Below are 60,948 nucleotides of genomic sequence, written 5' to 3' on the forward strand. Positions count from 1 at the left end.
TGGACAGCCAAGGCCTATAGATGTGCACTAAGGATCAAGTCTGCATTCATGGAAACAGAAACTAGAACAAATTACTTTGTAAAACCACAATAAAATAAGCTTCCTTCCAATTAGTATGTGAGTACAATTCTGTATACCAAGAACTGACACTCACTGTGAGACCACAGTCTTTCAGGACACTGTCTTTATTTGAAACATGAAAAGAAGGAGTAAAAATTTCAAACATTACTGATTGCACAATACCAACCTACAGAGGATCATGACTTCTGAGGTACTCATCTTGTCAGAGCATCCACCAAAAATACAAAACTTGTCCTCCAGCACTCTTTGTGTAATGGAGTCTGTCCCATCACTAAACAAAAGCCTGGAGTGAGATGACAGGGCTGGGAACATCAATGCACCCAGAGCCTGTGCAGCAGACACTGAAAAGCTGAAATACTTCAGTAATGGAGGGGCATTCTGGAACCGCTGCATAATGAGTCTGACGGAACAAAAGAAATCTCTCTGTTTCCATACAATTAGGTTGCTGCAGACCTGATCAGCAATGTTACTCAGCCTGGAAACTGTGCAGTCCACAGAATAACACGTTATGAATACAGTCTTGTGTCAAGGCTTGTGATTAATATTCTGTTTGGGACTGACTTGATTATTCCAATTATAAGAATTAACTAACATTGGACTTTAAAAAAATGTAACTGTGTGGGAAATCCCTTGCAGTGCCACAGTAACTCTCATTCTCAATACATTCAATATATGACACTAGTGCATTTAAAACTGGATTATTTATGCTTGTGTACATTAGAAGAGAAGAGGCATTCTACAAAAGCAGAGATGATAGACTATGAAAAGCCTTTCTATGATGCACAAAGTTTAAAAGCATTTGTCTTTGAATGCAACAGGGGATGGTGATGCTGTAAGTTGAATGGATATGTGTGCGAATGCCCACATCAATAAAAAAGGTTTGTACACTGTTAAATACAGTCCTTGGAGATAAGCTAATTAGCAAACTAGAGAGTTTTAAAACTCTCAAGTGAAATCTTTGAACTGTAAAAAAAAGTTATCTACTAATGAAGTCCCCTGTGGGTTACAGTCTGGATTTGGCAGCATACGAACTCCTATAGCTGAATTTCAACTAGGTTGATACACAGAATTTCGGAACAGAAGTTGCATTTAAAGACAGAAAAGGTTGTAAGTACATATATAAAATACCCAGTTACCAATATCTCTTCACAATTATTAGTGTTTAGGCTGTAAGATGAAGAAGAGTAATATAAATATCTTCTCTCTGAAAGGGAAGTGGCAAGTGAGATACACATCTATGGATGATTGGTTTCAAGCAATATCTGAGAAGTCTCTCACCCATACAAAATGTAACAGAATTAATTATTATGAAAGTCATATAAGTATATATTTTAGGTATATTGCACAGAAACAGATGTGACCTCTCCTTTTTGAGCTTAATGATTTCTGTAAAAAGGCTTTTTTTTTTCTGTGTTTGTTTAGCATAAAGTATTCAGTTTTACAACTATGCTTGAATTACCATTATGCTTAAATCTTGAATCAAATAAAAAAATGCAAGCAGACTATCCAGTGTGGAGCTCCATATAGATTTAATAATGGCACTAATCTTGACAATATGAGAAGAATTGTACCTGAATCAGTGTTACTTATTCCTTATTAAGAACACATGATTTATCACACTGCAACCAAGAAGCTGGCCAGATGAGCCTCATTATTTAATAAACATGATATTTTCATATGTTTTATGATTCTTTCTCTCTCTTTGATTACAAATTCCGGGAATTACGCAAAAGTGGTTTTGTGAAACAATTAAAACAGATCAAGCTCTGAAGTTATCAGTTTCCTAAAACTGTCACAAGTTAGAAACACAGAGACACAGAAAACAGAGATCTGCATTAAAAACAGGAGAAGTTGTTTCTTATTCTCCAGGAATAGCATTGGGACTTTAAAAACTGCCATCAAAAAGACCAGGGCAGTCAGGGGAAAGGGAAAAGGTATGAAGAAACCAACCTCCAAAAAAGTGGCTCTGATAAACAGCAGGATTAGTACATCCAGACATACATATGAGGTGAGAATTATGTTTCTCTTTTCTTACCTACAGAGTTTTCCAAGCACACATACTTTTCTCTTCCAGGTTGAAGACTGACACCTCTTTGACCTGTGGCTTTGTAGTAGAAGAGGGAAGAAAGCACTCCCAGGCTACCTTGGCGAGAGCACTGCAGAGCTGTAACAGAAAAGTTAACAGAGCAAGGAAAACCTGGCTTTCACATTCTGTAATTATATTAATTTCATTATATTTCATAATTTGTATGGGATCTGCTGCTCCAGCTGGATCCCTGTAAGTCTATGGAATCTGATGGGTTTCATCTGAGAATACTCAAAAAGCTGGCTAATGCCAGTTTGAGGCCTCCCTCAGTGACCTTGGAATGGCCTTGGGACCCTGGAGATGCCCCAGTTGACTGGAATCTGGCAAATGTCCTGATTGCCCCAGTTGACTGGAATCTGGCAAATGTCCTGATTTTAAAGGATGAAAACTACAGGTCCAAGAATTTTATTTCAGTGCATGGTAAAATTATGGAGATTATTCTGGGAGTTATTGAAAAACACCTGAAGGACAACATAGTCATCAGTCACAACCAGTTGGCATCATGAGCCAAAAATTCTCCTTGTCAAACTTAATTTCCTTAATTTCACCATTTGTCCTCTCAGAAACTTGCTTGGGAAGTCAGGGCAAAAGATTTTGATTCTGTCTCTTCTGGACAAAATGTCCACCATTCCGCTGGATAAACACATCATGTGATGGGTGAGCATCATTCCTGTCTCAAGGGTCAGATACAAAGGGTTATAGGGAATGGGGTGACATCAGACTGCTGAATGGCCACTAATAGGGTTCCACAGGGCTCCATCATAGAGCAAATGCCTTTCAATGTCTTCATAAATGACTTGGACACAGGACTCAAAGGAACACTAAGTTTTCCCACAACACTAAATTGGGAGGACCTATTAACTCCCTCAAAGACAGAGAGGCCCTGCGGAGAGTCCTTGACAAATCAGGGACATGAACAATCACAAACTGTGAAATTCAACAAGGGAAAGTTGAAACCACATTCTGCACCTGGGATGGGGCAACTCTGGATGCATGGACAGACTTGGGAACAAGAGGCTGGAGATCAGCCATGTGGAAGAGGACCTGGGGGTCCTGATCAGTGACAAGTGGATCATGAGTCAGGATCGTCCTGGCAGCCAGGAAGGCCAACCATGTCCTGGGGTACATCAGGCACAGCATCACCAGCCAAGCAAGGGAGGGCATTGTCCCACTCTGCTCTGCACTGCAAGTGAGAACCCTTTCAACTCAGTGTATTCTGTGATTCTATTCCTCATTTAAATCAAGCTTGAAGTTTCTGGCTTAGCATTATTTCTGGTAGCAAAATACCTTTTTTCTTTTTGAAGTTAGCTAAACTTGCCTTGCTGACATGTCTATTCTTTTATTTTCCAGATGGAACTAGATTCAAAGGTACACTTCTGTTTATTCAATACACATCTTTCAGCAGTTTTACTGCTGTGTGACTACAAGAGATGCAAAAAGCACATTTTCACTTGTGTTAAAGTTATCTGGGAAGAGAGGACAGTGGCTGACATTAACATTCCCACAAAACATAAGTAATATAAAATTTGGGATGTCACAGGGACACTATACATGTCCTCATCCATGGAGAAAAGTGCAAGTTAAAGGCGAACACTTTGAACCTCCTGTTGCTTGATTACTTGTTCTTGTGATGTCTTTGGAGACCATAAAGTTCATTCTTATCCATATTTTCTGTGAACCAATCATGCTTAATACTTCCTAGAAAGCTCTAGATTATTGATTTATTGATATTCACTAGACTCTTGCTTAGAAAAGACACTTTTTCTGAAGTTGTTTCTGAATTATTTGCTGCTTATAGTTGTAACTGGTGTTTCCTTCCAGGACATTTGAAAAAAAACCCACCGTTTCGAAGCTGCAAAAATGTTAACCTGTATTCAGCAAATGCATTGTGGCATTGGAGAACTACCTATGGATCACTTGTTTGTGTTAATGCAATCAAGAAAAAAAATGGGGAAACTGAGTTTTGTGTATGCAAAAAAAGACTGCAAAACTTATCTGCTGTGTTGTGCTAGAGAGAAAAACTTGGCCCCAAAGTAGATAAACAGAAAGGATCTCTTTATTCCTTATGGATTTCTTTTAAATTATTTCAGCACTGTTACTTCCAGTATAAAGCAGTGTAAAGAAACAACTGTCAGGTTGCAAATGCCTGAAGGCAGGGAAAGAAGAGGTCAGGCAGTCAAACATTTCATGTTCCTTCTCTGCATTAAAAAAAAAAAAAAAAAAGTAAGAGCATATTTCTCAGAACAAAGTCAACTTCATGCAGCATCCTGTCTGCTGGTAGACAGTAACAGATGTGTCAGAAACAAGAGGGCAATAAACATGGTACTTGCAGCTTCCAGAAATCTATGGCTTAAGGTCTCACTAAAACAGTGTTTACATCTTTGAGTTTAATAACTTGTGATGGGTTTTTTATTATTATACCATGAATTTATTAATGAATTTTAACTTGTTTTAGTAAGGGTTTTCTTTGGTTCTTGTAAAGCTGCTGCCATTTGTTTCTTTTACAGGCAAAAAGAAGAGTAAATACAAATTCTCAAGAGCCATAAGTGCATCCTGGATCCATTCAGCTCCATGTTGATGACTTTTATACAATCTCCATTCCTTTTCCATGGGTTGCCTGCCATTCCACAACTGGGCACCAAGATGACAGTCAATACCCATGGTGATATCAGGATTGATTTTCTGATGAGTAAGAGCTATTTTTGAAACAATACTAATTCTTCTAAGTAGGGTTATTTCTCTCTCAAGCTTACTAATAGTGATATGTCGTGGCCTATGAACAGTACCATGAGCAAAGAAATATTAAAAAGTAAATTATCATTGCAAGTCTAATTTTTTAGGATAGGCCATAAAACATATTAATGGGTGGCTGGAAATATACACCTATTGTATTTTCATTCATTTCAACTGTATTTTGGATAACTTACACTCCTGAAAAAACACCAGGTGTATGAAAAGCAATAATGTGTTAACAAAGCTGCTCATATAGCCTGCTGAAAACCCTAGGAGCAGGGTGCAGGAATCTGACATGCAAGAGTTCCTGAACTAGAAAGGCAGTGAAGTGAGACAGCGAAGGGGACACAAAAGCCTTTCTAGATCACTTATGTGCTCAAGATTTGAGGGCCAGATAAACTGATTAATTAATGTAGAGAGCTCAGGCACAATGTCTCCAGTGATTAGCAAGCAAGCAACACATTTGTTCCTGCCTGGTCTCTGGCACCTTATACCCATCCCCAACTGGATGTTTTTATGAAGTTCAATGTCTGTTTTAAAAAACAGTGCTTATTTTTTTAAATGTTCCCAGATTAAGAATGTCAAAAGCAAACATCTACAGAATGTCCAAGCCTCATTTTATTTTGAACTTTTGCACAGCATCAATGAGATTACATCTAGACTAAAGGGAACTCTGAACTTTGCTGTTATGTTTTTCATCTCCTGCCAAAGTCTTCTTCAGAATTCACAGCTCACTTGAACCTTTTGACTACTTAATAAACAAAGCTATTATCTCCTAATTAAAATATATCTCATTTCAGAGTTTATTGCATAACATAAGGTTTCAGCTGCAAGTGTCTACAGGAGTTATTGTGCAGACTTCAGCTAATTGCACCTCTGAAACCATAGTTCTGCTATAAACTGACAAAAGACAAGCTGCATATAAGAGATATCAATTACTCCCCTTTAAAAAAATTCTAGAGAAAGATCTTGTAAGTTTTAAGCTCAGTTTTACAGAAAACATACTTCAGCCTACAACTTTACATCTATAAAAAAGTGTTATTTTTACTTTTAATGCCTCACAATACCGGAAATGTTTTCTTGTGCAATTGGAGCTAGTTTTTCTTCATTTGATACTGCTTTATTATTATTTGTGTCAGAGGAATTTGACATCTGTCACAATTTAAAACCAACCCCAACGAAAACTATTCTAAATTGCATTGCAACAAAATCTACTGGCACAACGCAAACTTTGTTTTCTGCAGGCATATCTACCCACAATCTGCTTATGCTGGGAGGGCAGAAGAATAAATTTTTGTGGTATGTTGAACATGCTTATAAATTGCAGTGGGTGTGTTACAAGAGACAGCGTAACAAAGACAAATTATACCCACCAATACTCCTCACAAATAATATATATGCCTCCCTTTCTGTTGGGGAAAGAGGTAAGGGAGCCACCAACTAAAGAGTGAGGTGGAAGTGTTAATTGTGTGGGAAGATACAAAGAGGGTGGTGAAAGCAGCAAGCTCTTCCTTATCATCAGTGAAGCACAAACTACCTTGGGAGGAGGGAACCTGGAGAAAGATAGGAACACAACCTATGCTTCATCTAAGCACTGCTGATTTTCACTTTTGTGTAGCTCACTAAGACTTGGACTGCTCCCATCAATGTCACAAGGATAAATTCACAGCTATGAAATGTTGCAGCATAAGTGTCTCTTTAAAAAAGCAGAGTTGGGTGCCACAGCACAATGTCAACGCAGCGTTCATAGTCACACACTGGAATGACAGGACAGCCCTATGCTGAACCAAAACCACTGTAACTGAGATGGATCTTCACCACAAAGGATGCAGATCATGGCAGCTACATGTCAGAGAGGAGCAGGGAACAGATCTACAAATTTAGTCACATCAATTCTCAGTAGTAAATGTTTACAATTCCGGGTAGTCCTGCTGCCACTGGTACCTCCTCCCATTGCAACTGAGGTGTCCATGTGCCTTCAGGAGGGAACCAATCTTTTGATAATGGGATAGGATCCTATAGTTTTTAAAAGAATGACAGGATCCCAACACAGTCACAGTTTAGAGAGAGACACCTTCCTCTGTGTCAGCCAAGATCACTAAAATGACATACTTCATATGAATGCAAATTAACGTCATAAAGGAAAAAATGAAAAAGCAGCATGGGGAGACAGACGTATGAGCAGTTTATATGCAATGCTCTCCCTACCCACTATTCCCCTGTGGGCAAGTCCTTCTTTTCATACAATTTTAGGATTTTCTGAGTTGCAGGCAGCTCTGTCCACTCCACCTGCTCCCCTTTCTGCCCTCTCTAGAAGATCTGTGCATCTCCTCTGGCCCTCACTCTCCTCATAGAAGACTCCAGACCCACCTACAGCTGCTTCCAAAGTCCCTGCAGTGCTCCCCCATGTGAGGTGCTTAGGCAAGGGCAGCCACCCTCCAACTCCAGACTCTCTTCCAAAATAGCCCCCTCAAACGGTCAGATGTGCACAGCAGCAAAACCCCAACACTGCCCATCATAAAAAGTGACAGAAGAATGTAACAGAATCAGGAGAGGAATAACCAGGAGAGAAGCAACCAGGATAATCTAAGAGGTGCCATGAGTCAGGAGAAATGTGATGGATGTGTTTAAATAATGAGTGCAATAGAGAAAGGTTGTCCATCTACTTTGCTAAGAATTAAAGGACAGTGAAAGGCAATACTAAATGATGGATTCACAACAGACAGAGATGGTTCTTCAGCTGTGTAGTTCAGCTGTGTTGTGGATACAATATAGATTACTTGGTTCAAAGAGGCACAGAAAAAAATTCTTGGCTAAAAAAAATTATTTAGCAGCACTGAATATAAGGCAGTACATCTGACTCAGGAGCTTCAAAAATCACTGATCAGTGGTTGCTTGGAGAATATTTGGATAAAATATCATGCTTTAGTGTGTCTTGTGCTTTTCCTTACATTTCACTAGCAGGATAATTGGTGACCATCAAGGACAGGAAAATAAAGTAGATTGAGTAAAGCCTCAATTTTTTTAATTCATTAAAAATGAATTTCTGTTTATCTAACATAAATTACATTTTAAATTGTTATATAAGAAACCCTAGACCCACTGGGCAACTGCAAATAGGAGGGTGTTATGTATCCTTGTTCAGAGAGCAGCAGCATTGTTCTCACTTAAAATTAAGAATTGACACTAAGTAAGTATCTTCTTATTAAAAAAACTGAGATCTATTCTTTTCCATCACAAGCAATCATGGTGGTTCAGAATGAGCCTTCTTGGAGTTTTGTTAAATAACCATAGAGAAATATGGAGGGAATAAAAAAACTGACTCTAAGGTGTCTGTCAGAGTGGAAAAAGAGGGAAGCATCATATGACTATTTAACTAATAATATATATTGAATAATATATAATAAATTAATAATATGAAAAGGCAAGGAAGGAAGCAGGACAATATAACACTTTGATGGTGTTTGGAAACTTAAACTGAAGACCCTGTACCATGACATTCAGCAAAGAGACAACTTAAGAGACCAAGACTAGAAAAATAGAAGAAATAAAAAAATATTGGTCTTGAAAATGTCTTAGTCTTTCTGTTAGGAGATTACAACTGATTGCATCACAAACCTTTATTTCTTTATGAGTTTAATTTTCTTTGTAATAAAATGTACAGAGATGCAGAAATCTTTACATCAAAGAAGAAAGGACAACAATATCTCCACACAACAGTATCAACAGTGCCAGCAGAACAGCTCTCGTCATGCACAGGGGGACTTTTGATCTCAAGAGTCATCTCCATTTTGACAGTATCTAAGGGTTTTTCTGTTGTATTTACATCTATATTTGTTAAAATATAATCCTTATTGGGCTATTCCCTTCCTCTTTTCTTATTGGACTAAAACTATTGCCTTCCTCTTTTTACCTTAGACTTTCTATTGTCTACACCTCTTTCTACACCTCTTTCAGATTATTTCTTGATCAGTAAGGAATGTCTCGACAAACAGGTTCAAGTTGTTAAATTCCTCTTTCCAATCACTTCAGGAATTTCATTCCTAGATTATAATCTGGTCTATTTGTAAATCCTATACAGACCAAAAAAAGGCCATAATTATTTCTCAGAGGAAGATATATAGCAGCTGGTCCCACTGTTTTCTAAGTGAGGGATTTGAAGATAAAGATGTAGCACCTGAAATACTGAAGTACTTGAACAAATTCTTCTGGAATTTCACAACCACAATTCATTTTGTTCCAAATTCACCTATGTCAATTCACAAGAGGGAGTTTGTTGGGGGTGGGGTTTTTTTGTTTGTTGTTGTGGTTTTTTTTCTATTATTATTTAATGATTTAGCATTATAGGGGTTCCAAAATTTTTTATATTTAGCTAGGAAACACATTCTTATGATGTTTCTATGAAGGCCACCTATTTTTTTTTTTTTTCCAGTGGGGAAGTATTTTTATTTCCTCATGTATACACTTTGAGTCTTTATGATTTCAGATACTGTACTGCCTCTGAAAGTTTTGTTCTTTAAACATGTTCCTGCTGATGATTTGTATATTTATTTTCCTATTTCTCCTTTTTATTCATTTTGTTTTACTTTGGTTTCACTTCTGGAGTTTTCTGCAACTTATTCTTAGTATTTATAAAGGCTTAACTCTGGAAAATATGCATGACTACTGGATTTTGCAAACAGAAAAACAAGCAATGCACTCAAATTCCTTGCCTAATTGCTATTAGGAAGGAACCAGACAAAGTTTTCAAGTGCTGTTCACCACTTCATCACCTTGACAATTGTTGTGCTAGCTTCAGTAAAGACTGGAAAAATCAAAAATATTAAAAGTTATGGCAGCACTTTGAAAAAAATGGGCAGGTGTAGCTGCTGTTGCAGGTGTCAGGGATGCCACTGATGTAATACTCCAGCATCCTGCGATACCAGCACTATCTCAGAAGCAACAGCCTGTAGCCCCTTCCCTCAACCAATATAAACTTGCAGACAAAAAGCCCTTTAGATGCTTCATTATAGGGAACAGTAAATAAAGCTAATTAAAGGAAATGTCTTGTTCACATTACCCAGTCTTTTAGGAACAAAAAGGCCTAAAACTGTCATAATATATAAGTCATGAATTTTGCAGCTCTTAATTTTAAAATTACATGTGGTGTTCCTGTCAAAACATGTCCCTCTACAACCTAAATTATTGTTGTGAGCAGAAAAACATGAAGTTTAACTCATAGAAAGAAACCAAATGGAAAATTTAGAATTCCTTTTAGCAGTAAATAACATTAAAAGAAGTGTCAGAGGGTGCATTTCAACAATCAGCCACAGGCTAATAAGCAAGAAGCAAAGTGCAATGAAGCAATCCAGTGGATTGATTCATGAGGTTTGCAAACCAGCCAAGCTTGGTCTGAACCCTGTCTGGAGTTAGAAGTAAAAACAAAAGTAACCACCTCATCTTTAGCCTTCCTACAATACCAAAAAGCATCAGTTATGTTCCCATACGGGAAAAGCAGCAAAGATTATGGGCAGCTATATTAAGATGACAGCAGGAAACTGAGGTGACAAGATTTCTCTGTGCAAGAGTAACAACTGGAGTTTAAAGCAGCAATTTTCATGGAAACAGAGATGCACACAGCTGGTAACAACAGGAAAAGGCAATCCCTCTCTCTGTGGCATTGAGACAATGCTTCCACCATTTTCTAACACCTCCAAGAACAAGAGGTACCTTCTGGAGAAGATTGCTGTACCCAGTAGAGCCAAACTGGGCACAGTCATAAATTTTTTTTTCTAACCACCTGCCTGGAGGCAGCAGTTTATTTAATCAAATATACACTTTAAAAAATACAGTATTTGTAATAAAAGCATTTTTAAATCTGCTGAATCACAGTTTTGCTAAGTCTGGCTGAAGATGAAAATCCATCTCATACACAAAAACAGAGGTTTTAGTTGTGTAGAACAGGAGAGAGTTGTCTCTCCCCAATTTTTCTTGAGTGTTCTGGAGTCCATCCTTCCTTTTCCTAATACAGCATCAGAGGACAGGAAATACAACCAGTCTATCTATGATTTTATTATGTAACTACATTTAGCGACATATTTTTCATTACTTCTCTGCTTCAATCAAGTATTTTTGTTCTTGTGGTACTCAGAGAAATCTCTGTTAAAAGCAGTACATAATTAAAGATTCTTGTCTCAGCTATCTTCACAGTCTTCTGATCATTTCACAAGTTCCATTGACTTTTAATTAATAATTTGATAGGAATTGATAATCATTTGCTTAAATTATAAGCAAACACCATTCATATGCTAAATTCACTGAACAGCATGAAGCAAAGCAGTTACCACCAACACACTGAACACTCAGAAAGCTGTAGCTTCTGTTCAGTACCTGCTGTTCAGCAATTTCCCAATGTTTCCAAAGTTTTCTCACAGTGAATTCAGCAGAAGTTTCAACTGACACAAATCATAGAATTATTTATGTTCAAAGAAGAACTTCTAAGTTCAAGTACAGCTATTAACACTGTTACCATCAAACCATGTTCCTAAGTGCCACATCTACATCCAACTGTACTGCAAAAAATAAGCAGTCTTGTCCTCTCAAGTTGTTGTTTTTCTTTCTCCCCCAGATCAGGCATCAACTCAATCGCTCAAATAGTCAAATTTAACCAATTTGGGTAAGTTAAAACCAGAATATTCTGGCTTAAATTGCTTGAGAAGCAATGTAATAATCCATAATCTAGGCATGAAAGAAAGTTTATGTCTCTTCTGACGCTTCCAGTGAACAGCAAGAATCCAAAACTCTGGGAGAAGCAGAGAATTATTTGAAGAAAACATCTAGGACAGTGGCCAGCGACAGTCACTTTTGAGGGCACTGATCATTTCCAGAGCCTACTTTGGCTGTACAAGTTTTTTTTTTTTTTTCTAATTTGTTAAAGCCCTAGAAATAGTGAAACCTAAGACTGCTGTGCACAAAGGTCAATATGTAGTGGTTTTCAATATTGTTGTGTTTGGTTGCTAGAGCTTCTCATGCAAATCAGTTACCTCTGAAAAGTGATGTTTTCCTGCACGAGTGCCTGAAAATTGCCCAATCTATAGATAAAAATAGAGACAATTTCAGAATTCAGTAGAGGAATAACTGTGCGTGTCCACTTCCAGCAATCAGCATTGTTGCATCAATAATTGGTTTCTGCCTAGCCAAGGATTTCCTTTGCATTTTCTGCTTTATTTCTTAAAGCTCTAACAGCAAAACGCCCGTTTCCTCTGCATTACTTCTCTAATTTTGGTTCTTATGTGTAACAGGAGTTGCAAAAATTTATGGGAGAAGTAGTAATAGCAGAGCCTGATTATAGTTAAGAAATAATTGACAACATTTCAGAAAGTTTGACTCTGTGGTTCTACTTCGATGGACAAATTAGGCATGATGATCCAATCATATGCCATTGGAGTCTAAGTGGCAGTTCAGATCTTTTTTTTAGCAGGAAGCTTTTTTGCCCTAATAAGGGCAGCAATGAATGCTTCTTTATATTACTACAGTTAAACATTTTCACTTCAAGCCAATAAAAAGATAAGATGCATTTGAGAACTCTAGGCCTCCTGAAGCAGCACATGTCATAGCCATTTCAGCTACTGGACTTCAATGGGGAGCACTTATCATCTCACAGAAACTGAAAACATCCAGGATGTAAGCAATATTGGTTTGGACTGAAAGAGTTAAATAAGAAATCCATTTCCCAAAGAGACGGAGAAACATACCTTCATTGTACAGTTTTTTTCACTCTAGGAAAAAAATGTTTGAATGAGACAGAGCTGGAAATAGAAACAAACATTTTTATTTTAAAATGCTTGCAGCACTGGAAAAGAATACCACATCTAAATCCCTGCTGCCTGCAGCAAGAATCAAGTGAAAAGCCTGCTTGTTCCTGCCAATTAAGATTTGTGGTTTTCTTCTGTAGCCCTAACAAAGTAACTCCCACAGATGTTTTATGGTGTTTTGCTGTCTCTGGGTCTCAAAGGAAAAGGAAGCTAAACACCTCTCATTCACTCGGTACAACATTTGTTACAACTATTCTGCGTGTATAAAATTTGTCTGAGTTCCTTAAGAGCAATTTAAAAGGGGAGAGACAAAATTATGAGACAGGACAAAATCCCAAGAAAACAATTTTAAAAGGTGCATTAAATGCACCTGAAATACTTTCGCAGACACATTGCCTAAAAAGGATGCATTAATTCCTGACCATTCCTCCAGGAGGTTCCCGAGACCTTGTTTGAGAAGGAACACGTGCTCCTTTGGTGTCTTTTTATGCAATGTCAGTAATATTGCATGAACATCAGTATCCTAGGGTTTTTCTACATATGGAGGTAATGAGAATACCAGGAATCTTCCTTATTTTGCTTCTGAGATTCCTCTGCTATTGTGTTTGTATAAACACTCTCCCCAAATTAAAACAAAAAGAAAACTGAAAAGGAGTACAGCACCACTGAAAAACCCAAGTTGTAAGACTCATACTTCTGCAATGCTTTTTAAATATGTTGAGGCATCTGGAAAATGCATAACTCAATAAAAAGTCAGTTAGAAGAAAAGCAGCATCCAGGTAAACCAGACAGCCAAGAATAGTCAGTTGAACCACTATGTCAAGGCATTTTCTGCAAAGAGAAGTAGGGAGAAGTAATATGGTTTTTACAACTGTTGGTAATGTATTCAATAATTTGAGTTAGAGCTGTAAAAGACACAAGTATCAACCTTGTATGTATTAAGAAAAATATTCAGAACAGAACTTCACCTCCATCTAGCTCTAAATGATTAAAAGTAGGACCCTAGTATATGCATAAGAATCAATGCATTATTTAAATAGATTTTTTTTTCTATAAAGGTTTTGAAAGAATGCTCAAACTACATCACCAGCATAAATTTCACTTTCATTACATCTATCTTAAAATGTGACAAAACACTTCCTGTGGGCAAATTAATAATGTATATTCCCAGACCAACAATATTTATTCATGTATAGCACAAATTACAATCTGTGCAGGTCTCCTCCATATTGGCTGAGTTCTGTAGATAGCCTTGCAGCATGGTAAAGAAACATGCTCAATTTTTCACTTATGGATAACTAAACAAATTTGTTAATGGATAAAATGAAGTATAACCATTAAAGGAAACACTGAGGAAATTCAACATTTTCATTGATACTAAACTCAATTCACAAATTTTTCCACCCACAGAATTCCTGCAAAAGAGTCTATCTCTGTGAGATCAGTGGCCTCTGGGTTTGTGCCAGCATGCAATCAAAATTCTCATTTACTTCCAGCAATTAATTTAAAAATAAAGGTATGAATTCTAGCATTTAATAATTTTCTTCTGATTACTCATAAGTCTTTATATTATTTATTCTTAATCAGCTTCAGGAGTTGCAACATTTTCTGCACAATTGTCTCTTACTTCAATAAAAAAAAATCAATACACATTTCCATTCTCTTTCTCCTGTTTGCTGCTCCAATTAGTCTGCCTCATCATCTGTTTTTATTAAGCTTTGCTTCTGAGACTGAATTCACAAGCTTAGCAAATGATGAGGCTGCCTCTTGTTTCAGTTCCTTAATTTCCCTTCTAAATTATCTGGCAGACTGCTGGAGTGGTCCACTGTCTCTTTCTCCTGGCTAATCTTTTGTTGTCCATTCTTCCATTTCTTCGAGTTAAAAAGTTTTCTCACTAATCATCTCGGTTTATTATTTCTATTGATGCCTCAGCTTTTCTCCAATGATTGCCACCTTTCAATAAAAAGCAGGGCCTGATTTTAAAGGCTTCTACACAGGTCAGGCACTTACATGCGTTTGGTCCTTGAAGTTTTACTGGATACATTCAGTGCTGCATCAAGCCACTGGTCTGTCTGCAGAAATGAAAACAATTCCCCCTCCTCCTGATCCCTGTTTATACCTCAACAATTGGAGGTCACAATTTTTCAATGTGCAACCATGTTACCCCAAAGGTGTATTTGAATTCCAATATCTGAAACAGACTTTATTCAGATCCCACTGTGCCACAGCTGTGCTATTCTTTAGTGTAACATCATAACTGCACGGTCCCTGTGTGTGGAGAACATGTAGGAAATATTACAAGTTCAAACACAAAGCTCAGTCATGGATCTCCTACCCAGTCCCTCAGACATCAGCAGGGAAACATTTTCAAGGCAACTGGAGAGTTTGCATGTTCCTCCCATACAGAGCTTCTCAGATATGCTGATGTCTAAGCAATATTTGTCCTCTTCTGGGGGAGGAAAGTAAGAAATCACAAAAAACATTACCTGCAGGCTCAAAATCATTACCTGTTCAAGCAAAAAAATCTGCCTGAAATGCTGAATTTGCAGCCATCTGTGCCTATCATCTGCTCCAGTTACAAACAAATAGAAGGAAGAATCCTTAGAATTTCCTAAACGTTAACATGTAGACTAGAAGCCAGTGTAAAGAGTGAATAACAAAATCCACAAGTTTTCTTAGCTAAGCTTCTCAACAAGGGAGAAAGAGAAGTAATCAGCTCTTACTTTAAAAAGTCGCAGAATAATTTACCAGATTTATATTTCTTTTATTATAATGGTTGCCTTGTTTGCTCTTTCTCTTGCTATGCTTTTTCAGAGCTAAGAAATTATTGGGCCAAATTGCTTTACTCAGAAATGTGTTATGGTGCCTTTATCAATCTGCCCTTTCTTTCCTTCCTTCTTCTGTTTACTCTTTCAACTTTTCTCCCTGAAATCAAGTCAAGAAATCTTGCCTCAAATAGCAAGCCATACTGTGTGTGGTTGTAATCACCTCTTTTAGAGATGCTTCCTACTCTGTTGTCCATTTTCTGTGTAATGGGATTTTCCTGATCCACGCTCATTTTGCATGCAGAGGTTTTTCAAGACATGACTTTAAAAAATGGTTACTTGGATCATTGTTTCAGAGGTGGCTGAATGGCTGCGGGGCCTAGATTTCCCAACCTAAAGGGTAACCAGTTGCTACATCCAAAATGTTTTGGGGCTACTTATTTTCAAGAGCAGTGCATGAAAGTACAGCTAACTTGCCTTTTTTTGTTGCTTTTTTTAATGTGGTGCATGAATAAAAATCCCCATAAAAGAAAGGTAGGAAGAGGAGAGGAGTTTCCTGATACTGTAGTTCACATCTGTTCCAACCTACAGAAGAGGCAGACAGACCCACATGTCTGGACACAAACAAGGTCTCCCCATACACTGTTCATTACAGCACCAAGAGATTTAACCTATAACTTCAGTAAAACATTTGTAACACAGAGATATCATTTTCCATCCAAGCTTGCTTATTTTACTCGCTCCAACTTCAAATCTGACTGCATATATTCTGCTTTTATATTTTATAAAATATAAAATAATATTCTGCTCTTAAATTAATACAAAAAGGCTTTTGGGGTGCCATCATTTTTTCTTGCCCACAGTGGGGTACCTGCTATTCTTCCATCATATCAGAGCAGAGGCTTTTTCTTTTTTGCAGCTCTTCTCATCATGCTATGCTCTGACTCCTGCCTGCCTCTTCAAATGCTCAGACAATTGCCACATCAGGGAATGAAAACTAAATTTCTGACTAATAGGTACTGTAATTTCTGCTAATGTGTAATTATCTCATGGCAGGAAGCCTTATTTACTTATTATAATAACAGGTACAAACCCTACAGGAAAGCAAAACCCTGACAAGAGGAAGAGCTGAAATGCTGTCTTCTACAAAAAAAGGATTTCGGGGCAGAAGAAGAAGCTATTTAGCCTCAGAGTTATTTAGCCTCTGGAGTTATTTTGCTTCGGCGATCTCAAGAGACTAGGAGAATATTATTGTTCTTTGATCATGGGCCTATATAGTCATCCAGGATAAATTTCTGATTTTCCTTATAGTCCTTAATTTCTGATCGTCTGATGTTCCTGTTTCCTTGAAGTCAGTCCAGATACTGCCCTCTTGTAGCTCCCACCATGAGAACCCTCTCTGGTAAACCTGAAACCCTCATATTACCTAAAAGTAGACCCCAACCTATGATAGATTTATGACTTAGAACAGATCTATAATTTAGAACAGATGTCTAAATACAGCAAGTGTATTCAGAGCATCCCTAAGGCAAACTACTTGGCGTTCACACAGACATTCTGCCCAAAGAAGAGGAGGTTTATGTTATCTTTTTAACATTAGTTTAATGCTTAAAACACCTACCAAGCAAATGGGAGATATAATCCCACAGCAACACTTCCCAGATGAAAAGGATACTGAAGAGAGAGGATTTGAAACAACCATTGAGGGTCCAGGAATACAAGATTCACAGGACCAGACAGTGAACAATTTCAATTGAGTGTAAATCTGCCCTAAGATTTTCAAGTTGAAGAGTAGCGCCCAGGTGTCATGGCTCTCGTTCAGAATGCTTCTTGATTTTAACCAGCACATAAGCAATTTAAATGCATAAACTTTCCTAAGAAAGCAGATGAATAGGTGCTAAACATAGAATTACCCTCATAACTTCTACAGCATTACATAATGAAAGAAGTAGTAAAATTAACAGTTCTATATGTGCATCCATTCTTAATTCAGCAGACTTTCTCCTTCTAAGAAGGGCAAACAGTATATTTATTCCACTGAGAAAAATTCCTTAATAAAGTAAACCCAGTGCTGAAGATAAAAGGTGGATACTCCTGAGCTAAAAATTATTTTTCAGAAACTTTCTATAACCATATTTAAGAAAAGTCTTCTAAAATATGATAGTAAGTAAACATGAAAACTAAAAATGTTTTATAAATTCTTAGGCAGGCAGTTCAGCTACTACAAATTCTCACTAGAATTATTAATTTTCTAATATTTCAAGTGGAATGAAAGAATAAAGGAATGCAAATGTCTTTTTTGTTCCCTGGTTTTATTTGTGTATCTTCAATTTGAGAAATAAATTAATAGACATTTGGTGCATAAGTTATTCTTTACTGGGTCAACAAAGAAAATATAAATGTCTGCAAAGAGCAATGCAAACTGTTCCTACAACAGTGACAGAAAACATAACATTAAAGGAACTCAATGTGATCAACCTGAGACAGCCCTCTGGGGAACAGAATTAGGCTCATGCACATTCATAGCTGAAACATTAGGAAAGCATCTGAGACTGCTCGACATGAGCAGCAGCAGCAGCAAACTGTGCCCCTCCGAGGTATGCTGGACCTCTCACACCATGTACTCTTTTCTATGAACCTAAATTCTACTCACAGCACTGAAACTTCTCACAAAAAAAACAAAAACAAAACAAAAAAAAAAAAAAAAAAAAAAAACAAAAAAAAAACAAAAAAAAAAAAAAAAAAAACACCACACCAAAACAAATACATGTGGCACACAGATCTCATTAAAGAAAAGAGTTTTGCCTCACACTTGGAAAAACAAAAAAAACATTTACCTATTACGTACAAGATAGAAAGCATCTTTGTTGTTTCTGCCAGTTGAGTTCTAAAAATGCAACTTCTAAATTGCTAGGGAATGCACACTTTGAATTGCTAAGGACGTAATTTTTAGACACTAGCGATAGTAAACTCCTAGTTAGAAGCCAGGATAACTAATTTAGAAGGTAAAGAAATATATCACTAACAGAAAAAATAAACAACAGGCCACAAGGCCTGTAAGAAAAATACATGCAAATTTTCAAATCTAAGAAGTGTGCTAGAAAGACATGCAATCCTCACATTTCGTAACACCCAGGTCATACTGAAGATAAATAATCAAATATAAAACAGGACATTTTTGAAATAATTTACACAGTACTCCCATGATAAGTGAAGATCAAGTAGAATAATTAATCATCCTTTCTGAGCCAAAAAAGATAGGACCAGCCACAAAGACATGCAGGATAATGAAGAACTAAGCCTAGCTGGTTTTACTGGGAAATTACTTGGAGAAAATGTTGCCTTTAGTCACAGAAACACATGAATAATAATGAGAACTAAACCACAATAAATAATCGCTAGCACTAGCATGAAGGAAGACCTAGATATTGCTAAATATAAGAGGGGGATTCACTTAGTGTAGGTTTGTTTAGACAGCCTCACCTCCTCTTTATGGCAGCTGATAAGCCCAAAGAGCAGTAGAATGACAGTGGCTAAGGGAGACCTAGGGGCAGAGGGACAGAGGGAGGGACAGAGCTCATCAGCCCCTGGACCTGATCAGCCCCTCATCCCATTTCAATTACAAGCAAGGTTTTCAAGGCACTGGGAAAGGAAGTTGTCCGCGTTTTCTTATTGTGAACGGGTGAGGGTATTTTGGAGGACCTGGGGATGGCTAGGAGTCACAAGCCAAGAGGGATTGAGCACTGGGGTCTCCACCTCTGCTGGTAACTTGCTATGGTAGATCATTTCAGCCAAGATCTGAGAGCAACCGATTAACTGATTTTTTCATGCCAAATTCCAGTAGAAAACAATAAAATTTCTCAACCATCCAGAGTGTGTATGTGGAAATGAAAACCCTGAGATGAGATAAGAATGTCTCAAGAAACAGGCTAAGGCACATCCCTTGTGTGCTAAAATGATCCTAAGGCCTACTACTTGTATAACATTGGGTTCCTCAGAGGAAGAGGTGCTAAGTAAACATAAGATATATTCACACAGACAAGAAGTTCACTGCCAATGCACACTGAAGGAAATGAGGTATGACAACGTTGTACCCATGGAATGCCATAAAGCAAATTATTGGAAAAGCAAAAGACTAACCACACATACAGGAGACGCAAGACATTTTTTCAGAAAAATGCAATGCAATGCATAACAAAAATGGAAACAGGGAAGGTAATTATCTTTAAGAACTTAGATGTTATATTAGGCCTTCAATGGACCGCACATCCCCAGGAATAGCTAGAAAGCCCAAATTTTGTGAGCCAATAAAATTTTTAAAAAGAAATTAATTAATACCCCTACAGTAGAAGTCAAAATTACTTCAAAAGTGTATGCAAAAAATTGTTTCCCATGATGTTCTGTATTGTTAGGCTTCTAATCTGCCCAACATTCTGGCACCACAATTATTTACTTAAAACTCTTCCTTTTTTCTAAGATTGCTCTCACACATCCATCCATTAAAGAAGTTTATTCTCATCATCAAATACTGGTGCTTACCTGTCCTAGGACTGATATATTTTGTTGTTCAGACTCATAAGGCAAGACCTCATTAATGAAAATAAGGAAGCAGTAGCTAAGGGCACTACAAATCCCTCCAAAGTAATTCTGGTACATCTTTCCCTTGTAGGCACAACAATCCATAATTCATCCTAGTGATTCACAATTTTCTGGGTACAAAATGCTGGACACTAACTTACTTTCCTTTTCCAAAGGTGGATCACAAGTTAGGTAGGCCTAACTTTGGGAATCTGTGCTTAAGAAATCAAGGTTTGGTCAGCACCTTGGCCACAGGTCTGAATGTTGCCCTCTTAGACAATGCTCCAGATCAATAAATGTGATCTCCTGCCTTAACAGGCTGCCATGAAAATCCAAGAGGCAAGTTTCTTGTGCCTGACAAAATTGTGCCTGGCAAATCTGGTGTTCTTCCTTTGCCTACAGGATGTCTCACAGAAGATGAAGCCAGATTCAGAATCAAGTATTCTGATTAACCCACAAAGCCCTTCACAAAGTCCTGTACACTATGTCTTCTTACACATTCTTTGTAATTCTTTTGGATTGCTTCTGTGTAAATTTATTAAAGTCCAGTCTTTCCTGATATCCTCTAAAGCAAAAGATATACAAAAAAAGAGGGAAAAAATCTCATGAAAGCCATCTGTCCACTAAAAAATAAAAAAAAAAAAACTCAATAGGTAATATCTGAATAAGAGTAACAGAATTAAATGCTTCTCTTCTGTTCCAGCTTTAACTAAAGAACTACATCTTCAAGTAATGGCTCTTGTCCATACTACAAATGCCATTACCCCATCTTCCTGTGACATAAAATGTCCTGTTCGTGTCCTCTAGAGTCCGCAAGTTATTTTGCAGAATTGGCTGGTGTTCTTAGACAGTTTCAGAACACCTTCATCCATTATCTTGGAAGTTTTCTCATAGCCTAGAGTGCCCCTGGATTCTGATATTTTCTGGTTTTTAGTTTTGATCACAGACACAGAAAGTGTTCATCTGCAAGACTAAGTTAAAAGATCTCAGGTTGACCCTTTAAAAGAAACTTTAGCTGAAAATCTGAAATTAATTGTGTTGGTCTACAGAAAGACGGAGAGGTGGAGGGGCAGGGGAGTGAGCAGGTGCCTAGCCATGGTTTTCTACTACTATTTTTCTTAAATAATTTATTCCTACCCCTTGACACTGGTAGAAATACTATCTTCTATGCTTGTTTTCAGATGAAATTTGAAAGATAAAAAAACACATTTCAAACTATTTGCTGTAGTGAGTTCTCACCAACATAAATAGCAGAGGTTTTTGAACCTGTACAGCCCTTGAAACAGCACATGTTCTCTATTCCTAACCACAGATAATTCTGACATGGAAAACAGAAAAAGCACAAAGGATTCCTGTATCCAGGATACATTCATTTGTCAGAGAACCATTATAATAGATAAATGAAGCTTTGGCTCTTTTTCTGGCAAATATATCTGTATAGCAGCATAGATATCAATAGACAAAAAGTGTGTTAAATTGTAAAATAATCCAGAAAGAGGAGACCATTAACAACTTTCTATTTGTGGTGCTTTAATTGCTCCATCATTTAGTTTATTGAACCATCAAATTAATTTAATTGAAGGTAACAAATATAATATAGTCTTCCAAGAATCAATTTGAACTGCCAAATATATCTAAAATTAACCTCCCCCAGTTCTATTTCACCTAATTTTTCAGTAATTATTTAGAATAACAATATATTTTATACTAGATAATGCTTATTAATAGCTTTTGTGTTTATTTTAAAACTACTACAAGAACAGAACTGTTCCTCTAACTGTCAAATTTTGATCATATCTGGATACTAATTCCTGTCAACAGGAGATGCATTTGCAAAAAACCGAAGCTAGTATTTTTCCACCAATTATTATAAAGCTGATTATGCCAGTCCTCAATCAACAAAAGTGAAGACAGAGGTGACATTAAACGAAATTTGGATTTATGGATAGCCCCATATAAAACTATTATGGATCTTGAAATTTTTCTATAAGAATAGTCCTTAATTCCATATTTTCATCAGCATATATAATGTGATCATGCCTCAGTAAGTCAAGAGCTTTGGCCAGGCATCTAGCTATTACAGCAAATTTATCATTAGTAATTTATTATCTGTAATGGAAAGATATTACCTCTCTTGCAACCTGGAACTGCTGTGTAATGTTTTGATCACCACTTGCAAGCAGGCTAGCCAAAATCTTCATGTACAACCCTCTCCTAATAGAAGAGGTAGGAACAGGTTTGCAAATGGAAGCCTTCAGTCTTAGGGATAAGAACAGCTCTGTTTTCTTAAAGATACTCAAGAGATTGTTAAATATTTAAATCATAAATTAATGTTTCTTAGCATTTTCTGTGGGTACCATTTAAAAGTGACCCAGGAATCTTTGGCTTTGAATGCTTCATATATATATATTTATATATATATTTGAATGTTTCATATATATATATATATGCTTGTTTTGTTGTGGTTTTTTTTTTTTTTTTAACAAAATTAGAGTACTCTCATTACTAAGCGGTTATCTATGAAGGAAATACAATTTCCTAAATGACTGCTAAGGGGCCGAGGTCCTTCACAGGTACAGGACATGCATAAAGATTATAAAGGACAAAGTGGATAGAAGTTTTTCTATACCTTTTTAATGATATCTCACATCTTGCCAATGGACCTTCTTTAGTGTGATGAATGTTATTGAAATTGCTATTTCAAACAGAAACAGCACAAGCTAAAGACAAAACCACTAATGCCTCTTATGTTTCTAGCACCCTTAGGTGCTCAAATAGTCACCTGTCATTCATCTTTATTTTGGTGAATTTAGAATGTACAGGAGAAATTTCTTCTCAAAGCTGACTGTGGAAAAATACTTCTAAAGAAGTTGTGAGAACTGCAAGTTCTGTAATGACAACCCTGCTCAAATTTTTCCATCTAGTGTGGCTTATCAGAAGTTTGTTCATTAGAATTGTGTATTTAATTCCAGCTCCATATGGATACTGGTATGTTTTTTTCCTATGTTTCTTCTGTTCTAACTGGGTGAATAGATGGCATATCTACAGGATGAATATTTGCCAGTTAAATACATCAGCAGAGTACCCTTGCAGCAAAAGTTGGCTGCATAGCAATTTGCAATAACCAGCAGGTCCAGGCAAAAGATTCTTCCCTTTTACTCAGGACATGTGAGACCACTTTCTGGACTGTTGTGTTCTCTTTGGAGCTCACCAATATAAGACAGACATCAGTACACTGGAACAAGTCCAAGAGCCACCAAAGTGATCAGGGAGCTGGAACACAAGAGGGCCAAGGAGAGGGTGAAAAAGATGGGCTTGTTCAGCATTGAGGGGAGAAGGCTTCATGGGGGGATCTTACTGCTGTCTACAGTTACCTAATGGGAAAATGTAGACCAAATAAACTCAGGCTCTTCTGAAAGGTACACAACAACAGAATGAGAGGCAACAGAGAAGCTGAAACAAGGAAATTCCCACTAGATAGCAGAATATTTCTATTCTTTACCACTAACAAGGGTGTTTAAACACCAGAATGTGCTACTTAGAGAAATTAAGGAATCTCCATCCCTGGAAATATTCAGAACTTGTCTGGACACAATCTTGAGCAACCTGATTTGGCTGGCCCTGTTTTCCACAGTGATTTGACAAGACAGTCCACAGAGTTCCCTTCCAACCTAGAGTATAAATCTGTTGATCTATAAAGTGAAGACAGCTGCATTATGTATGTGTACACCAAAGAGTTGATCACATTGCCACAGCTGTGTAAAGGTGTTTAAATTCCTTCTGAACTGGACCTGGCACACATCTTGTCATTTAGATCGAGAATAATGGGCACACAGTATATGGGCAGATTTCCCAATATATGGCACTACCTGTCTGTACATACATATCTCTACGTTCTTTATTAAGAGATAAAAATCATCACTTCTGCTTTCAAACATTACATGTTTTTAAATAGACATCATCCTTTTTCCAGTTGACTGGATTTGTACTCCTAAGAAGTGCCTTCATAACTCCCCTTAACTCCCCTTTACTGCAGGGTAGGGTAGGCTCTTAGTGCACACCTCTGCCCTTCACGTGGTATCTGCACATGCTTCACCCATCACTCTGTGTTTTAGAACCAGCACGAGCTCTCCTTCAGAAGAGGAATAGTCTTTCTTAGCTCAGATGAATGTTACCTATAACTTCAGCTGCCTGACACCAAGCTAAAGTTCCTCTACAGTCAGCAAAGAGAAAACAGCCCCTCTGGAGGGCGATTCATCCTTGCTTTCCTTGGAAACAAGGCTGGTAAATTTCTGAACATATGCAAATCTCAGATATGTACCATTAAGACACTATTCATGCCTTTAGTTGTCTTCATTTGTGAAGCTTTGAGTGAGGCACAGAGCAGAAAAACCCAGAGACTTCTGAAAAAATTTACAGTTTTTTAGTTAGTGTGACCTACAGAAGAAGGCACTAAGGGCAAGGAAAAAAGGGATCTTTACACACCCGATTTCCTGTATAAAAGGTGGAGTGAAAAAAAAAAATATAAATTAATTTTATCTCTGAAACAAGTTACAACTTCTATAGATGAGAGCACCTTACTCAAGTAAGCCCTTACAAAAGGTACAGTATTTATGTAATACTCCAATTACAAACTCTCTTTCATTATTCCCAGGAATTTAATTCAGAAATTAACTCATTCTCTTTTCTTCTTTTCCAAAACCTACACCAGCAACAGTAGTTTTTACAAATGTGATTGTAAAAAGATTTCCCATCTTACACATGGGTCTGCACAGCAGCATGAAGAACCTGCTATCTTTTCATACAGTAGTGAACCTCTCCTGGCTAAAGAAACCCACAGAGACAACTGTGAGTCAACCACGAGTTGAGACAACCACGAGTCCCAAAAGCTGTAAATGGAGGCTTGTATGGCTTCAAGGCACAGCAACCAAGCTGCAAAAGAAAAGTCAAATCTCTCCAATTGAAGAATGCCAACAGAAAATTTCACATCCTATTTGTTCTTTGCTATCTCACAGGTCTTCTGTTCTTCCTTCTGGCATCATCTCCAAAGATTCAAGTTCTGTCAATTAATTTCACATCCATACTAGAAGTGTGCCAGCAGCCTGCAGCTCCTGCTGAGCCCTCGCTGCACAACGAGGAGCCCACAGACGCAGGAGGTGCTCCAGCAGCAGCGCTCCGGGCAGCTGACAGGTGTCAGAGCATACGGCAGGCATGCAGGGGCGGGCTGGGCGGAGGAACACTCCTATCAATGTCAGCCGAGTCTCCAGGGTGCCTGGGCATAACAAAAGAGATGTGGTAGAAACTCTCCTGGCTAGACAACTGTAAAGCAGTTTCTTCACAGGATGACAGGAACCCAGCCTCCTTTAGAGATAGAGGATGAAAGGACAATACATTTTTCATCTAATTCTCCTCCTGTGAGAAGGAAAGAAGGAGGAAACTTGTTTCCTTGCGTACTTCTCAACATATCTGTAAATAAAAGCACCTTTAGCACTTTTCATCAGACATCATTTGTGTGTCAAAACTGTTCAGGGTATGACTTGAAATCCTCTCCTTCAGAGAGCAAACAAGCAAGAAATAGCTGCCTTTGATTTATTAAAGATGAACTACCAGTACTGTAAAAGGCAGAATGGCAATGCACACACACATCCTAAGAGCAGGGAGGGATGGATACTGCCCTCACATTTATATACAAAGTTCAGTCCACAGCTTTTCTTGTTTATTAGCCTGTCAACATTCATACAGTCACAGTACATCTACACTGATATTTTTTGAGAAGTTTACCTCTGTGTTATTTGCTCAGGATTGCACCAATTTAGACACAGAATGCTTCCCTGTCCAGACAAAGCATTATGAGTTGGGAATAAAATTTTGGGGATAAATAACATAGGAAAAGGAACACATGGAAAAAAAAATGGGTTTTAGTTAAATGAAAGACAGGGTGAGATTAACTAGAATTCAATAACAGAAAGCAAGGGAAGAGTAAATTAGTGAGGATAAAAACCCCAATGTCTGATACTGCATTATTTCCATATTACAACCAGCTCATAATTCAACTCTGGATCTCTGGAAGTGCCAGAGCTGTGCCATGTCTGCACAGGAATTATGGAGGTATTGCCTTCAAATTACTGAATGTAGTTGTCAGCTGGCAGCAAAAACAACCACCACATATCCCAATCATTCCTCTACAGAAGCCACTAGCAGGTATGACACCAGTGTCAGGGAGACATGGCACACTGCAGCTGTTGAGCAGGAAATGCCTACAAGCATGCCCCTGCTTCCCTTTTTAATTGTTATATGTCGATGTCTTAACCCCTGAGAGCTGATGCTGGGCTGCTGCTGCAAGGCAAGGCTGTGCTAAAGATGCTGTCGCTGTCTCAGATACAGAAATTCTGTCCATGGCAAGAGGTGTTGGAATCCCATTGCACTCCACCAGCTCCTACTTCCCATCATTATCTAACATCCAGAATTATCCTACTGGGCAAAGCAGTTTACTTCAAAAGAAGAGGAGATAACTGTGGATGGTGACATGTAAACAACACAGGCAACAGAAACAGTCAGACCTAACTCTTGGCATAAAGAGATGCTTAAAACACTATTGTTTCAAATTTCTTGAAAACTAACAGAAGAAGAGAAAGAGAAGAACTTGGGGCAAAATTGTTTTTTATGCAAAACAAAGCTATTCTTTCCTTTCACACAGCTCTCAAAGGCTCTCAGTTATTAACTCAACCAAAATAAAATAATCTTCAGAAGCCAAGTGCAAAGCAGCTCACTGTGGAAGACAGTTGGAGAGCTTTGTTGTCACTGCTGGTTTATTCCTGTTTTCCATGTGGCACATTATGAAATGCATATTATTAGTGCCTGGGGTCCCCTGTGTCCTATTCTGCCCTGCTGCCTGAAAGAGCCATGTGCTCTCACTATCTGAGGCTGTGCAGAAGCAAGGCTTTGCTCATTTGGTGACTGCCAGCCTCATGCACTTCCCCATGGAACAGGGGGTGGGGGGGGACATGTCAGTGATAGCAGCACCTGCCAGGCTAAAAAGCCTTTCAAAGCAAGAGTTTGAGGGGAAACAATCGAGTGTGAGGAAGACAGTCTGACTCTGTGGAACACGTGCCTCAGCAGATCTCTCCAGCCGCCCATGCTTGCCGTAGGCAGGGTGACTGGCAGACACAGTGACAACCTGCCCTTCTGCATCAACATTTCATGCAGTTCAAGCTTCAGCCTAACCCTCACAGAGCTTAGGGACAATTCTGGCAGAGCCAGACTCTGACACAGCTCTGAGTAGTTTTCCCTTTCAAAAAAGCACCACCATCAGGCTGCCCCTGTGTTTCGTGCCAAATGGCACCATGCTGCAAAAACACAGACTGCAACCTTTCCAAAAGTACAGCAGTCCCCAGAACCCTGAGACTTCTATTACAGTGGTTTATGTCTGCTCTTCCCTCAAGTAGGCAAAAGGACCAATGTCCTTTGAAATCTGACAACCATCTGTATGGCTCAGTACATTTCTTGTCTTAATAGAGTTTTTGAGGTGGCTGGCAGTGTTTGCCGCAGTTTCTGGGCCAGCCAGACCTTCCTCCCATGTTACTGCTCACAATCCAGCACTCAGATTTACACCTCATCCAGTTGTTCAGCAGGCAGGAAAATGAGCTACCATGGCACACAGCACAGCAGAGCACCAAAGGGCAACAGGAAAAAATCACACACATGTCTCCCCTGTGGGCAGTCTGAGCCCACTGATGTGAACTCTGGTGACAGGGAGTGTTCTCCCCTCAAGGCTAGTAAAGGAGTAATCCTTGGCTCGAACCATATGACTAGCTGTAGCAGTAGAAAGTGTGCTGGAACAAGGCAATACATTTCTCTCATGGAAGTGTCAGATTGGTAAAGCAAAAGCCTTAGAAACAAGGGAAACAGAGCCATTTCTGTCTCTCCTAGATGGTCTTCTGTGAAACTCTATGGAAATGTGAAAACTGCTACCTGTCAGTAGCAAATTGGCTCTTCTTGCAGGCACTAAATGTGTCATAAGGTGGCTTCAGCCCAAACCATGGAAACTTGCTCTGTCAGCACATCTGCATTTGTGTTTTGGCAGGAAAATGCAGGTTCTGGGGGTGATTAGCAATAATGGTGCTCAGCTTTCGACCATTTGAACTGAACACAGACATTCAGCCTATATTAACAGCATAACTCAAGCTCAATATGAACAAAATAATATTTGCCAAAGCTACCCCCTACTATCTCCTTTTTCTGCAGCAGAGTATAATGCATCCTGCCTGTCGTAAAAGCAGGCAAGACCACTACCTATCCAGGTATCCTACTAGGTCATCGCCTCTAATGTTTGAATGTGACTCTCCAATGCTCACCTATATGTCAATATCAAAGTTTTCTGCATGACATACCAAACTTCTCATTTTACACAGCCGAAAATAGAACTTCTTCTGCCTCAAATGCTGCTTCTTTTGTCAAAATCTTACAATATTGAAAGGAGATGGGCCAGCCCCAGCTGACATCCTAGGGAAAAAAGCTGAATTAACAGAATGAGAGAGCACAGGGGTCACCCAGCCCTTTGCCTCCACCAGGGCTTCCTGCAGTGCAGTGTCAGCTCTGCTGCCTAGCTTGGAGCCCTCTGAGTTCACAGCACAAAACTCACCCAACACAGTGAGGAGGTCACTGCTCTGTGTGTTCCAACAGGCAGCTTTCAGGCTGGTCTCTGTCTCATATTTTACTCAGGTAGGCTCTCTGCTATCAATTGTATTGAACACCTTGAATGCATGAAAGACAGTGAGACTGGAAATGTAGGGGGAGCAAAAGTTGTGCAACTATTAGAGAAAAAAGTTTTCTAAAATGACAAAAGGAGAATATAGACAAAAAAAGTTTCACTACTGAATATTTAAATCAACACTAAACAGTGATACAATTGCACAGATACTGTTCAAGGAAGGTCCAGAAAAAGACTGAAGTCAGAGCTATGATCAAAATCTCCCTATTAAAAGGCCATGTGGAGTTGCTAAATAGATTAGAGAGTACCTGGTAATTCCCAGGGACATCTCTATTCAATGCAAAAGCAAATATCCCACATTGAGCTGTGAAAGAGTCGGATAAATAAGGCTGCTTACAAAAATAGGGGAAAATTTAGAAAAAGAAATAAAAGAATGTCATGGTAAATTTCTTTACATAAGTTCCAATGACTTTTCTTTCACACCCTCTTTAAAGCCTTCACTATTTTAGATCTCTGAGTTTCTCTCTAACTCATCCAATACTCTCAAGGGGAATTTGGGCAGAACTTGAAGACTCTACACTTTCTAGGAAAAAAGCTTAATTCAAAATTTTGCCATACCTTGTATCAACAATGCAGATAATACCAAGGATGCAACTTGTGCTGAAATTATAGGTTTCTAATGTTTGACACTTTTCCCTCCTGTTGATCTTCCAAATTGTCTTTTTTTGAAATATTTATCTCAATACTTTTAAGCTTTCCTGATGAGTATTTAACTTCTATTTGAGATAGATAAAGCTGAGCATTTTCTATGCAGTTGCTCTTTGCAATCTGCCGTGTCTCAGTTCTTCTATTCAAGTCACTCCATCACCACAGAAGGTAGCTAATGAGTGGCATTACAGTTTATTGCTCAGGGACACAACTGAGAGCCATTCCTACATTTTTGCTACTTGAGTTAAATAACTCAAATAGCTCTCCAACAATCATCATTCCAGCAAAGCTTTTTCTAGGCAGGAAAAAAATGACCTGTCTGTGCCAGCTCCTTGGGTTTGTTTTCATCTTCTCAGGAACCCTCCCCAGCTTTTTGTTTGCATTTCCCCACTTGTGAACAGCATGTACCTTGTACAGCACTGAGGACCTTGTATGACATTCTCAGAAAGTGGATTATGAGAGATGACAACAGGTAGACCATGAATATTTACTGAGAAAATAGTAGACTGCATTTTAGAAATGTTTTGTTCCTCTATTGGTCTGCAGACAGAATTTCAGCATCCTTACCTTCAACACTGATGTGTGCTAACCTAAGGGGGAATATTTTTAGTATTTCAGTGTAATATACAAATGGGGTCCACAAACCTAAAGGTATCCATAAAACTCCTCCTCCCTGTCCAAGGGCAACTATCAGCAGTCACGCAACTCACCCTGTGCAAGGTGATGATCACTAAAGAAGAGCAGTCACAATAAATGCAATCTTGTGATGGAACAGGGCTCTGAGAAGGAAACAAAAACTTGATGCTCCAGAAATACAGCTTTTATAGTATTGAGTACAGGCCATAGGGTTACACAGAGTTTCACAGAAGACTATCTAGCAGAGTTGGCTTTGAAAACGCTTTGTCACAGTTTCCCATAATGCTCCAAGGCTTACCAGTCTGGCACTTCCATGAGGGAAACACAGGTCAGTGCTGACCTCACCTAAACAAAATCTCAAAAAAAAAAAAAAAATGAGCAAACTCAGCTGTCCAAATGCATCAGTTCTGTGGCCAAACCAGCTCATTACAATTTCTCAAAATGGAAATGGTTACAAAATAAAAGCTATTTTCAGCAACATCTCATCCAAAATTTTACACTTATTATATATTACTAACTGTAAATGAAAAATTTAGCTCTTTCAGTAGGTGACAGAATACATCATCGCTAGTGGTAGAACTCACCTAACAGTGACAGCTCTTGTTACTGTTGGTCTTCAGTTAGATCAGGATAGCAGAGACCTAAGTGTGCAAAACTAAAGCCTTATTTCTACACAAATTCTGTCATGGTGACTTTTTGAACTCCTTTGAAAATGTGATCCTGAAATAAGAGTTAAAATCCTAGATCTAAAACTTTTAAAACATTGTCTTACAAGGCTCAAATTTTGCAGTAAACATTAAGTATACAACAGTTTTACAACAGAAACTACATAATAACTCTACCAGTCCAGACATAAACTAAAAAGTGACACATGGACTAAGACTATGTTGAGAACAAAGTAACTTCTACCAGGACTACAATGCAATGTTCGCTCTTTCTCCCGGGTCCGGGGCAGCTCTGATGCCCTCCGGCACCACCTCCCCCCGGACTTCCAGGTCCACCGCTTCTCTCCCGCGTGCCACTGGCACCGGCACGCAGGTCGGGGTCTGCCGGGTTCTGTCGCCTGTGCTACGGGATCCGAGGCAAAGAGGGAAGGAATGTCCAGATCACCGACGAGGAAGGCAAGAAGGCTTTATTGTCGCTGAGAGCTGCAGTGGGGGGGTAGCGACCTGCGCTTCCCACGCCACATGGGGGAAATGGCGCTGGGACCCGGGAGGGAGAGGGATGATATAGGGGATGTGATAGGGAGGGCAGACGCCGCCCCCCAGTCCGTGCGGGTGCCACGATGATGACGTAGGATAGCGACCAACCAGGGAACTGCAGGGGCGGGCACTGAGCCGCGGGCTGAGTGGGATCGTGGGGATGGGGCGGCAGACACGAGGGTTCCCAGGGCCGGACGGGGGAGCAGCCACAGGAGCAGCAGAGGGGAAAGCCCAACAGCAGGCAGCATGGGGCCAGAAACCGCGGTGGGGGGGGGGGGGGGGGGGGGAATACACTGGGGTACACAGGACTCAGCTAGCTAACACAAATAACAACCCCTAAAACCCAGGATCTACAACTTGACTGAATTGACTCATCAGGCTCTAAAATTATGGACACCATTGTAAGTCTGTCTATGCATCTTTACACTAAGCTCTAAACAATGCTGTTTTCATAGCTAATATGACTTTTTTTTTTTTTTCTTACATGCTGTGGCCAAAAAAAATTATGTTGTTAAAAATTCTCCGATATCAATTTGAATCTGAGAATAGATTTGATTGGAGTACACAGGGGATTTTTAGGATCAAAGAATTAACTCTAAGAACAAACATGTCAAAAACAGGCAAACATTCCTAAACATTTTTTAAAGATATAATTGCCATAACCTCCACTCTTCCACTGAATCATAATCAGGAAAAAAAAAAAACAAAACAGATTGCTGCTGCTATCTAATTGCTGTATTTTGTTTCCTGCTGGCTTCAGTAGGTTTTCAATACCTTTGTTTGTCAATAGTTTAAGAAATGAAGGAATTCTTTTTTATGTCAATCCAAGAAAAAACTGCATAAGTTCTTTGAAAAGAAATATATATGTGAGCAAGTAAGGTGTCAAGCAGAACAGAAAACTTAGAAACAGCAGAGAAATGTTGCATTAGTATTCTATATTAGTCAGTATAAAAGAAAAAAAAAAACAGAATGGATTAATGAGGATGTACTAAGCTATAAATACTAGGCATCAGCCCACGTTTCACTTGGGGAATCGACCATTTTCCCTTGTTTACAATTCTACTTTCTCATTTACCTGAAATAATGTTAGTACTAAACCACCAATCCCAGCTGTTAACAGCTGCCAGATGATTGTATACGATCAATGCCTTATTTTATTCTTTTTTGGTTTTTTCCTAAAAATTCAAATTATTTCTGAATTAGCTAAAGAATAAAAAACAGTTTAATTCTATGGCTTTCTCTGCTAAGATTTCTTTTTCTCAAATAAGATTCAAAATAATGGCTTGTAGTTAGTCTAGCAGTGCTTTATTTTTTAATGCATCATATCACACTGCAATATATGGGGAATCACTCAAATTAAATTTACTCCTGAGAGATGCAATAACTTTCAATCAAACCACAGGTACTCAGCGTCCTTCAGAAGCAGGTCTATAATGCAGGATGAATGAATGAGAGAGAGCATAATCAGCTGGACAAGAACAAATTACTCTTGCTGGATGCAAATAGCAACAGGCTTAGAAAAACTATTTTGATTAGCTGAATAACTCACAGGTTATGTGTGATCCCAGTAAAAGACATTTCTGAGAATGCAGTTCTCAGGAGAAATGATGTCTGCTTTCCATAAGCAGATTCAAATGGCCCACATTCAGAAATGCCTGAGTTGCATCTTAATGTTGTTATACAGGCACCAGCAATAATAAATAACTAGGAAATAATCCTTAGCAAAACATGTAGCTGTCCTATTTAGCACTTTCCATGCTGCTTTTGACTGGCTGCCTCTCACCCACTATGCCTAGATACAGGTAAAGCTGGTAAGTAGGAAAAGTTAAGAGTTATGAAAAGTCAGCATACAGAACACCCTCAGGAGAGAAACCCTTTGTGTCCCCACACCCATGGGCTAAAGTTCTTTGCACCAAGCATTCAAATCACCATTCAGATGTTCAGGGTCCTTCCAAGAGCAGGATGCATTTTACAGCCATTCCCACCACTGACCCCAAGTTTCTCTTCAATAAAGGAACCCCTGGCTACCAAAAGCTTCTGATGGCACCACTTTTGAGTCCAACCCACCTAAATTGCCTTTTTAATTGAAGGCCCTTAAATTGATTCAGGCCTCTTAAATTGAAAGGGCCTGTTAGTTATTAAGATGCTCACCATTTATGAGTTTGTGTCATCTGATCACACATACAAGACAAATTAAAGCAACTGCAAAAGTTTCAGCTGCAGGAGCTGTGTAGAAATAACACACTTTGAAGTATTTATTTTCTAAAGCTGAGACAAGGTAATTGAGAGGACTCTCTGCTTTAAGAAAGTGAAGGTGTTTTCAGAAAACTTTTCATCCCAAGTTAATACTTAATTGCTCATAAAAACACATGGTCCGTGATCTCACACTAGACACTTTATGCTCAGACTGTGGCTTTGGACAGTGTTTTAACTGCTTGTGAAAATTATCATTTTTACAGGGTCTGGACAATTGAAAACTTTCACATTTGTCCTCTGAAAAGAAAAAAAAAAATCACTGTATCTGCTTAAAGAAATCATCATATCCTCATATAAATCATAACATCTGCAAAATGGAGAATTTCAGGGCAATAGACAAGGTATCCACGATCTGTTGGGGCCCATTATTTTAGTCCTGCTTTGTCACACTATTGCTCCTTTGGCTGATCCAAGTGTTTTTGTCTTAAGCCTAGTGCCTGGTGGGATAAACAGTTTCCTAAATTCTTTTTTGTTATCTATTGATACTCAGTTTATATCATCTGTGCTGGGTTGGAAAAAACATTTCTGACCAGTTTTCTGCACCAGTTAAATTTTCATTGACTTGCATTACATACTTGACTACCACTTTTCTAAACTCCACTAACTTTTTTAGGTCCTTTTATCCTTAAAATCAATTTTATTTTCCCTGAAAAAGGAAAAAAAACATACACTTAATATAACAACAAGTTTATAGATTTAAATGTGAGTCAGAAAAATAGGAAATTAAGAATTAGACTACATGTGACCTAAAATTTCTACTCAGAATTTACATGCTTACTCTTCAGAAGGGTTGTAATCCATATTCCTGCTACAAGCACTAGGATTCTTGCAGAAATTTGTATATATGAGTAATTCTATATGCAAGACTATGCCATAGAATTTGCTGAAAATACATAGTCGTGTGTAAAGTTAAAAGAGCTACTGAGGAATGTAATTTACTTATACATACGATTGGTAGCTGTCTAGGAAGATAATGCTACACATTCCAGTCCACATAATGACAACTTGCTCATCTAGCACATATTGTGTCCTTCAGTACAGAATAGCTGGGTTACTTTTTGACAAAAAAAAAAAAAAAAAAAAAAAAAAAAAAAAAAAAAAAAAAAAAGTGAATAATAATTAGCACAAAACTAACAAGTGCTCCCAGAAAGTACTCATTTCTATTTCTTGGAATTTGGTGCTTGATTATATCCAGGTGGATTTTGGTAGGAGTAGAGCTGATTTTCCCCATAGTAGCTGGTACAGGGCTGTGTTTTGGATTTGTGCTGGAAGCAGTGTTGATAGTACAGGAATGTATGAATTTGCTATGGCTAAGCCCAGCTTGCCCAGAGCCGAGGCATTCCCTGTTCCTCACCCCACCAGCAAGGGGACTGGTGGTGCACAAGGAGCTGGAAGGGGACACAGTTGGGACAGCTGACCCCAACTGATCACAGGAATATCCCGTTCCATCTGACATCGTGCTCAGCATATAAACCCAGGGAAAGAAGGAGGAAAGAGCAGGCCTTTGAAGTGATGGTGTTTGTCTTCCCAAGGCACCATTTTATGTGACAGAGCCCTGCTTTTCTGGGGATGGCTGAACACCTGCAGTGGGGTATTAATTCCTTATTTTGCTCTACCTATTAAACTGTCTTTATCTCAACCCACAAGTTTCCTCACCTTTTTGTCTTCCCATTCTCTCCCCCATCTCACTGGGAGGAGGGAGAGTGAGCGGCTGTTTGGGGCTGAGTTGCCAGCTGGTGTTGGACCAGAACAATATCATAAAACAGTTGTTGCCTCAACACAGGCTTAGATTGTTATCAAACCAGTTTCTGTAAAAACAAACATAACTCACCCACCTCCCTACAGTAAGTCCTGGACAATTCAACAGGATGCACAGACAACAAGTTTCTGGAAAACAGAAATGGTCTCTTATTCTACTGAGGACCTACCTGTGCATGAATGGACTTATCCTGCCTATTAATGGAGTCTACAGTACAAATAATGAGCAATAAAGAAGAGCAGGGGATAAAAAAGATACCTATATAAGTTTCTCATGAAGAAAAACTTATGAGAATTACTTCATAATTCTCATATGAGAAGCGTGAGAATTACTTCTCATTGCACTTTCAGGGTTATAACTTTTTCTTTTGTATCTATTTCTTATGTAGAGATAGATGCATATATATTGTCTCTCTAAAATATCATCTTATATTAAATTCTACATGTAGAGTCCAAGGCAATTCACTTTCTGCAAGGTTAACATTTTATACCTCAATTCATGGTGCCCATCTCTGCATTTAATGACCAAAGCTCACAGAGCTAAAAATAACTCCTTTCATTGTTTACTAGCTCCATTTAGGTAAAAACTGAGCACCCTCAGTTTTCATTGCAGACAAAATGTGTGGTTATTCAGCACCTACAGAAGGGAGACACGGGGCCTGATTTTTCCTGAACGTATGTGTGTAAGCAGTATGCACCATGCACGTAAAACACATCTCTTCCTGACTTTAAGAAAAATTGCAAATAGTCAACATGAAGATATCTGATCATACTTCCACATTATTTGCTGTAAGGCATCAGGATTTTGCCTGCAAGGCTATAAGCTCAAATAGGTTTTGTGAATGCCTCTGCTGATCTAAGAATGAACCCTTTTATGACTGAATTTTTTCTTTATAAGTTATTTTGCCAACAGTTGAATAATGTGTTATTTATGTCCCAAGAGAATCCAATTTAACTGAGTGTTGTTTTAAAGTTACAGTGATAAGGAAAATCCAGTAGCCTTAAAACCTTTCTTTGTTGTAACCCTTACTTAACTTCAACTGACTGGGATTAGGTGAAAGTAGACATTATAAAAACTAGAAGTGACTCTAAAGTAGACTCTAAAGTAACATGACTTTTGTAATTAAAGAGATATTACTGTGCAGTGATCTAACTTGATTTTAAACTCTAGAACAGCCTATCAATTTGCAAGATGCATTCCTTTAGCAATTTTGGTATACAGGCATAAAAAAATCTGCAGTTTGCTGGGTTTTTCAGGTGAATATGAGAAACATTTGTAATGAACTGGTTTTGTAACCTTAGCAAATAGTTGCTGCTGGTAAGATGTGCAACATATACCCGTTCAACAATTCATTTTTCAATTTCATGTTTTTAGAAATGCTGTAAATTTTACTGACCAGCCACAGACCAAATCCTGCCTCAAGAGCAATAGGTACACACAGTCAGGCAACAGGAATCTGCCAGAGGCAAAAATAATGAGTCAGCTTTTCTGCAGCCAATCCATAATTCTGGATTCCAAGACTTAGGTTATGCTACATCATGCTGAATTTTCCCTGATTTAAGCCACTATGATAATATTTGCCCACATGCAATATTTACAGTATATTCATCACTCAGCCTATCATTGAACAGTTTTCTCAGTGAATTCTCCTGCTGAATAATATCCTTCTCTCCTAGTAATATTTCATTGCTCACACTCTAAGCATATCCAATTGCTGGGCATATAGAAATTGCTCCTCATGAACCATTTCTTTCCCACTTTTTAAAGAAATGTCAGAACCAAACCACAAGTAAAACTGACTAGAAAAGAATTTCTGCAAGAGTCACAAGGAGTCTTGGAAACTCCATCCAACTGTAAAAAGTAAAACAGGATTTACTCCAACATTCCTGAAAATGTTATACGTGTTACAGTCACAGGTCAACAGCTAGAGTAGCAAAAGTTTTATTTTAACTATATGAATAGATAACTGTAGGAAAATATATTGAAGACTGATTTTTTTTATGGAGCACCAGTGGGAGGTGGCAAAACAGTGCAGACTGGTACAAGAAAAATCTCACAAAACAGTGATCATACTAGTTAGTGGGAACTTGTTTGGAAAATGCAAAAACAGTCAGCACACATCAATGCTAATTTAAAATCCTTCAGCTAGAGGACTCAAGAGATTGTGTACATTCATGATAAGAAGCTTTGCGGAGTCATGATCTCTGGAAACATCTATCGGCACTTTCAGAAAGAGACAGACACAGAAGACAACACTAAAAGTCACATTCAAGCTCAACAGCCCTCTAGCAAGGATGCAAGGCAAAGATATATCAGAACTTCCTACAGAGTATTGTACTCTGCTGCACAGACCTAGCTTGTGTAGCACTTGGTAAATCATCTCTGAGATATAGTTCTCTATCCCTTGGGAATGCAAGACATTAGTAAACCAAAGGGCTTTTGGAAGGATAATACTGTAAAGATAATGCCATCACTTAGCTACCAGGAAGCAGAACACACAGATATCTTTCCTAGAGGTGTGCCCAGAGGACAGCTGGCAGTCTAGATGAGGTTCTTTTCTTCTTTACAACTCATATGTTGACCAGTATTCTTTTCCTTAGGGAGAATTTCACACTCCTTATGAGCAACCTAGATGAAGAGAGAGGCCTCATTTCCAGAAGAGCTCTCTGTGGAGCCACGTATCTTAGTCAGAACCAGTCTGCTCAGACAAGACACCAGTACAATCTCCAGCAAAGGGAAACTGCCTGCACTGCCTGCAAATCAAACTTCATGGCTGGCAGCACAGCGTGAGTAAGAGGTATGTCAGAAAGAGACAGTGAATACTCATAAGGCTGCAACACAACTTCTGCTGAAGAAAGAATTTCCCCTTCCCCACCTTGCTTGATATCTCAGATCTGAATCATGTTGTCATGACAGATCATACGCGTTGCTCAAGATGTTCTTTCCTTATGTTGTATCTTTCATGCAACAGGGCTGGAGGTGACCATAATTATACACCAGACCCACTGTTTCACACATTTAGGGCTGGCTGTGAATACTTTGTGACTTCTTGTGAATATGTCATTTTTATTTCCTCTAGAAAAGCCTTTTAACTATAAACACAGTTTGTAAATATGTATTACATGCACAGGCATAATACAGAAAGAAAAAGAGAGCATGAGAGCTAACAACATTTAGAATTAAAATAAATTATAGAAATGTGAACTGCCACTTAAGCAACATTATCTTAATTCATTTAATAGCTAAGAAAATCTGACAACTGTCTTAAGATCCAACTCACTCACCTTGGTTATTATGTCCACTTGCCCTTCCCACTTCCCAATTTACAAGGGAGATATTGGTGCCCTAGCCATCCTGACACAAGCCCCTGTTGGATGCTCTTTTAAAATAAGTTAAAAGTTTAAAATAAGTTCTGGGACTCCCACCAGCCCCAGCTCCATGTCCCTCCTCGCTCCTCATCAGCTCCTGCATTTATCTCTTGGCTGTGTAGCAGAGCAGGACACTGCCTGCCCATATTGAGATTAAGAACAGAAAGGAGCTGCAAACCACCAGTGGTCATCCCTCTGTGAAGATTCCCGTGTGTATGGCCTGCAGCCCCTCAGAGGTTTCATCTGGGTGTTCCTAGAGGCAAGGCATCACAAGAAAGGAGTAGAAATAATTCTGAGAGCAATCCATAAGTCTAAGAATAAAGACTATAAAAAAGAAAGCTAAAGAAATTAGATTAACGAAATGTAAAGCAGATTTCTGGTACACCAATGAGTCACTGTTATGCCATTGTAATTCATGATGATAGAACCATTGTTGTCCCCAAGTATAAAAGATCTACCACAAAAATTTTAAAGTAAGAATCCCTCTTAAAGCAAGATTGAATTCTGTAATCTAAAGATGCGGTCATAGAGATAAATGAGAGTAAAGATTAGAAGGTCATAGTATGAAGTAAGAACAACAAAGATCCAAGATGAACTATCCATGACAAAGAGGTTATGGAATTCAGAAGGTGCCCAGAGAGGAGGATCAGCAAAATATTTATTTCATTTGGTCTTCCACCTGGAGGCAACCCCTGCACTGCCCTTTGCACTGAGACTTTCCTATAGAACACTTATAAGCTATAAACTTTCCTCAAAAAAAAGCCCCAAGACATGAACAAAGTGTCAGACTTCAAGAAATGCATGAAGAGTGTCTCCATGCTTTTTCTATAGCCCAGAGAGAAAGAGGATGCAGTTCTTCTTCTCTCAGGTGTGAGAGAACCACCTGTGTGTTCCTTGCAGAAAACTATGGAAGGAAAAGATCAAGCCTGTCAATACAGTAAATCACCTTGCTCAAATAACAACAATGAATGAGATAGTACCTGCTCACTGCCCCATAACAGGGAGCAGCTGGTCCTTTCTGCCTTTTTTACCAAGCTCTGCCTGGCAGGGCATCTTGGACTGCATGTGCCAGGAACATGGTTCCGTTCACCCCCCAGAAAGACCCCCTTCAACCTCATATCTACAAAATTCTCATAGCCTTCTCCTTTTGTATGCCCTGTATCATCTCCTACTAAAGTTCTCCTGTACATAAATACACTGCTATGAGTGAATTTGGAAAGTAATTATAAACCCCCAAAAGATTTTACTTAGGACAAAATCATTAGCTCACTGAAAGTGTTAGAGGTGACCTCTGGCATAAAATGTAATGTGGCAGTAAAGGGGTTAGTTTCTAAAGATACATTCAAATCCAATGCATGGTAATACCTCAGAAATTGGCAATCATTTTCCAAACCTCTTGTGCAGAATACTGCTGTTATTCCTTTGACTATCTCTTTCAAGTGGTGTTACAGAAGTATGACATCTCTTGAGAGTAGTTAAAATAAGTCTTTACTGAAATGTTTTTCAAACAGCAAGAAAAATTCTACTACAAAAAAAGCTTCAAGTTAAAATGTTACCCAAATTCAGATTCAAACTTTTTATTTGTTAGAAAAGATGTGTGGTTGTCTCCAGGTGCTTGATGCTACTTGTTCTGAGCAGTGGAAGTAGTGATGCTGCTCTGGGGGAAGCATCTTTGACTCTGGAATTGTTGATCTTAAAATACAATGTAGTATAAATACACAAAGTCATGTCAATCAGACAGGTATTATTTTGAGATACAAATTACACTCTCATGATATACATACAGAGTAGTGCTGTGTAGGTGTTGAAAGGAGAATCTGATCAGCAGTATCTGACTTGCAACAGATAAGTTCGATTTATTATGACCTCTGCTTGGGAACTGAGATGTCAGCATCTATATTGAACCCCTGAAAGGGAGCAAGGTTTTCCTGCTTTGTTTGCTCTATGTTGTCACAATAAGCTCTTTTGTTGTTACAGTAAGCTTTTATGGGTTGTGCTTTAGAACCAGTTTCTTCAGCCTACAAAAACAAAGACAAATTCTATGCTGAAACACATAGTCACACCACATAGCAAAGTAAAAAAAAAAAAAAAAAAAAATCAAGGTTTACTGCATTGGTTTATAAATCTGTTCTAGTAAATAGCCTGGAGAACTTTGGTCTATTACAGGTCTGTTGGGTTTGCTAATGAAAAAGCAAAACTGTGGAAGCAAAATATACAGCAACTGAGATTCTAAGATTTCACACATGTTTACATATACCTGTCATCACTGAAAATTATCTCCAAAAGTTGTAGGCACCCCTAACAGGAAGTACAAGAAGCTTTGTGTGCAGAACAGGAGTTGAAACACAAGCAGAAAATACTCCAATACAAAGGAAATAGGATAAAAGCTGGTTTCTGGCCGTGCATAAAATCCGTGGCCAAAATAATAAAATACTTTCCCACTGATGACATGGAAACTAAGCCTTTTACTAATTTTTCTATGCCACTGACAGCCCCTCAGATGGAATTTTCCATTTCATAACAGTAGGGCTGAATAAAGAACTGATACTAATTGGACCTAGAAAACAAAATGTCATTGCATCTTTCCAGTAAATAGAGATGAAAGGCCAGATTCTGATCCCAGGCAGATGATGTTGGCTTGCATCAACATGTTTTTGAAGAGCACAACAGCGTCTGTAAGTGGTGACACAATGGCCAAAAACACCCAAGTTCCCAAGTGAACCACTTACTAGAAAAGTTGTACTTACAGCTGCCCCTTCCTAAAAGATGTAACTTCCCTGTCATTTGAAATGAAAGGAATCCAGGGACACAGAAAGGGAGCTCTGCTCCCTTAGAAGTGAAGCCTGATGAATTTAGACAAGGGACAGACCTGAAATACAACTTTCTATTAGATTAAGAAACTCAGCTCATACAGTAAATCATTATTAATTTCATCCCTGACTAATGGCCAGGTGCCTTAGTGTACTGAATGAGATGTTGGGCTGCATCCAGTCAAATATTTGCCTATGCCAAGTTTCTTTCCAATAACAAGTATAAGTTATCCCAAGGAAATTATGACCTGCCTCATATAAAACAGAATCTTCCAAGCCTCTTGCTCAGTTCATGCTTTTGGGTTCACATATTTGTGTAGAAAAATAATGGAGGAATAGGGAGCTGTAAATAGTTTTAAATATTAGGTCATTAAAAGTCATTGGAGTTAAAACATATAATGCATGTAACTCAGTAAAGACAAGTGCAAACCATTATTCTCAACGGGAACTACCAGGTGCATAATTATAAATGCAAAATTTTCATCTATACAGAAACATTCTCAAAAGGGATCCACAAAGTTAAAAGGTTCAGGAACAGCCCAGAGTCAACATTACCATTTCACTTCCCTGTTTCTTTTCAGGACACCTGTTTGTAAAATGGAGCTTCTTTCATGCAACCCTCCCACATACCTCAGAGAGGTTACAGGTCAGAAACACTTCATTATGTCCTTTTGGCTGCCAAACCCCAAAAAGAAGCTAACCAGAAAGCAAGGAGAACAATAAGGGTGAAAAAACATGCAAACAAACAAGTAAAAAACTCAAAAGTAGAGAAAATAAACCCTTGAAGAAAAATGAGGAAAGGTGAAGTTTAATTTACTGAGTTGAGGAATAAAAAATACATGGTAACAATTTACAGATATTTAAAAGATAAATGTTCTTTGTGCTTGGTGGTGAATGAAAACTCAGTAATGGTTTTAAATTAAGAAAATAAAATGTAAGATAAACACAAGGAGTAAAAAATGTCTATAATTAGAAGGATAATTAGGCAGTATAGAGGAGCACTAAGGAAAGTGACCCACTTGACTGGGATTCTTTTAAGAGCAGAGTATGCAAAGATGTATGAGAAAGTCTCTCAGTATAATTAATTCTCTCTCAACAGAAGAATGGATAGGAACTCTCAAGGACCTTTCTAGCCATATTTGCCATGACTATATTATTTTACAGTTTGGGTAAAAACTTTCACATTTGTAATGTAATAGACACTTTGAAGATATGTAGCTGTTGTACCTGGAGAAGGATCCCTGGATATATATATATGTATGTGTGTGTATATATACATACACACAGTCCTGGTTTTGAAAAAACTAGCTGTTCTTTGTGAAAATGTGAGAAGCAAATAAATCTTCTCTCAAAGTGAGTGGAAGCAGTGGTTGCTACTACCCAGAATCCCAGCTTCACATAACACCAGTCAGAAACTGAGCTATGCAGAGGAAGAAAAACAGGCATAATTCACTGTGGGCATTCCGTAAATTCTGAGATCTGTCTGCTGTTTGCGGAAGCTGTCATTACACAACCAAAGCCTGAAATGCCAGATGCATAAACACAGAGGGTGGCAGGAGGTCTGACAGGCAGAGATGCACTTATGTGGTCTAGAAACAAAACCGAGAGGATTTTTAAACAAAATGCAGTAAAAGACTGTAAAAGACAGCGGGAGAGATGGGGGAAGGAAGTCTCAGTTTATCAGGAAAGGAAACTACTTTCTTTTACTCACTTTTACCATATTAGAAGGCTTGGAATTTTGTAAATTATGGTTCTATTAAGAAATTATCCAACCTCCCCTTACAAACAAAAATAATATTCTAAAGGCCAAATATAGTCAAAGCAGTTCAGTCAAAAGAAGTTAGATAATAAACATGACAATGTGCAGCTGAGTACACAAAGCTGACATTGGTGTAAAGTTCTTTTTTTGTCTTAAAAACCAGACACATGATTTTAACAAAAATAGGAGCTCTGTATTTAGCCTCAATTCATTCATGTTTTTAAGGGCATGAATAGTTTAAGTGAATGCAAGCATACTTTTAAAATTAGGCCTACACTTATATTTTTGCATTTGGTCATCATGAAATGAGTGAAAATGGGAAATATAGAAATGGAAATATAGCTTTACATTTCACAAAAGTTCCGTTTATCTGTCAGCAATCTGCTTTTTTAAGATCTCAGACATTGTAACAAGCCCACATCATCTTCATGGCTGAATTAGGACTTAAGTAGGCTTTTTTCTTTACAATCAAATTCTATTTGTATGTGCAATTCACTTCTGAAGGTTTAAGTCAATATATAAATCTGCAGCAAATTCATTGCATTATTCTGAAATAAAAGAAAGACTGGGAAAGCAGATAAAAAAATGAGGTGCGGGAGGTGAACATTTGTACAGAATAATGCGCTCGTTACAATTTTCTTAATCTCATTTTCTGATACTTGAGTCACTTTGAACAAGTGATTTCCTTTTCTATGACCCAGCTTCTTCTGTTAATCCTCCTCCAAAGATATAATTCTTTCTTATGGCAGTTCAACTCCCTGCCATGCAAATGAACATAAATGTTGTAAACTCATCGTCATTTAAGACCATACTGAAGAAGCAACAACAACAGTAAAAACGAGCTGTGGAGAGAAGAAAATTCCATTAAAAAAAAATATTGGATGACTGGAAGTTCTGGTAGCTCCCTTTTCTCTCTAGCAAATAACTCATTTAACACATATAACTCATTCCAACGCCATTCAGAACCACTTAGTTTAAATCAATAGGGCTACTCTCAATTTATATCAGTATTAAGAATATCAGAATTTAATTTTTATGTTTCCATTTACTTATGTATTAGTAATGATCCCTCTTGCACATATTTAGGGTAATTAGGGAAAATAAAAGGTTTTGGAGATGAAAAGTTGAGTACTGGGTGAGAAAGAAAGAATTTCTTTTAATTTTTGTGATTTCTAAAGATGATTTTTATTATGAGGCAGTACACCCACCTTCCTTTAAAGAAAGTTAATTGCCTTCAAAAGGAAGCTATGTTACTCCCATTATTTCCCACATTCCCTCATCATAATTCCAAAACAACCATTTTCAAATTATCAAAAAACAACGGCACAGTGGGCAGAGGGAACTGAATCAGAATCCACTGTTTTAAAGAAAAAAGATCACTGCCACAGCATAGTAGTTGTATTCCAGATTACAATGATAATAACAGTCTGGACACCTTGGCAAGGCAGATCCAACAGTATCAACCACATAAACAATCAAATTAGTTATATAAATAAATAAATATGGATTTAAAAAAAAAAACATGCACAACATTTAATGTTATGCACAACATAATAGATGTATCACTGGCAAGTCTTTCAATATGCACAGGTTTTAGGGCGCTGTCCCTCTGCTGATTTTTTTTTCAAAGCTTCCTCACACAGTTATTCTGTAGAAAAAATTAAACAGGTCTTTATTTGTATTATTCACCCTTTCTGATTACTTAGAAACCACTTTGAATCAAACTTGGAAAGCAAATACAGTAAGACAGGAGTTTCAGCAGAAGCCCAGCCTCACCGATATCTGGAGATTAGTTATGACAATAGTCAATATACTGTGGAGAGGGAGAGGCCAAAACAAAATTTATGATGGAAAACTAATTAGGAGGAGCTGTGTGAACTGTTGATAACATCAGGTACAAGGGAGTAATGAGGAAAAAACACAAGTGGTGCTTCTCAGGAAAAGCAAAGGAGTAGGAAATAGAGGAAGCCCAGCATCTACTGCTCTGGTCTAACATGGTGGAAAAACTAACAAAAGAGTTAAAAACAGTTAGGTAACTTCCCAAACAATAGAGCTCAGGTGTCAGACACACCAAGTAGCCGAGAGGCAACAATATGGAGGACTGACCTACTCATTTTGAATAAGAGTGAGGGAACTTCTGGAGTATGAAAGAGAAGGAAACCAGATGAGCACAACACAAAGGAAGGCAGGGCAAGAGGATGGCAATGGTAGCAGGGGTGAGAGGCAAAGGGAAGCCTCAGGAAGAAAAGGAGCTAGAAGAGAAAGGAGCAGGGAGATGTAGGGGCAGAATAAATATGGTCAGTTGCAGACAAGCACAGCTGCAAACAGACCAAGAAAAATCCTCTCAGCTCTCCTATGGAAAAATAGCATGTGCTCCCCTCCACCCACATGTGGAGCACAGCAAGAGCAAAATGGAGCGTGTGGCATCACAAGGACAATGTTCTCTTCCACAGCCAGCAAAGAGCACACACAAATTCCTGCAGAATAAGTGCTTTCGAAGCAAACCTAATATTCATACATGTAAGCTGATTTTTACTCTATTTTGCATTTCCATGCCACTCAGCATATTCAAATCACAAGTCAACCATGCTCATTGTGCAACAGCAGGTGCAGGGCAAGTAGAAGCTGCAGTGCAGAGCACAGGGCATGGACTGGGCTGTGCTGCAGCTCCAGACCAGAAACACATTATGTGGGTCCCAGCTCAGGAATTTAAATGCAAGTCTGACCATCAACTTTTTGATGGATGGATAATCCTTAAATTTTGCATAATCAATATGTCCATTTAATTTGATTTAAGCAACTCTAATCGTAAAAGAGCATCTCTCACTGAAAACACTTGCCATTTCCACCACAATATATTTTACTCAGAAACAGCAATGATCATTTTTGTCAGAGGCAGGGGGTCTCTGCGTGTTCCAGTCTCATGCCACTACCTAACTTTTTTTATTGGATGAAGTTGTTTTTATAAGGCTAATATCCCGCAGCATGACATTCCATTCATTTCAGTCTCCTTTATCTTTTTTATTACCTATCTACTGATTTTTCCGCCAAGACCTTTTCATGATTGATCTGTTAAAACTTTAATAGAAACTGTACACTTACAGTAGGCTTTAGGAGGGTCACATTTACTCCCAATGTAATTAAACTGACAGCAGTGGCTTTATCCCAAGAAAAATTTTGCAGTGTACATTCACAATAAATAATGAAATCCAAACTTACTCAATTGTTTCCATATCTCATTTCTCTTCTAGAGAGTTAAGGTCTATATTGAGCCATGTATCTTGGTCTTGTACACATCCTTTACTATCGGGAGATAGCAAGAGTAATTACATCAGTAATTACATCTGGGTTAGTTAATTGGATTTAAAATATTCTGGTCATGAATGTAGATTGGACCTGGTTTTGAATAACAGGTAGTTTGAATAGCTGGCATAGTAGATATGCCAGAAACATTTGTTCATTAAATCACTCATCTGCATTTCATTCGTTACCTATTGTTATAGTGGCAACAAAAGTCCTAAGAATTTCAAGTCATTTACAATTACAGTCACCTGCTACACCTGCCTTATCACACATTTCACTCTTCTATTTCTTATGTACTGTGCGTGCTCTCACTGCCTCTCCTTTTTACCTACAGTACATGAGAGATTGGTTTATGCCACCACTTCAGAACTAAGTAATAGGCTTTCCTCTAACTCATGTCTTGTATTCACCTCCTCACCTTTTTATCATCTCCTTTCTGCTCTCCATAATCACTGTTCTCCTTTCTTTTGCGGAAACTTGCCATGACTGCCCAACTCTGAATCTACAAACCAGTTTGCACCAGAAAGTCTAAACATTGCCAATTTCTCTTCATCATGTTATTAAATGCTAAGGCTGGCCCCTGGGATTTTTCCTGAGAAATGACTCTGTGGCTAAGTTTTTTGACAAATGTGAGCTGTGAGAGGAAAAATTTGAAAGGACAAAGAGTACTCTATCCTTCATAGCAACAAGAAAACCAAAGTAGTTATAAACTCTGCCCAGTTGACAATACTTAAGAAATCTTCTATTTATTTAAAAAGTATATCTAGTTACAGATCTCCTAGGTCATAGGGATTATAGAGATGAATTTTAGGCTGTACACCATTTCTTATGTGGGCATCAGCTATTTAAATATTGAGGAACCTTACTAATGAAAGGACTTAACAAGGAAAATAACCCGAGATGACCATGGGCATAGCACACACCAGCATCATGCTGGATTACAGTGCTGTAGCACCTCATCAATATCATATCACATTATGAAAAGGATACTTTCTGTAGCCCTAAGTTAGTCAGACTTTAAATAGATGTGCACCATGTAATAGTATCAGTCAGCAGGCAGCTCTGCTCCCTTCAAACAAGTGCTCCTGTGCCTTTACTCCTCCAGCAAAAACAGCAGATGTGATGCTTTTATGGCCTCCAAAGACACTGATGGGACAACTGTATTAGGTTCACTTGGCCAGCTTTTGGTACTGGGAGGGAGAACTACAGGAGTCAGAAGCTGTGAGAATCTTCCTTTATATCCAACAGGGCCAATGCCAGCTGGCTCCAAAAGGGACCCACTGCTGGCCAAATCTGAGGCAATTAGCGATGGTAGTAATGCATATGTGATAACATATCTAAAAAGGAAAAAGTTATTGTGCTGAAGTATTTGTATCCAGAAGAGAGAGGTGTGAGAATATGTGAGAGAAACAACTTATTCAGGCCCCAGTGTCAGTGCAGAAGGAGGGGGAGGAGGTGCTCCAAGTATTCGAGCTGGGACTCCTCTTCAGCCTGTGGTGCCAACCATGCTGAAGAAGGCTTTTCTCTGGCAGCCCATGGAGACCCATTCTGGAGCAGAGACCCACCTGCAGCTCACAGAGGAAACCCATGCCAGAGCAGGTGAATGCCTGAGAGGAGGTTGTGAACCTGTGGGAAGGTTGTACTGGAGTAGAGTCGTGCAGGGACCTGCAGACCCACGGAGAGAGGAGCACATACTGGAGCCAGTTCCCTGGTAAGTTTTGTGCCACTTTGGAGGAGCCACAATGGAGAAGCCTGTTCTTGAAGGACTGCACCTCATGGAAATGAGTCCATGTTGAAATAATTCATTAAGTACTGTAGCCCATGAGAAGGACTCACATTATAGAAGTTTGTGAAGGAGTGTCTCCACAAACAATGTGGGAAGGACCCCTCTCACTGGAGCAGGGGAAGGACTCCTCTCGCTAAGCGGCAGCAGGAACAACATGTGGTAAACTGACCATAACCTCCATTCCCATCTCCCTGCACCCTGGGGGAAGAGGTAGAGCCCAGGAAGAAGGGAGTGTGAAGGGAAAAATGTTTTTAAGATTTGTTTTCCTTCTCATTATCCTGCTCTGATTTTGATTGCTAATAAATTCAATTAGTTTCCCCAGGTCAAATCTTTTTTTGCCTATGATAATAATCACTGACTGATCTCTTTCCGTCCTTAACGCAAGCCTTTGGTTATACTTTCTCTCCCATGCCCAGTTACAGAGAGGAGGGATAGAGAGGTTGTGGTGGGTACCCAGCATCCAGCCAGGGTCAACTCAAAACAGCACTGCAATATGGCGCCCATGAAAACACAACAAAAAAAATGTCACCTCTAAGAGTATTTTGGTTTATGCCAGCTTGCATTTTTAATATGCCAAGGAAAATCATTATTTTAGTTATGAAAAATGCCCTGCAAAATGTACTCTAGAATCTGGAGCTGGGAAAATGCAGAAAGGCAGACCATCCTTTGCAAAACTGTTTGCTAAAAGGTAACAGGGAAATATGTACAATTTCCCAGTTAAAACAATCTCCATGTGAACAGAAGGGGGAGAGCACCTCATGGTCACCATGAGCTAAATTGTTCCAGTTCTTATCAAACAAAAAAACCATCAAACTCTGCAAACTCTGCGCAAAGTCTGGCTCCCATATAGCAAGTCCACTCCTCAGATAAACTGTGCTGAATCACTGACAGCAGACCAGAGGCTTAACTTCCTTGTGTAAGCCACCCGCCAACTGATACTGAAGAGCAACAGTGAAATATATGTTTGTAAGCAATTTGCCCAGGGGGAAAAAATGTTGTTGAGGGAATAAATAAGTACTCTGATGCAAATACAGTGCCTTGTTATTTTTTTGCTTCATGACTTCCTTTGGTCACATATGCTGAAGATACTTTCATTTTAATACCTCCAGCCCCTAGGGAAAGACATTTATTATTTTCCAGTTCCTTCCCTTTACCTCAATTGTACATCCACATTTAGGGTTTCAGTTCTGCTTCACCCTTCATCTTCCAGCAAATTCTATTGATATTTTTTTTTTAAATGGGTAGTTATGGGGGATAGAGAAATTGCACCATGACCATAATCTGTGACCACAGGTTCTGTATGCTTGCAGGTATATAGCACAGCAAACTGTTCACTTTTCCACTGCACCTGTCCAACAGCAAAAATTAATCCATCCCTTTTATCCCTTAGAAAACAACCGTGGAGCATTGCAATCTGTAATCTCCTCTGCCACACCAGGGACCTTTTCTTCCCGGTCTGGATTAGGGAGTGATACAATATCCCCATCTGTTTAACGTGGTTCTTATTAATATGCTGTCAGCCACCCTGAAAACACTCGCTTATTAACTCGCTGATGTGGGAGTGTAGCTAATTAATAAGCACGTGTGCGCGCTCACGCAGGTGCGTCCCGGAGCACCAGTCAGTCCGCGCCTGCAGGCACGTGTGGATCCTCACCCACGGTAAAGGGATCCTCACCTACAGCAAAGCAGAGAGATAAAGGCTTCCCTGGAGTCCCCCGAGCCACGCTCCACTGCTTGTTGCTCCTCTGGAGCCAGGCACAGCCACAGTGACACTTCTCTGGTAAGCTTTTGGATTTGTCATGTCTGCACCCACTGATGTAGAAAGTATGAAAGTGGCACCAGGAGCAATGAGGAAAGGATAATTAAAAAATAATTAACAAGAATAATTTGCAGGGGGCCAAGGGACAAGAGCTTTTATTTCATCAGCTGGTGTAAGTGATTAAATAGGTACATAACACTGCTGTAGAAGTATCCCTTTTTATAAATCGAGAGGAGGGGTGGTGTACAGGGAATAATTACCAATTAGTTTCTTTCTTTTGTTCTTTTGTCAGACTAACTTGCATGACCAAATAGTTTACTCTAAAACAAGCAGTTAACAAATCACCTACCCCCACTGTGAAGAGTAGCTCTGGCAGCAGGATGATATCTGATGGAGAACACAGCTGCACAGATAAAAGGAAAAGGAAGCAGCAGAATAATAGACTCTCTGCACTTCAATGCCCCTGGATGGGGGTATGATGGGAGGAGGGGAGGAAGCCTTACTGCATCTCCCATCAGCTGCCACAGTGCTTCTCTCATCTGAAATAATTTATTGCTTTTTAAGAAAGGAGAACCAAAAGAAAGAGTTCCCTCGTGATATTTTGTGGTTTGTTTTGGTATCTGAAACTAAGATTACATCTCTATGAGATGCATGCTCTAAGACTTGCTTTCAGCCAGACACATCTTCCTAGCAGCTGAAGGTCTTCCCCAGGCTAAGGCAGCTACCCTGCAGCTAGTCAAAGTTGTTGCACTCTGCATAGTACCAAAAGGTATCCAGTTGAGAGTAAATCCCACATTAAGAGAAACAATCCCCATGTTCTTGTGCATTCCTCTGAAAATAATCCAACATCTTTCATTTGAACACTTTGGCTTTTGTTCCTTCCTTCTTGCAAGTCTTTGAACTCCACAGCTGCTCCTGCATGTGGATGGGACCCTGCTGTCAACCTGGACCATGGACAGGACCTGTGCTTTCTGGTTTAGATTAAGAATCAAGAAGGCAGGTTTTGTTTTTTTTCCTCGGGGTAGTTTCAAATCCTAAATCTACTGCTTTCTCTTCAAGGTACATTGATCTCAGGGTACTGGTTTTTTTCCCTGCAGCTCCCTGTTCTTGACATTACCTTGTATTTGACCTCTGCTAGAAATGTGATCAAAATGATACCAACAGCTAAATGATTCACAGGAATAAGTAGAATAAAACATACAACAAGCCTGAGAAGCAGCCTTCTGTTATTAAAATACCTCAAAAAGAAAGAATTGAAATCCCAGCTCAGCATCCAAGCTGCAGATTTTACACCAGATTTCCAGGCCAGTACAGCATGAATACATTTCTGGGAAGTATCCAAGCCTTTGAATACTTTTCCAGACCTTTCAAGTTCACCAAGCACTAATGACTGTATGAAAAATGCAAATTAAGTACCATATGTGAATTCAAAATCAAAGCCTTAGATAGAACAATGTGGAAATGTATATTCCAGATGCATTTCTGCTTGGGAGCTAAAAGAAAAGCAGCTTTCAGGATTTTGCCAGGTTCCCCTATTGTAATTCTCTCCTCTATTTTGAACAGCTCTCTATGTAAATGATGATATGGCAGTTAAGCACCATGATTGTTAAATGCTTCCTACTGGTCTGTGGGGGTTATATCAGAGGATTTCAAATTCAGCATCTTTATCTTTACTGCCTTTCAGTTAGTACTACGTGCCTGCTTCTCACCAGTCCTAACAAATATCTCTTCTGTAAGTTTGATCATCCTGCTGTCACAAGTACTATACAATATAAAATCAGGCTTCTAGCAGCAGGGAAGTGGATGTACTCACATGCCAGATGCATATTCATTCATTGCACTCAGTCCTGTTGTCTTCAGTTCAGGGAGTACGAACAAGTTACCAAGCACTGCACCAAGGGCCAAGGTCTTGCCTGACCTAGGCTGGAGAGTCTTACAATCAAAGTGAGGTATCCCCAGTGCCCCTACAGCACAGCACATTCCAATGAAACAAATTACCATCAAGTACTCAAGAGTGATCACATCTCTCCTGCAGATTGCTCTTGACTCGAGCAAGCTTAATTGTCATGCTAGCCTCTATGCACATAGGCTTTGCAGTAAGAAGCATTTCCAAAGGAAAACGTGAAGCTCACAAAGTCCTTATTTTCCACATTATCTATGTTGTTTTCAAGATACTGAATTCCTTTTTCTATTTTTATTTCTCTGTAATCACCAAAGTCTTTTCTACACAAAGGAAATTCTTGTACTATTTCAGCATCACATTCTATGTCCTGCTTACAAACATGCATAACTCTTCACATTAGGACTCTGCCAGAATAAATTGGAGTCCACAGATGTTAGGAAAAAATGGGACATTGTCAAATATCAGCAAGCACTACAAAGCCATCTCCCAAAGCAATGCTCCAAAGTCATTCTTTAATTCATATGCATCTACAAAATCCCCTGAAGTGTACGGTACTTTCACAGAGGTTTGCACAGTGCTATTTCCCCTGGCACAAGACAGTCTTGCTCTGTCTCAGAACCTGGAGCAGGCTACACTACATTTAGCTTCTTTACCTCCTTTCATCCCTTCAGCCTGAAAGTCCACATGCATACTGGAAAAATACCAAGAGCTGTTTACTCAAAACAAGTTTTTAAGATTTTCCATTTTCTCTAGCTTCTGCTGGGTAAAATATACCAAAATGTAGCCCAAAGAACCTAAAGAGCTGGCTGCTGCAGATGGAATTTCTCAGATGCTAATATAGCATTCGTAGGTAATGGTGGAGTATCTATTTACAAATAAAACCGGGAAAATACCAGTAAGTTAACTTTCAGACTCAGTGGCATCACACACTGAAGAGGGAGCTTCTGGCTACTGTAGATTTCTAAACACAGGTGGGCATTTTATAACTCATACTAAATCAACTAATTATAGGCTTAACCTCTCCATTAAAAATGGACTATCATACCACTTAAAAAAAAAAAAAATTACTTGTTCCTGAATGTTTGTTTTGGCATTTTGCATTAGAAACTCAAAAGATTTGCTAAACAACAGCAAGAAAATCATTTCATTCTTGGACAAATTAAATGTCTAAGGGAGGGAGGGATGTCAAAACAGATGTTACCGAAAATACTTTCCATGATTTTGATTCAGTCACTGAAAAACTCTGTTCATGTCTATCCTAACTCCTGAGTACAACAGATCAGTTTCTGTCTTCTACAAAAATCTCACTGTTATCATAAGGGCTAAGTGCAAAAAAGCCACACAAGACGAAGTTCAGCTGCTAAGAAGAAAATATGAGTTAGCTAGAAATTGCTTTAGACTGGAATCCAAATGAAGGTTTCTCCTTCATTAAAGAGCTGAGGTTAAAAAACAGTTTTCCCATAGGAAGAGAGAGGAAAACCTAGCAACTTTCATGTGGATTTTGTAATTTGATTGTGCATAACACAGGAATCATCATTCTTTCTTGGACCTTTATGAGAGTCACCATTTACAATAATAATTTCAGAATCTGTGGAAGGAAAACTTATCAAGCACTACATATGCATCTTGTAACTAGATCTCTGTGCATGGCAGAAAACAACTGAAGGCAAAATCATTTGCTGTGTTGGACTGAGCACAGCCACTCTTAGTAGAGGAATAATTCTGAAGGAAAGGAAATCAAAGTGGTCAAGTGCTATTGAATAAAAGCATTTAGAAGCAAGACATTGATAGTATAGTATCTGTCCTGATAGGTCTTTTTGCTAGAGCAAGGACTCTCTAGTATTGTGTAAAAGTCTCTACTCTGCTCAGGGATCCTAGGAGATCTACAGCAATATCAGAACTAGTGGAATAAAATTTGAGCTGGAAGTTACTGTGAAAACTTTAGCTTTTAGTGGTGAAACACCCAAAGGTCTCAGCTGTCCTATTGACAAAGGGCAATACATATGAAAATGTACACTACAGCTGTGAACCCAGAATCCAAGGCAAATTTTCTCATAAAAACAGAATCCTGGTGAGGGGTGGATGGGATGAAGTGCCGACACCTGGATATATTTTCACTCATTTTGCAAGCGTGACACATTGGGCAAAGCATTTGGCTAATGCTAACAAATGGAAATAAGTAAATCTCTCAGACTTTTATTCTGCAAGGGTTTTCTCCTAATTTTCCACTCGCTCAGACCCTCCAGCTTCACCAGACCACTGCTGCAGCATATTTTTCTGATATCATCTAGAGTGACTGCTTTATTTCCATACAAAGTGCCAAATGGAGTTTCTGAAGTGGGAACACTTTTTTCCTCCAAGGAACAGTCCTATATCTCCCATCTGTTTTCAAAGAGGCAAATACTTATCAGATGATAAACTATTGTGACTATCCAGATGATATATACACAGTTCTATAACCTAAAGTGAAACCCTCTGGCTTTTATTACTTTCCATTACATCTGTTCTTCTAGCAGAATTGCTATAATGCTGAATGCTTGAAAAAACTGGAAAAGCTGGATATAAAGAGAAAAAGCCACCACTGTCATGTGTTGTAAGTGTGCTTCTCATGGTTCTTTACACAAGGAGTGACCACCTCAGTGCACTTCACTTTTATTTGTCTCCTTGAAAGAGGACAGTGACAATTTTAATGAAATTACCTTTGTCTTCAGATCACATTGATACACAAAATCAGAACCATAGAATGGTTTGGGTTGGGAGAGTCTTTAAAGATCATCTAAATCCAAACCCCATGCCACAGGCAAGGACACCTCCCCCTAGACCAAGTTGCTTAAAGCCTCTTTCAACCTGACCTTGAATACCTGTTTATCCAACTCCCCATGCTACTGTGAGAATCCCCACACAGTGCTTTTCATCATCCTTAACAGTATAAGTACAAGAGGAAAAACATATATCTTACTCACAGCTGGTACAAGATAAACCAAGATAAACAAGAGAGAAAACTAACACACTGTAATATTTTAGATACACAGTATGGGAGACAATAGATAATCATGTTAAAGAGACTCTAAAGTTAAATGTTGTCAGATATGCAGTGGCCTTTCATTGATAACACGTGACATCATACAGAATAAAAAATAGAAAAACAATTTGAAGCTTTATGTTTTTCGTTGTACAGATAGCCTTGAGAAAATAGCCTATGGTGATATGAAAAGGACCATATTGACCTCTTTTCCCTTTTGGCAGTTGAGCTGGCAATAACTGTCTCTTTTTATTAATATTGTTTTTATCTAGAGCTGTAATGACCATCCTAGATAGGTGAAATGAAAGACATTTGTTTTATGCCTAACACCTCAGTGGGAAAAAAAAAAATTCAATGTATTGCACTAATTTGCTAAATAACTTTTTGCTGTCAAGGAGAAACAGCCCTCAAGGGCCAGACACCTCACCTGGCCTGCTCAGAAGCTAATTAGAAATCACTGTGCCCGAGAGGTGGGATCTCAGAGCGTGATGCAGTCTGCATCTCTCTGTGTTAACATGATCAGCAGTGATGACATCAACTACAGAGCAGTTCCTTGAGGATAAACTAAATATTTCTTAAAACATTCATCAGAGCTTGCATAAAAGGTAACAGAAACTATGGAAGAGCACCTCAGCACAAGCCCAAGCAAGTTGATAGATACTGTGCCTGGCTGGGTAGCTCACTGTGCTGAGATCAGAATTGAGACATCATCATCTCCAAGGCCCCAGCAGCAATGAATTGAACAGAGATTAAAAAGCAGTTCTTTTCCAGTTGCTCCTCCCTAGAGGAACAAAAAAATTTATTGGATATTTTCAAGTAGAGATTCCTATCCAGCACATTTAGAGAAAAGAGGGGTATTTCTCCTCCTGGCCAGGAATCTATGGTAGGAGACATCACTTTCCTATGGGACTTGAGGAAATGTCTGTGGTTCAGCTACCACCCAGTATAACCAGATTATCCTACCTCACTTTCTCACATAGCTGCCAGCAGCAGACATACAGTTCTGTGTTTCTCAGTGCAGGTTATAAAACTCACCTAAGAAGCTTAGCATACAATTGAACAGGTTTAGCAGCCCACACTATGTTTTTATATTGCCATAATGATTCTGTTAATGCTAACTTAAAGATAGCTCATGTCTAGTCTGAAGGACAGCTGTCCCAGTTTCACCTGGAAGAATAATCTGAAATAGTAGCAGTGAAAATTAAATTATGGTTTCACAACTTCATCACTATCAGTGTGACTAGGACTGCTCTGAGTTTCTTTATGTTTTTTCAGTGGGCACTTTTTCAGTGCCTGTCTTGCAGATGGACTCGTCTATCTCAGAAACACTGAAACTAGTCAGTTAAAGAGGAGGCTAAGAGGAGCTGAAGAAACAGCAGCTCCCTAAGTCTGCTGAGTGTGATAAATGCAAGCAAAACAACTCCAAAACAAACAATTACACACATTGAGGGATGCTCCTGGTATAATCAAATTTGTTTTTCTTAATTTCTTTTTAGAAGCCCAGCCCTGCTTATAAGAAAACCCTGTAAAAATTCAGATGAGAAGTTGATACATATGGAGATACACTGGAATTTCATCCTTTTGCACCTTTTATTTTATCAGAAAGCAGTGGTTTTCCTAGCTTCATCCAGGATACAAATCCTAAGAGTGATGTTTTTCTTGAGGTCTGGTCTTTCAAATCTATATACTCAGAGTTTGTCCTTTATGTTTTTCTCTCACTCTTAAATATTTTGGTTTATTTTATCTCCACTTTCAATCAAAGACCCAAATTATAAATTTTTCCCCTTTCTGTCTGGATACTAGGATGTATGTACTATATGTAGGTCCTTTTTCATCAGAATAACTTGCAGAATTTGTTCCTTCACCTTTTATCACAGCAATAGCACCTCGGCATATTGTGTTATTACTACACGATAAACAACTCTAAACAGTATTTTTGAGAACAATTTGTGCCTAATGTAACCTCTCACTCATACCATCTTATATTAAAAAAAAAATAGTATGCTTTTCTCTGTCCTCAGTCATTCACCCATCTCAGATTTTCTTATAAGGTAAATTCTTCCAATTACTGTGGGCATTTGAAGATAATTTCTGGCTGGGATAGAAATACTTTCCATTAATATATGTCAATTTTGCCTATAATTTACAATCTAAAATATACAAGTAAGAAAACATATAGTGAAAGTCATCCAAGATAGATACAAACAAAAATAGATTTAAAATAGCTTCAAAGGATTTACAACTCATAACATGTCCATCTGTATAGAAAATAGAAAGTCAAGAAGTCACTGAAAGTCAAGAAGTCACATGCAAGAAGGTCACAGAGTTGTGGAATCGTGAAAGTCCAAAAATAACTATTCTTCCAGAAAGTACCAGGTACCAAAAAAAAAAAAAAGAGGGTTTGCACTCTTTGCTTTGAAACCCCTTGTCAATAACTCACAACTACTCAGCAAAACTGAAATCTGTCTATTAGCCTCACTAGAGGATGAATTAAGGCACAGCAAATTTGAAAATGCTTTTCTTTACCCACCATAAAAGCACTACATAGGAAATTCCCCTATGGAGTTTCCTCTCTTTCCACTACAGCTCAAAAAACATCATCACTTTTCCTAGCTAAATCAAACGCTGCACCTCACTCAGGGCCAGTTTCCAAAGTATGCTGTAGTGAAAGGAAGGATTTATTCCAATGATTTACAGCTTAAACTTTAAGAATAAAGTAACCAAAGTAAATTAAAATCTTTAAAAAATATTTTAGTCAAGCCCTCATTCCACAGAGGTTTGAAATTCAATATTATCTAAAATTTTAAAGCAACTTTATTGCCTTAGGGCTTATAATGGGCATCTCCATTCTTACTGCTGCACTGGGCATTTCAGCAAGATTTGACTTGGTCACAGTAGAGGAGGAAATACAGTTCTTCAGAGCTAGATGTGTGGTAGAAACAAAACCAGCAAAGCAAAAGTTGATTAGGGTGATGGAAGGCCTAGCAGGGAAAGCTTATTTATTAAAACTCTCAGTGGAGGTGACAATACTGAGGGTGGCAAACATAAAGCGTCAGTGTGCCATTGATGGCACAGTGGGCTGCAGCTGTGCAACAGAAATGTCAGACAGGAATAACTAAGAATGAAAGTGGAAATCAGGCACATATGCTGTTAAATAATAACAGCAATAATGATAATAATGGATTAAAATTGACACATCATGAGGAAAATTTATGAATAAGTTATTCCACTCTGAGAAAAATATGTATGATATTATGAATTGGCAACATGAGATTTTAATTAAATTGTGGGTGTTTGATTCCAGTTGTTTCTTATAACACTATAAAACATTGTATAAAAAAAGCAAAGCCTTTTTTCCTGCTATATATCTGTGCACACAAATATGCTGCTACAACAGCATGGAAAATTTACACCCAAGGTGTTTCTCTTTGTTTTTTAACAGACTGTAATTTTTCTTTAATAGACTGTGAATTTCTGTTGTATAGATTATTTGTATGTATGAAAAATCACCTAGGCAGGGGCATAAGACAACAAATCTCAGGTGGATAGAGAAAGGAACAGGACAGCTCAATAAAATTAAGCCGCTGTAACTTGACTATTCTCATCCCCAAGACAACAACCAGTTGCTATCCCCATACTCCATGTAGGGTGAGTAACACAGACCACGGCTAAACGGGCTGCCTGTATCTGTAGAGAGGGTTTTGGCTCCTTGCCGAGTGTTTTAAAACACAGACTGTCTTGCCAACACGTACATTTCCCTGCAAAACTGCACGAACTGAGCTCTCATGGGTTTTGCTGCATTAGCAACTTAATCTCCTCAGCCTCTCACTTGCGGCCCGAGCCCTCATAATGAAGACTGGCGAGGAGCAGAGCGCGGCCGCTCAGGGTCAGCGGGCAGCCCCGCTCCAGCCCCTGTGCTCCGAGCAGGACCTTCGGTCAGCTGCTGGGCTCCTGAGCGAGTCGGGAGGGTGCTCGTGTGCTGCCGCACCGCGGGGCACGGCTCTCCACCACCCATCCCTGCCCGAAGCGGGGCGGCAAAACCCGGCAGGCAAAGCGCGGGTGCGTTCTGCCGCCGGAGGGGCACCAGGGCAGTGTGTGTGTGTGCTCTGTGCCAGAGCTGCGTGCCCGCAGCCCGCTGGGCTGCCCCGGCAGCTGCTTCGCTCTCAGTGGTGCTGCAGCTGGTTAGGACATGACATCGTCCACCCACATGCGCAGGAAAAACAGGATCTTCCTAAAACCGGCTCTCCGTGTGTTTACACAGCAGGGAGGGCGTATATGCCAAAATAATTGTGATTATTACCCTGAACATTGTGAAAGGAATTGCTCAAAAGAGAGATCAATAGAAATTTGTTATAAATGCCGTGACAGATGATTTTAAAATCGGGATAAGGATCTATAGGGAGCTAACTCCGTGAAAAACAAATATATAATGAGAAATATGAAATTATTTTTTTTTATGTGGGAGGAAGATTTGACATTAAGGATTTTCTCTAAATATTTGTAAGCTGGGTAGTGACTAATATTAAAATACCAAAATGACAGCTAAAGTCTTGCGTTAGCACATCAGCTAGCAGAGGCAGTATGAGTATGATTGCTGGGATGTTTGAGGATATTTAGAGGCTGACTGAGGTTGCAACACAGCTTTAATGAATATACTCAGCAAGACATTCTGGTATTCAAAATTGCGAGTAATAACAAAATTTATGCCCAGACCAGTACAAAACAGGGCTTGCCTTCCATCATCTTTGAGGCTGGTCTAGTTAGGACATGGCCATGGTTTAGCTCCCAATCACTTAGCCATTTCAAATTGTACCAACTTTGCTTTTCAAATTATAGCTCTCTGCTTGGTGACCTTATGTGTTGAGGATTAAGAAAAAGTGGATATAACCTCCTGTGGAAATTGCAAAAATCAGCTTCCCTTCTCCTTTCTCACGTTCTACATGTAAGCAATAATCACTCTCACAGCATATAACAATTTAGAACAGTATTTTACAGAAACTTGATTAAAATTACACAAGTTGGGAGGAAGGGGAAGATGAGAGCAAAATGAATTTGCAACTGCCAGAGGAAAACTCATTAACCTTGGTGGGCTTGTTAGGAAGTTGTTTTTTAATGCATTCAGACACTTCTTTTGATGTCCAGTGTATCCAAAAGCTCTGTTTCCCTGGTCACTACAACTGACCACTACCAGGAAAGAGCAAGGGCTCTCATCCAGGGCATGCTCTGAATTTTGTGTCTGAAAAAACCAAGTGTGAGGAGACACTCAGGAGAAAGAAAGGAAGATAAGGAAGGAGAAGAATGGGCAGAGGAAACTTGCTAGATAAACACTTCATCTTAATATGAAGTTAAGACGTGCCTGGTGCTTGTAGCCAGACAAGGTACCTGGGAAATTCTCAAGTGTCAAGTAATAAACACTGCTGGGGTTTTTGTTGGGTTTTTTTGTTTGTTTGGGTTTTTTTTTTTTTTGGTTTTGTTTTTTTTTGGTTTTTTTTTTTGTGTTTTTTTTTTTTGTTTTTTTGTTTTGTTTTGTTTTGTTTTTTAACAGCAAATCCTTATCCAAGGCTCTTCAGTAACATTCACTATATTAACACCTCAACACTTCAAAAAATTCTTATGCATTTAAATTTTCTTCCTTAATTCTCCATTAGTCAAGGACTGCATTGAATAAAACAATTTCAAGTACTGATGACAGTACACAGCAAGGAAAGTGATGCATAGGGAGGGATGGGGCAGGTAGAAGAGCATGGCACCTCAAAGATATTAAGGCTGAGCCAGAAGCTCCTCTCCAGACAGCTTGCCCAGTGCTTTGGGAAGCAGCACCTCTTGCTACCCACTCCAAGCCATCTTTGCAGTCTTGGCTCAGGAATGGTTACAAATCCAGGTGAAATGTCCAGGCCTGTGAGGTGGGTGGGGAATTGCTTCCTGGGGAAA

The 60,948-nt window shown here is 38.8% G+C and overlaps 1 long non-coding RNA gene across 1 annotated transcript; it reads right to left on the reverse strand.

Moving 5' to 3' along the window:
* Nucleotides 1-34,516: 34,516 nt before the first annotated feature.
* LOC128805671 (uncharacterized) lies at nt 34,517-41,306 on the reverse strand. The gene is made up of 5 exons (XR_008436516.1): nt 40,933-41,306; nt 40,460-40,693; nt 36,704-36,763; nt 35,384-35,435; nt 34,517-34,602 (listed from the first exon to the last, which is right to left on the reverse strand). It is a non-coding gene; the product is annotated as an uncharacterized LOC128805671 (long non-coding RNA).
* Between the last annotated feature and the right edge of the window lie 19,642 nt (nt 41,307-60,948).

This window comes from Vidua macroura, chromosome 3 (genome assembly GCF_024509145.1).
Source record: "Vidua macroura isolate BioBank_ID:100142 chromosome 3, ASM2450914v1, whole genome shotgun sequence".
Taxonomy (NCBI): Eukaryota; Metazoa; Chordata; class Aves; order Passeriformes; family Viduidae; genus Vidua; species Vidua macroura.